We start from the raw sequence: 72,089 nt of genomic DNA, 5'->3' as shown, positions 1-72,089 counted from the left end.
TCATGGTTCAAATGGCTCTGAGCACTATGGGACTTAACATCTGAGGTCATCAGTCCCCTAGAACTTAGAACTACTTAAACCTAGCTAATCTAAGGACCTCACACACATCCATGCCCGAGGTAGGATTCGAACCTGCGCCTGTAGCGGTCGCGCGGTTCCAGACTGTAGCGCCTAGAACCGCTCGTCCACTCCGGCCGGCCTCTTGGTCATGTACTACAGGTACTGGCAGAAGACGCTTTCTCGGATTCCTTACTTTCTGGCTGTGCATTCTTTTCACTCTTGTCGGTGATAATAAAATCAGCGTGTGATGATGATAAACATATGACGAATTTATCCATAGCGACTACGAAACTGTTCGAATTCGAAAGTGGGTATAGAAGTAAAACTCAATATTGTGTTTTAGCTGTTCACACTCGTCCGGTAGTCGCGCAACGTTTGAAAACGGCGAAATTGTTTGCTCGGCGATGAACTTTTGTGCCACGTCTCCGGTCAGTAGACCCTCATCTTTCTACCAGCTGTTAATGCGGTAACACCAGAACAGTTTACAATATAAGCTCCCGCGTTCTTCAAGGCCATTATCTCACAAATAAAACGATAACAATCCAGATTAGGTGAAAACAATTTCGCTGTAATTTTAAACAACACCGCTGTTATGTTCGAAAAAATAACTGTGAAGGTAGTCTGTAACAAATTATTGCTCAATATTGGCAAGATGATATTTTAAAACAATTGTTGACGAATGGAGTGGGTAACACTTGTCAGGAAATACGAAAGCAGGCGGCAGAATGGGATTCTGTGCACAGTACTGTGCAACTGTTATTCTGGGGGATGTCTTTGACTTGGCCATAGAAAGGAAAGGAACGGGGGAGTGTGTTGCTCCCCAGAAGAATTATGCTATATTCCGCCATTGATAAGCTCCCACAGAAATTTTGGGAATTCGGCGCCACTGACTGCAGATATACTAGTATTCGATTTTATGAAGTTCTGGGTTTTTGTACGTTATGTGTTTGGTTAAATTCATAGACAAGAACAAACACTGAAGCGCCAAAGAAACTGGTATAGGAATGCGTATTCAATTACAGAAATATGTAAACAGGTAAAATATGGCGCATACTAAAATGTAAACTTTCACGGCCGGAAATATCATGTCCATTATAATTATCCGGGCTGTTATGCCGTGGTCGGTTGATGAATTCTGTGGTGATTCCCAACGTTTCGTCTCCGACTGCGGGAGACATCTTCAAGGGGGTCCGTAGCTTGATGGAAGGTCCAACACACACACTGGCTCGCTACTGACTGCCGCTAAATTCCGGAATTTAGCGGCAGTCAGTAGCGAGCCAGTGTGTGTGTTGGACCTTCCATCAAGCTACGGACCCCCTTGAAGATGTCTCCCGCAGTCGGAGACGAAACGTTGGGAATCACCACAGAATTCATCAACCGACCACGGCATAACAGCCCGGATAATTATAATGGACATGAAAATATGGCGCAGCAGTCGGGAACGCCTGCATAACACAAGTGACTGACGCAGTTGTTAGATCGATTACTGCTGCTACAACGGCAGGTTATCAAGTTTGAACGTGATGTTATAGTCGACGCATGAGCGATGGCGCACGAGCGATGAAGTGGGTATTTTCCCGTACGATCATTTCACGAGTGTGCCGTGAACATCAGGAGTACTGTAAAACATTAGATTTTCGACATCAACGCGGCCGGATAAAGATCCTGCAAGAACGGGACCGACGACAACCGAAGAAAATCATTCAACGTGACAGAAGTGCAATCCTTCCTCAAATTGCTGCAGATTTCAAAGCTGGGCCATCAACAAGTGTCAACGTACAAACCATTCAACGAAACATCATCGATGCGGGTTTCGTAGCCGAGGATCCACTCGTGTACCCTTGATGACTGCACGATACAAGGCTTTACGCCTCGCCTGCGCCCGTCAACACCGACATTAGGCTGTTGATGACTGGAAAAATGTTGCCTGGTCGGACGAGTCTCGTTTCAAGTTGTATCGAGCGGACAGCCAACTTCATGAACCTGTGAACCCTGCGTACCAACAGGGGACCGTTCAAGCTGATGGTGGGTCTGTAATGGCGTGTGCAGTTGGAGTGATATGGGACCCTTGATACGTCCAGATACGACTCTGACAGGTGACACGTACGTAAGCATCCTGTGTGATCACCTTTATCCATTCATGTCCATTGTGCATTCCGAAGGACTTGGGCAATTCCAGCAGGACAATGCGACACACCACACGTCCAGAATTGCTACAGAGTGGCTCCAGGAACACTGTTCTGGGTTTAAACGCTTCCGCTAGCCACCAGACTCCCCAGACATGAACACTGTTGAGCATATCTTGGATGCCTTGCAACATGCTGTTGCGAAGAGATCTCCACCTCCTCCTACACTTACTGATTTATGGACAGCCCTGCAGGATTTATGGTGACAGTTCCTTCCAGCACTACTTCAAACATTAGTTGAGTCCATGCCACGTCGTGTTATGGCACTTTTGAGTGCTCGCGGGGGCCCTACACGATACTAGTTTCTTTGGCTCTTTAGTGTAAATACAATACGAAAACACAATTGGTATAGAAGACAGTATTTTTTAGTGGTACAAGTGCAGATTCTTGTTAGAACATGTGGAGTATTTGAATATACAACAGTTAAAGTGATGAGACTAATCCTTAACTAAAATGCAGATTGGGGCTTCTCCCGACCCCTTCAATTGTTACTCTTTATGATGTTAAATCACTACCATTGTCATACAAATCCCAATCACAGCTGCATCACACACTTCTCAGACGTAGCACGGAAGATTCGTTGTAGCTGGTGTTGTGGTTGTATTACTCTTCAACTACAATTGCTTCATCAGCTACAACTGTTTCATGCATTATTGTACGTCATGACATACTCCGCCCCGACAGCTCCATGGTCAGCGTAACGGACTGCCGTCCTAAGGGGCCCAGGTCGATTCCCGGCTGGGTAGGGAATTTTTCTCCGCTCAAGGACTGGGAGTTGTGTTTTCAACATCATTTCATCCCCATCCGACGCGCAGGGCGCCTAATGTGGCGTCGAATGTAGTAAGACCTGCACCAATGCGGCCGGACCTGCCCCGTAAGGGGCCTCCCGGCCATGACGCCAAACGCTCATTTCATTTCCATGACATACATACACTCCTGGAAATGGAAAAAAGAACACATTGACACCGGTGTGTCAGACCCACCATACTTGCTCCGGACACTGCGAGAGGGCTGTACAAGCAATGATCACACGCACGGCACAGCGGACACACCAGGAACCGCGGTGTTGGCCGTCGAATGGCGCTAGCTGCGCAGCATTTGTGCACCGCCGCCGTCAGTGTCAGCCAGTTTGCCGTGGCATACGGAGCTCCATCGCAGTCTTTAACACTGGTAGCATGCCGCGACAGCGTGGACGTGAACCGTATGTGCAGTTGACGGACTTTGAGCGAGGGCGTATAGTGGGCATGCGGGAGGCCGGGTGGACGTACCGCCGAATTGCTCAACACGTGGGGCGTGAGGTCTCCACAGTACATCGATGTTGTCGCCAGTGGTCGGCGGAAGGTGCACGTGCCCGTCGACCTGGGACCGGACCGCAGCGACGCACGGATGCACGCCAAGACCGTAGGATCCTACGCAGTGCCGTAGGGGACCGCACCGCCACTTCCCAGCAAATTAGGGACACTGTTGCTCCTGGGGTATCGGCGAGGACCATTCGCAACCGTCTCCATGAAGCTGGGCTACGGTCCCGCACACCGTTAGGCCGTCTTCCGCTCACGCCCCAACATCGTGCAGCCCGCCTCCAGTGGTGTCGCGACAGGCGTGAATGGAGGGACGAATGGAGACGTGTCGTCTTCAGCGATGAGAGTCGCTTCTGCCTTGGTGCCAATGATGGTCGTATGCGTGTTTGGCGCCGTGCAGGTGAGCGCCACAATCAGGACTGCATACGACCGAGGCACACAGGGCCAACACCTGGCATCATGGTGTGGGGAGCGATCTCCTACACTGGCCGTACACCACTGGTGATCGTCGAGGGGACACTGAATAGTGCACGGTACATCCAAACCGTCATCGAACCCATCGTTCTACCATTCCTAGACCGGCAAGGGAATTTGCTGTTCCAACAGGACAATGCACGTCCGCATGTATCCCGTGCCACCCAACGTGTTCTAGAAGGTGTAAGTCAACTACCCTGGCCAGCATGATCTCCGGATCTGTCCCCCATTGAGCATGTTTGGGACTGGATGAAGCGTCGTCTCACGCGGTCTGCACGTCCAGCACGAACGCTGGTCCAACTGAGGCGCCAGGTGGAAATGGCATGGCAAGCCGTTCCACAGGACTACATCCAGCATCTCTACGATCGTCTCCATGGGAGAATAGCAGCCTGCATTGCTGCGAAAGGTGGATATACACTGTACTAGTGCCGACATTGTGCATGCTCTGTTGCCTGTGTCTATGTGCCTGTGGTTCTCTCAGTGTGATCATGTGATGTATCTGACCCCAGGAATGTGTCAATAAAGTTTCCCCTTCCTGGGACAATGAATTCACGGTGTTCTTATTTCAATTTCCAGGAGTGTATATCTTTCTCAGGACTTTTTACCGAGGCGCGTTGTATCGCGGTGATATTGTCCTAAGAATCATACTTCACTTTGGCAAGCCTTTTGGACTAAGCAGAATGGTAGTTCGCACCAAAGTGATAGCATATGGTGGAAACGATAGATGGTATTCTTCATGTTGTTTCCCTCGTCTTTTTCAGTCTGGTAGTGTAATGGGGCCTAAATAATCAAGATGTAGGTGCCATGCCCTCACTATAGTTATTATTGAGGAAAGAATTAATAGTTCGAAAAGTATTAAATGTAAGCAAACAAAATGATTAACATATAAATAAAAGCTTTAAGTTTCAACAATATTACATAAATGTATTACTTAAAAGTACGTACAATGTTGCTCTCAGGTGCAGTAAAATGGTTGTGACGTCTCAGAATTACAGGAGTGTTTTAGAAATATTTCCGTGTAATTCATTTCTGTTCCAGTCTTGTTGGTAGTGAAATTCGCAGGACTTTCTTAAATCACTTACCAGGTCATATTATCCTACTTACTCCTAGTCTAATAACTGATCCAGGAGAGGAATAATACGGGCTGTGCATATTCTGTGGAAGAAGTGGTCGAATGCTAACATGCTCTAACATAGGCGCAGGAATATGTCGAGTTTTTGCGCTTGACAGGCGTTAGCAGTAACCGACATATGGGGATAGCCAAAAGACACAGCCATATAATTCCGGCATTGCGCTATTATGATCCTCTTCAGTGTTTGGAAGACATTCCAGCCTGCATGCTTCACAGTAATTAATTTTAACCCGTAGTTTCTGATCCTTTCTGGCGGATATTCGTGGATCATATTAAGAACCGTTCGTCTTGCGATAGTGTATCTTCTTTCGTTCCTGTAGTACGTCAGTTACAGCTTGGGTAAGATATCCCTGAGATAAAAAATATGGATCACAGCACTGTGTATAACTGTGACGTGACTCAGAAAACTGATGAAGTATGAAATGGACCATTTGAATTATGTTGCTGCAAATACATGGTAATGTTGGATAAAGGTAAATAAAAGGTGAAATGGAGAAGTACAAGGAACTTGTGCGGCACCATAGTAATAGAAGTGGTAAGGAAGGAAAACATCAAATGAACGATGGAAATACATTTCCTACTGGTTTGGGCGCAGTGGTTAACACACTGGACTCGCATTCGGGAGGACGACGCTTCAAATCCGCCTCCGGCTAACTGAATTGAGATATTCTGTGAGTTCCCAAAATCGTTTCCGGCAAATTCTGACATAGATCCTTCGACAGGGCGTGACCGGGCTTATTCCTCGTCTCTAATGACGTCGTTGTCAACGGGACATTAAACTCAAATATCTTTCCCCCTTTTTTTTCAAAAAGTGTGGATATGGGTACTTCCAGGAAGGTGGAAGAGAGATGGATGCAGGAAGGACTGAACTGAAGGAATTTAAGAGGCTGCGCAGGAAAGACAGCTGGCGAATCTGTATACGACGACATTTAGGAGCAAATTGTGTGTTTCTTTACAGTAACGAAACAGTCTCTTGTGTGCTGTAAGAAAGTTATTTGTAATTAGAAATATTTCACCCTTAATTATTCAGTTGATGCAGAGATACATTACACTTTTACTTTTACAAAACACTAATAACAGATTTCAAGCAGATCAGATTTTAATTTGTATGTAAAGTGCTGTGGTACTTTTTAAAATTTACATTCACATATCCTGACGAGTTTCGCTGTTTTTTCTCCATGTGACCACGGGTCTACTTATACTATACAGGAAGGTCGTAAGAATGAACACAGGAGATTTTAAAAGGTATAATTAGTTTAATGTGATGAGAAAGGCGCATTACTTAAAAGAATCTCTTTAGAAAAAAGCTGAAAGTCGTCTGCATTAAAATTATCTGCTTTACAGGTAGAAAAGTCAGTCCTATTAATCATAAACCGATGTGTAGTATATACATCATCTGCAGATAATGGCTAAGCCAGTACGTAGTAATCTGCAGGAATAGTGAAACTGGTTGTGAAAGTAAGTATAGACGCAAAGTTATATAGCGCCAGGCTATGATTACAAAATCTAAAACAAGTGATCAGTGTTGCCTGGTGTGAGTGTCGTAGTTGAATAGATGAGATCAGCATCAAAAAAGTTGAAAGGCTGATGAGTGATAAACGGTAGGCTAAATGATCCACTGTCTCACATCCTTCTTTGCAGTTCAAATGATCCAGTTTGTGGGGAGACAATGTAGGAACTAAACATGAAGCGAATCAGTACGATTCACCAGTATCTGTCTTCTTATCGCGTCAGTGTGCTGGCAACTGCAGTCACCGTGACGCAGCACTTCCAGCGCTATTGAGACAGGAGGTAGCCTCCCATCCCGATATAGACGCCGAGTCATCCGGCAAACAGCTCTACGCCCAGCTCATCGGAGCCAGACGCCAAACCTGGTATGTAATGCACCGAAACTAACTCTCCTAACTGTATCACATAAATAATTACGTGTTTCTAGAGCAGTAACTACTCACAAAGTCAATTAAATCTTTTATACCTGTATAAGAAATTAGCTCAGCACCAGGAACTTCCCGGTTACGTAGACTGTCGCAACCCGAAAAACTAATTAACACGTCGGCACTCCACAGATCATTTTGGGTTATAATAGCTATACGTGGGAGAGCGTTATCCTGTTGGAGAACACCCCCTGGAATGTCGTTCATGAACAGCAGCACAACAAGGCCAATGACCAGATAGACGTACAAACTTGCAGTTAGGGTGCGCGAGAGTGCTCCTGCTGTCATACGATATCGCTGCCCAGAACGTAACACCATGTGCAAGTGCAGTGTGTGTAGCACGCATACAGATGGGTTGCAAGCCCTCTACTGTCATTTTTCTATCCAACCCACAGCCATCACTGGCACCGAGACAGAACCATCTTTCACCAGAAAACGCAACATACCTCCACCCTGCCAGCCAACGAGTTCTCGCTTGACACAAGCTGCAAACGGCGGTGATTTGGGTTCAAGTGGAATGCACGCTACAGAGCTGTCACTGAAGTACCCGTTTTGCAACTGTCCGTTGTGTCACTATGACGCCAACTGCTGCTGAAATTGGTGCTGCAGATGCCCCGTGGCCGTCTGGAGCCCTGTCTTCTTGCGAGCATAGTTTTGTATCAACGGCTGCCGGAAATCATGTACATTGACTACATTCCTGTCAAGCCTTTCTGCAGTATCGCAGAAGAAACATTCATCTTCTCGTAGCCCTATTGTGAGACCTCGTTTAAACTCAGTGAGGTGTTGATAACTGCTTCTTTGTCGCGCTAAAGGCATTCTCGACTAATATCAACTCACCACGTACAACAGCATGTATTTAAAACAACCCTGATTTGCATCCTTACCTGATCTGCGCTACTAGCGCCATTCTTATATCACCAGCGTGAAATTTTAATAGATATAACCTTTCTAATGTAGAAACACGCCTACCGACTTTTGATTATCTCTCACAACTCCTTGATGTTGTGATTTTTTGCCGTCAGTGTACTTATTCCAAACATCTATTCATTAGTCTATTTTCCTTCCCACTCCCCCGCCCTATCATCTCCTCCTCCTCTCTCTCTGTCCATCTGCTCCTCCCGCCTCCAATAATCTGCTCCTTCCCCCTCTGTCCATCTCCTCATCCAACACTCTTAGTCAATCTCCTTCACACCTCTGTCCTCTCCTCATCTCATGTAAATCTTTCTCCTCTTTTTCACTCTCTCTATCCATCTCCCTCTCTCTCTGCTTATCTCTTCCAGCTCCCTCAGTGTCAGTCCATCTTCTCCCACTCCTTCTCTCTCCACCTTAACCCCCCCCCCCTCTCCAGTGAAATTATTAAATAATATTACACTGAAAATTGAAATAAAGATAAATGTTACTCTATTAAATGATTTTGCTCCTAATAAGGTTTTAAATTCACTGTATGGAGTTAAATTTAAATTTCAAATAATATTAACATTACAAGGTTGCCGATTCTTTTGCGCACTGTATTTCTTTCTAGATAGTAAATGCTAAGTAGTATATGTACCAAGTTTGGCTGAAATAGATCCAGGGGTTCAGCCAGAACTTTATGATCACCAACCTTACAGCTGCTATGTCCACGTTGGGCAAGGAAAATAGCGGCAACGCGTCGTGTCATCGAAGTAATGACGCCTTGGTAGGTCGCTGGAGGGAGTTGGCACCACATCTAGGCTTACAATCTCCTTATTCCGTAAATACCGCGGAGGGGTCCAGGAGCTCTGACGTCACTTTCAGTCACATCCCAGATGTGTTCGACTGGATTCAGACCCAGAGATTTGGGGGGGTGGGGGGTGTGGGGAGGAGGGGAGCACGTCAATTGGAACTCTCCACTGTGTTACTCGAACCACTGCATCACACTCCTGGCCTTGTGACATGACGCATTATCTTCTTGAAAAAAGCCACTTCTGTCGGAAAACATGATCTTCATGAAGGGGTGTATGTGGTCTGCAATCAGTGCCTTGCATGAGCTCCACTGGATGTTCACTCGGATGTTTCCCAGAGCATGAGGGAGCCGTCAGCTCAAATGCTTCGATTCTCTTTTGTTCCTATTTTCTCACAGTCCAAGTTATACTGCCCAAAATGCTGTGTTCCTAACGTACATCCTGAGAACTTACTTCCTGAAATTAAGACCTATGTTAGATACTACTAGACTTCTGTTGGCCAGGATTGACCTTTCTGCCAGCGCTAGTCTGATTTTTATGTCTTCCTTGCTCTGTCCGCCATGAGTTTTTCTGCTGCCTAGGTAGCAGAATTCCTTAACTTCGTCTACTTCCTCATTGCCAGTTATGATGTCAGGTTTCTCGCTGTTCTCATTTCTGCTGCTCCTCTTTACTTTCGTCGTTTCTGATTTCCTTACAATTCATATTCCGTAATCATTAGACTGTTCATTCCATTCAGCAGAACCTGTAATTCTTCTTCAATTTCGCTGAGGATAGCAGTGTCATCAGCGGGTCTCACCACTGATGTCTTTTCACCTTTAATATTAATTCCATTCTTGAACCTTTCTTTTATGTCTGTCATTGCTTCTTCGATGTATAGACTGAAGAGCCGATGCCAAGACTACAATCCTGTCGTACTTCCCCAGTCTTATTGTCCTCTCTCGGTGCTCGTATATATCATACTTGTATATTACCCATCTTTTCCTGTATCATACCACTGTTTTTCCCAGAATTTCGAATATCTTACACAATTTTACATTATCGAATGCTTTTCCAGATCGACAAATCCTATGAACATATCTTGATTTTTCTTCAGTCTTGCTTCCGTTACCTGACGCAACGTCAGAACCGTCCCTCTGCTGCCTTCACTTTTCCTGAAGCCAAAGTGATCGTCATCTAACAGAGCCTCAATTTTCATTTCCAGTCTTCTGTATATTTTTCTTATCAGCAACTGGGATGTAAATGCTAATAAGCCGCTAATTCTTGCAGTTTACGACTTTTTCTATCTTCGGGATTTTCGCGGTAATGTTTTTTCGAATGTCTGTTATATCGCCCGTCTCATACATTCTATACACGAGCATGAACAGTCGTTTCGTTGCCACTTCCCCGAATGATTTTAGAAATTCCGATGCAATGTTATCCATCCCTTCTGTTTCAGTCTTATTTGATCTTAAGTCTTCCAAATCTCTTTTAAATTCTCGTTGATCGTATTATTGAATCCTTTCTCTCTTCCCTGTCGACTCCTGTTTCTTCCTCACCTTTGATATTTGTTGTCTAATGACTTTGGTCTGGAGTCCACAACCACAGCAACTAACGTAGACTCGGCTTATTCACATATAGGTCTTCGTATCTACAGTGTGTGGCAGTGGTTACATTTAAAGCATGTAAAGAGTCTTAACACGAGGATTTACTTTCATGTTATCAACCATGTCGTATGTATCGTGGACGGTAATGGTCCTATAACACTCCATAGGGATGCTCCCTAAGCCGCTTCGTCACTGAAGACGTCACCTTCCTCTTAACGGACAAATTTTGCTGTTTTTATTAAATACGCAACATTCTCAGCGTAATAAATTTTAAGAAAAACGTGATAATAGAAAAGTGATCCAATAGTCTGACTTAAAAAACCTTTTTAGTCGTCGCTGGTGTTGATTACAATTCAAAGACGGCGGTATCAGCAACCTACTTCTGCAAACTGTCTTTGTACTTCTTCACAGTACTTGCCGCTATACTGTGAAAAAATGTGCCTTTCACAAGCACGCGGGTCTGTGAGGTTCAAGGAACGTTATTAGATTTCCTCTTTCGATACGCGTTTAATACTTTCCTTGATCTACTAACTTCTTTAAACGTGAGTGGCTGAGCTCTCCGCTCCTCCACACATATAACTACAGCCTGTACTGAAGTAATACAACTTCCAGCTGAAAAACTGTAATTAATGCTCAGTGAAATGAGTTTCATCATTGTGGAATTGATACGAGTACTGACGTGGTCTATAGAATGCACAATGGGTAAACTACACAACGAAAATTAAGTGAATTTATTGCTGAATTTTCCGTGTTTACGTATGGAGGATTACAAAGATAGAACTGGACCGAAAGGTATTTAGTCAATGTACAGGTCGACTGATGGATGTAAAGATGTTTTCAGGAAGATGTTGAAACAGTGTGTTCTTCACATGCATTCTTGGCACTAGTTCATGAGGTATTCGCCGAGGCAGGGAGACTCAAGAAAGGCATTGAAATCCCCTGGTCTGCAAAATCACGTAATGTCTCTTCCTATGATTTCTACTTTTTAGGCAAGATGGAAGTATCAGCTGTTCTTAGATAATCCCAACAAACTATAGGAGCTACAGAGAAACATTGAAAAAATTATTGCTGCCATTCCTCAGGCAGAGGTTCGGCGTGTCTTTCACAGTTTGGCTAAACGAGCTCAACACCTCATCGAAGTCAACAGTGGATATTTCAAACGCCTATTGTAAAAAAAAAAAAAAAAAAAAAAAAAAAAAAAACAGTTCTCGAGTTCACTAAATGTGTTAGCTTACTTCTTGTCAGGCTTATTGAACTGTCAGACGAATAAACATTTCACGAGCCTTTTTCATTTTGGTTGCCTTGCATCTTATACACTAGAAACTAACCTGAGTTATGGTGAAGTGAATGCTACGCGCCATACATCTACATCTATACCGCAGAGTTGAACTGTATTTGTTTTCCATTCGCTGACAGAAAAGGGAAAGAACAGATTGCTCATACAAACGTCAGAAATTGTCAGCGCAGGCTTGCCGGATAAACTTCAGGACATTTTGATTAATAATTCGTATCTGCTTTGCACAGCAAAATACCGAGAGCTTCACCACTGTTCGGAGATGAGCATAGCTGTCTGCTTCTAGAGTGTCGTCGTTCTCGTAATCCCCTCCTCCATTCCGCTCCCGGACAAATTTCTGCGGACACCGCTGGTGTCGAGGGATGCAAGCTAACTGTCTAGTAGGCAACGTCACACGGCAACAAATACGTTGTCTCTTGAGTGGTGTTAGTTACTAGTTACTAACTGTAGGCGTTATTACTGAGATAATGCTGATCTCTTTCCCCTATTTTTCTAATAATCCAACATTTCTGAACATTCTCTGTCTTCTTATCCCAAACAGTGTGAGGTGGCACTTGATTCCAGACCGCAGTGTTCAGTTGTAGTCCTAGTGTGCTCTCGTTCGGTGCTATTACATTGTTGTGTGTCCTCTTGCCAACGTGGAATGCACTGGCAAAATAATGTGTAAAAAAAAAAAAAACTAATCGCACATGTATTATCGAATCAGAAAAGCATAAGGAAGGAAAATTAATTACAGGGTAAGGGTGAGACAGCTCAAAGAATATGGAAGTTTCTTTGCGTCGCCTTTTACTAGCAGCGATAAATCTTTTGAAGGCGTTATTACTCCAAACAGAATTACTGTGAACGTAGATAGTGACCTCACTACATGTACAACTGTCTCTTCAAGAAATAAACCATTCCTGGTTCAGATAATAACTTGCTTTTATTTATTTGTTTCTACGAATCAGAATTACAATAATCCATACTATTGCGATATTCTTCAACAAAATCTCCGTTCATGCAACAGCATTACGACACCTTACTGACAGGGCATGTTTGACTGCATGGTACCAATCTACCGATCGACGTCGGACCCAACATCTTGCTGCATCAGCACTCTCCATCACCCACGTACTGTCTCCGGCAGAGTGCATCCTTTATTGGGCCAAACAGATGGAAGTCGGAATGTGCGAGACCCGAGCTGTAGGAGGAAGAACAGGCACACGAGTTTGAGTACCCTAACTAGTAGAAATGTACGTGAATTCCTAAGGGACCAAACTGCTGAGGTCATCGGTCCCTAGACTTACACACTACATAAACTAACATGCTAAGAACAAATCACACATCCATGCCCGAGGGAGGACTCGAACCTCCAGCTAGAGGGGACGCGCAGTTCATGCCACGGCGCCTCTAACAGCGCGGCCACTTCGCGCGGCTCTGCTGGTTATAAAAATTGTATATTTGAGTTTGATGAATCCTGGAGAATGTTAATGTCATCATGTGTGGTGCCATCAGTGAGGTACGGAGGAGGTGATGTTACAAAATGATGGTATGGTTAGGGTGTGCTCCACTTATTGCAGTTAAGGAAGCACAGAATGCAGAATCCAACTAGTAGACTAGTGCCAGAACTACCAACGTAGACGTGCGGTTGGACAGCTAAGTGTTTGACTGGGAACCATCGACCACCTCGAATGAGACAGCCCACACGTTACAATATTGCAGGAGTTACGTCTGTGTGCGGCCGATCAGAACGCGAGAGATGGGCAAGTTTGCTTGACCTTGATTTGATGACGGCCGACACCTCGCCCAACCACTCACCGAGCTTTTGTTCACTGTCAGCTCTCTACAGACATTCCGCAAGTGCGTATGAATATCTGCAATGCCGTGGTTTTCCGCCAAAAAAAACTCAATGACAGCTCTCTGCTTCGAACGCACCTGCTTTACAGATGCCATTTTGAAGTCTACTTGCAGCCCGAACACATGTCGTAACTTCGTGAAACTATAAGAGCCGAAGGGGAAATATACCTCGAAGCCCCACGACAAATTCCGAATTATTTCCACCGAAACTGGCCGAGAAAAAAGTGTTGCATTACTTACTGAATGCCCTCGTAAAATCATCTTTAAAAAAAGACGAATACAGCAGTGTCGGCTAAATGATTCGTGACTAACCAACACCCCATACAGTACAGCCTTCACAAAAGTATTGCTTTGTGAAACCGTTCCAAATGAGCGTCTGCATCGCTCTGTACTGTATGCATCATTTCACGTTTCGTGTAATTCAATTAAACATTATGCAATTTACCTTAAAACGGTCTTACCAAGAACGCAAAAAAAGGCAACTAATATCTGCAACGGAGGGTTTTGGGCGCCAAGTGTTAAGCGTAAATCGCTTGTAGCGAAGAAAGTCCTCAAACCGGCTCTGGGAATGCACCCACGTGCCTCAAGCCTTAGTGACAAGGCAAACGTTTTGTTACGGAGAGGTAGGGATGTGTGAGAGTGGGACAGATTCCGTGTGCTATGTTTCACAGAATTTATCGAACACAATATTTCCAAAACACACACTAAATATCAGGCGCCACAAAGTATAAAAACAGTTGCTCAAATTACGACATATTAACATAAAGTCTTGAGAGTAGTGTTAGAAAATTTTCAGTTTGCGTTCAGCAGTAGTTATCATTTTAATAGTACTTCATAACAGGTCCATCGAACGGAGCGTTTCTAGTAGCTGCACTACAACTGGTGCTGTGCTGGAATCTTCTCACATTCGTCAATGCTTCCATATTGACCGTGAAGAACGTTGAGACGACAGAAGTCATGGGATAGCGAAATGTACGTATACAGATGATGGTAGTATCCCGGACATAAGATATAAAAGCTGTCACTTGATCCCTTTGAAAAAGTTTCTGACGTGATTATGGGAATTGACAGACTTTAAACGTGGAATTGTAATTGGAGCTAGACGCATGGGACATTCCAATTTTGTAAATCGTTAGGCAGTTCAGTACTCTGATGAATAGTGTCCAGAGTGTGCCTAGAATATCAGATTTCAGGTGTTACCTCTCACCACCGACAACGCAGTGGCCGAAGGTCTTCACTTAATGACCGAGAGAAGCGGCTTTTGCGTAGAGTATAAGACCGACGCGAATACCTTGGATTACACCACGACAATGCCTGCAGAGCGTATACTGGGCTCGTGACCATATCGGTTGGACTTTATTTTACAGGTCCATCTTGATCATACAAACTTTTACACTTCACTATTACCGGTTTCGGCTACTGCCATCTTCAGATCATAAAACATTCTGATGTAGTAGCAACGTCAAACTAAATATGTAGGGACATAGTGAGCACTTACAGGGTGTTTCAAAAATGACCGGTATATTTGAAACGGCAATAAAAACTAAACGAGCACCGTTTGTTACAATATGCTTGGGACAACAGTACATTTTCAGGCGGACAAACTTTCGAAATTACAGTAGTTACAATTTTCAACAACAGATGGCGCTGCAAGTGATGTGAAAGATATAGAAGACAACGCAGTCTGTGGGTGCGCCATTCTGTACGTCGTCTTTCTGCTGTAAGCTTGTGCTGTTCACAACGTGCAAGTGTGCTGTAGACAACATGGTTTATTCCTTAGAACAGAGGATTTTTCTGGTGTTGGAATTCCACCGCCTAGAACACAGTGTTGTTGCAACAAGACGAAGTTTTCAACGGAGGTTTAATGTAACCAAAGGACCGAAAAGCGATACAATAAAGGATCTGTTTGAAAAATTTCAACGGACTGGGAACGTGACGGATGAACGTGCTGGAAAGGTAGGGCGACCGCGTACGGCAACCACAGAGGGCACCGCACAGCTAGTGCAGCAGGTGATCCAACAGCGGCCTCGGGTTTCCGTTCACCGTGTTGCATCTGCGGTCCAAATGACGCCAACGTCCACGTATCGTCTCATGCGCCAGAGTTTACACCTCTATCCATACAAAATTCAAATGCGGCAACCCCTCAGCGCCGCTACCATTGCTGCACGAGAGACATTCGCTAACGATATAGTGCACAGGATTGATGACGGCGATATGCATGTGGGCAGCATAAGGTTTACTGACGAAGCTTATTTTTACCTGGACGGCTTCGTCAATAAACAGAACTGGCGCATATGGGGAACCGAAAAGCCCCATGTTGCAGTCCCATCGTCCCTGCATCCTCAAAAAGTACTGGTCTGGGCCGCCATTTCTTCCAAAGGAATCATTGGCCCATTTTTCAGATCCGAAACGATTACTGCATCACGCTATCTGGACATTCTTCGTGAATTTGTGGCGGTACAAACTACCTTAGACGACACTGCGAACACCTCGTAGTTTATGCAAGATGGTGCCCGGGCACATCGCACGGCCGACGTCTTTAATTTCCTGAATGAATATTTCGATGATCGTGTGATTGCTTTGGGCTATCCGAAACATACAGGAGGCGGCGTGGATTGGCCTCCCTATTCGCCAGACATGAACCCCTGTGTCTTCTTTCTGTGGGGACACTTGAAAGACCAGGTGTACCGCCAGAATCCAGAAACAATTGAACAGCTGAAGCAGTACATCTCATCTGCATGTGAAGCCATTCCGCCAGACACGTTGTCAAAGGTTCCGGGTAATTTCATTCAGAGACTACGCCATATTATTGCTACGCATGGTGGATATGTGGAAAATATCGTACTATAGAGTTTCCCAGACCGCAGCGCCATCTGTTGTTGAAAATTGTAACTACTGTAATTTCGAAAGTTTGTCTGCCTGAAAATGTACTGTTGTTCCAAGCATATTGCAACAAACGGTGTATTTCTATCGCTGCTCGTTTAGTTTTTATTGCCGTTTCAAATATACCGGTCAATTTTGAAACACCCTGTAATATGTACCTACATGTTTAGTTTGGGAAATTATTTTTATGGGTGACAATGTGTCATGTCACTCGCCCACAACAGTTCGCGATTTGTTTGAAGAACATTCTGGACAATTCGTGCGAATGATTTGGCCACGAATATCGCTCGACGTGAATCACGCCGAACATTTATGGGACGTAATCGAGACGTCACTTCGTGCACAAAATCCGTACCGGCAACACACTGGCAATTGTGTACGGCTATAGAGGCAGCATTGCTCAATATTTCTAGGTGACTTCCAGCAACTTATTGATTCCATACCGCGTCGAGTTTCTGAACCACGCCGGCCAGAAGGCGTTTGGCACAATATTAGGAGCTGTCCCATGATATTTGTCACCTCACTCAACCACCACGGGCAGGCCGGCCTGGCGGCTGCCGTTGCGTACAATTTGGTCCCAGAATTCGGCGCGTGTATTTCCGCCTCGGGCGGTGCAGGGACAGCCCCGCCCCCTGTATGTCCCAGCAGCGTTGCTTGACACTACAACTACGAAATTCAAATGCTACGTCGCTACCATTGAAATGGTGCCGTTTCCATAACGGCACGCATTTCATAACAATATCGCCCTGTTTTTCAGCTAGCCTGTACACTTCCGTTTCATACATAAAGGTTATGTTTGAAATAGATGAGGGGTCCCATATATGTTGTTGTTGTTGTGGTATTCAGTCCTGAGACTGGTTTGATGCAGCTCTCCATGCTACTCTATCCTGTGCAAGCTTCTTCATCTCCCAGTACCTACTGCAACCTACATCCTTCTGAATCTGCTTAGTGTATTCATCCCTTGGTCTCCATCTACGATTTTTACCCTCCACGCTGCCCTCCAATACTAAATTGGTGATCCCTTGATGCCTCAGAACATGTCCTACCAACCGATCCCTTCTTCTAGTCAAGTTGTGCCACAAACTTCTCTTCTCCCCAATCCAATTCAATACTTCCTCATTAGTTATGTGATCAACCCATCTAATCTTCAGCATTCTTCTGTAGCACCACATTTCGAAAGCTTCTATTCTCTTCTTGTCCAAACTATTTATCGTCCATGTTTCACTTCCATACATGGCTACACTCCATACAAATACTTTGAGAAATGACTTCTTGACACTTAAATCTATACTCGATGTTAACAAATTTCTCTTCTTCAGAAACGCTTTCCTTTCCATTGCCAGTCTACATTTTATATCCTCTCTACTTCGACCATCATCAGTTATTTTGCTCCCCAAATAGCAAAACTCCTTTACTACTTTAAGTGTCTCATTTCCTAATCTAATTCCCTCAGCATCACCCGACTTAATTCGACTACATTCCATTATCCTCGTTTTGCTTTTGTTGATGTTCATCTTATATCCTCCTTTCAAGACGCTATCCATTCCGTTCAACTGCTCTTCCAATTCCTTTGCTGTCTCTGACAGCATTACAATGTCATCGGTGAATCTCAAAGTTTTTTTTTATTCTCCATGGATTTTAATACCTACTCCGAATTTTTCTTTTGTTTCCTTTACTGCTTGCTCAATATACAAATTGAATAACATCGGGGAGAGGCTACAACCCTGTCTTACTCCCTTCCCAACAACTCCTTCCCTTTCATGTCCCTCGACTCTTATAACTGCCATCTGGTTTCTGTACAAATTGTAAATAGCCTTTCGCTCCATGTATTTTACCCCTGCCACCTTCAGAATTTGAAAGAGAGTATTCCAGTCAACATTGTCAAAAGCTTTCTCTAAGTCTACAAATGCTGGAAACGTAGGTTTGCCTTTCCTTACTCTTTCTTCTAAGATAAGTCGTAAGGTCAGTATTGCCTCACGTGTTCCAGTATTTCTACGGAATCCAAACTGATCTTCCCCGAGGTCGGCTTCTACTAGTTTTTCCATTCGTCTGTAAAGAATTCGTGTTAGTATTTTGCAGCAGTGACTTATTAAACTGATAGTTCGATAATTTTCACATCTGTCGACACCTCCTTTCTTTAGGATTGGAATTATTATATTCTTCTTGAAGTCTGAGGGTATTTCGCCTGTTTCATACATCTTGCTCACCAGATGGTAGAGTTTTGCCAGGACTGGCTCTCCCACGGCCGTCAGTAGTTCCAATGGAATGTTGTCTACTCCGGGGGCCTTGTTTCGACTCAGGTCTTTCAGTGCTCTGTCAAACTCTTCACGCAGTATCGTATCTCCCATTTCATCTTCATCTACATCCTCTTCCATTTCCATAATATTGTCCTCAAGTACATCGCCCTTGTATAGACCCTCTATATACTCCTTCCACCTTTCTGCTTTCCCTTCTTTGCTTAGAACTGGGTTTCCATCTGAGCTCTTGATGTTCATACAAGTGGTTCTCTTATCTCCAAAGGTCTCTTTAATTTTCCTGTAGCCAGTATCTATCTTACCCCTAGTGAGATAAGCCTCTACATCCTTACATTTGTCCTCTATCCATCCCTGCTTAGCCATTTTGCACTTCCTGTCGATCTCATTTTTGAGACGTTTGTATTCCTTTTTGCCTGCTTCATTTACTGCATTTTTATATTTTCTCCTTTCATCAATTAAATTCAATATTTCTTGTGTTACCCAAGGATTTCTACTAGCCCTCGTCTTTTTACCTACTTGATCCTCTGCTGCCTTCACTACTTCATCCCTCAAAGCTACCCATTCTTCTTCTACTGTATTTCTTTACCCATTCCTGTCAATTGTTCCCTTATGCTCGCCCTGAAGCTCTGGACAACCTCTGGTTCAGTTTATCCAGGTCCCATCTCCTTAAGTTCCCACCTTTTTGCAGTTTCTTCAGTTTTAATCTACAGGTCATAACCAATAGATTGTGGTCAGAGTCCACATCTGCCCCTGGAAATGTCTTACAATTTAAAACCTGGTTCCTAAATCTCTGTCTTACCATTATATAATCTATCTGATACTTTTTAGTATCTCCAGGGTTCTTCCATGTATACAACCTTCTTTCATGATTCTTAAACCAAGTGTTAGCTATGATTAAGTTATGCTCTGTGCAAAATTCTACCAGACGGCTTCCTCTTTCATTTCTCTCCCCCAATCCATATTCACCCACTACGTTTCCTTCTCTCCTTTTTCCTACTCTCACTTACGCACCCATGACTATTAAATTTTCATCACCCTTCACTATCTGAATAATTTCTTTTATCTCATCATACATTTCTTCAATTTCTTCGTCATCTGCAGAGCTAGTTGGCATATAAACTTGTACTACTGTAGTAGGTGTGGGCTTCGTATCTATCTTGGCCACAATAATGCGTTCACTATGCTGTTTGTAGTAGCTTACCCGCATTCCTATTTTCCTATTCATTATTAAACCTACTCCTGCATTACCCCTATTTGAATTTGTGTTTATAACCCTGTAGTCACCTGACCAGAAGTCTTGTTCCTACTGCCACCGAACTTCACTAATTCCCACTATATCTAACTTTAACCTATCCATTTCCCTTTTTACATTTTCTAACCTACCTGCCCGATTAAGTGATCTGACATTCCACGCTCCGATCCGTAGAACGCCAGTTTTCTTTCTCCTGATAACGACGTCCACTTGAGTAGTCCCCGCCCGGAGATCCGAATGGGGGACTATTTTACCTCCGGAATATTTTACCCAAGAGGACGCCATCATCATTTAATCATACAGTAAAGCTGCATGCCCTCGGGAAAAATTACGGCCGTTGTTTCCCCTTGCTTTAAGCCGTTCGCAGTACCAGCACAGCAAGGCCGTTTTGGTTATTGTTACTAGGCCAGATCTGTCAATTATCCAGACTGTTGCCCTTGCAACTACTGAAAAGGCTGCTGCCCCTCTTCAGGAACCACACGTTTGTCTGGCCTCTCAACAGATATAGGGCTTCTAAAACGCAGGAAGCCATCTGCGTCTGCAGTGACCACTTGGATGCTTTCAAGTTATAACATTACAACTGAGAAATGTAACAACTATTGCTGTAAGACTGAGGTGTACAAAAACCACCTGTAAATAATAGTTAAACACACAAAACTAAGTGGAACAGTAAACTAAATCATCAACAAACTGCGTTAGAGTGAGACACAGTTGTAATACGCAGGCTGGCAGTAAATCTGCGGCGCATGGATCTTGTTGGAGTTCAGTTCGAAAGCAACCATCGTTTCTCAAACTTTACTTAAAAGCCCAACAGAAATTCTGAAACAAATTGTAAACTGATTGGTGTCCACTTTTCAGTCATAACTCTTTGATAACTCTGTTGCAGAAGATATATTGACACATGCCTAAAATTTCGCAAGCGTAACGCAAGTTTCATAGACGTGCTTCTGAAGAAAAGTAACTGATTAATCTTAGCTTGGAATTCTGCATGGATAATGAACTTTTTTGTGCAATGATTCTCATCTTATAGACGACGACTCATGCAGTGCAAATGACACTGCAGTCTGTAGGATCGGAATCTAAAAATACAAGGAAAGTGAAAATGTAAACCCTAAGTGTTATCGATGAAATAGCGAAGAAGACTGATCTGTACTGCGACCGCCCGCCGAACTACAACAGCAGTACATAATGTGGACCTGAACACACTAAGTAAAATAAAGCATAGTGCATTATGCTGCAAAGCATGTGCATTACTGTTTACAAAGGTTCCGTTAAATGGGACAACGAGTCATGTGAAAACCATTGCTAGGACTGAATAAGTAAAGCCACTCGGTTTCATGATCAAAGAGAAATTTTAATATAGTGCAAAAGACAAGTGCTGATAGTTTTAATAATGGCGATATAATATTCGAGTACTTTGCTTACGTGATAGGTTGCCCAGAATGAACAACCGCCACCATCTCAAATGTTGCAGAAAAAAACCACTGAATTCCTAATTTTACCGTAAGTTACGAAATATGGGTTGTTTCGGGGAAGGAGACCAGACAGCGAGGTCATCGGTCTCATCAGATTAGGGAAGGACGGGGAAGGAAGTCGGCCGTGCCCTTTGAAAGGAACCATCCCGGCATTTGCCTGGAACGATTTAGGGAAATCACGGAAAACCTAAATCAGGATGGCCGGACGCGGGATTGAACCGTCGTCCTCCCGAATGCGAGTCCAGTGTCTAACCACTGCGCCACCGAGCGAGGTGGGAAGTTACGAAATAACGTGATCAGCATAACCTGCTTACTGACACTCAAGAGAGAGTGGGACTGATTTGTGTGTGTGCTCAGAGATGTCTTTATTCACGTGGGTCCATGCTTCTGAACGTACCATGAAGGAATAATAAGTTCCATTATTATTTAAATAAACGTACAACACGAGAAATTCCTCTGAAACAAAAGTGATCCAAAGTAATATGCGCTTAAAGGAACATAAGTGAAATACACGTGCAACATGCAGTATTAGCTGGGAGCATGTAGCAATCTCAATCATGTAATTGTAGCAGCGGAGGTAGACTACCGTCTGTTTGGTGCCAAAACTGAAACCAGACAGAGTGGTGACTCTTCCAGCAGGCCATGCGCTCTCTACTGGTATCGCATGTGAGCTAGGTGGAGCAACCTGCATGTGGGTATAATATGGGGAGTTGTCTTGACGTCACGAACTTGAAGCTGATATTAGCTGTGTTAGTTGCCCCAAATACTAACTCCTAATGGAAGTGTTTTGATTAAAATGGAACTGTTCTGATAAAAAATGCCAGCTTGCATCATTTATGGCTGCACTAATGAATCTGATAATAGTCTAAAGTGTAAAGGAATCACATTCCATTCATAAGTGAACTCGTTCAAGCTGTATTTTCTTTTGTATACATGAATTTTTGTTGCTCTGTTCACTTTTGTTATAGCGCTTTCGTTTCTTCCGTTTTTACTTTAGACCTTCTGTCAGTCCAACTCGAAAAGGTGGTTAGGAGGACTCTATAAGAAGGAAAGATTGGAAACCGACAGAACACTGCAAAATATGCTCTTAACAATTTCGGGAAGAGGGCGTAGACTAAACATCAGTTTCGTGAGTCCATATTAAGGAAATTGCTAGCATATGAAAGCAGTCTTTCCATATCACGTACGCTCTTCTTGGTTATTCGAAATATGTAGTCCAAAATTCATTAACGAGACGAAATGCGTCGTATTATTGGATCAAAAATGCATTTAACACCAGAAAAGTGTCTGAAAATGGCTTGCTATTGTTGTGTTATTCGCGAAAGCATTATAACATTTTCCATTTAAAACAACTGTTGCGTACATACGACAGAAATTAAGAAGGAGAATCAATCGTACAAAGCAGTCTGACAATGCTTAGGAACATTTAAAACGGCGTCACCGTCTGCATACCAACGTACAGCGTAAGTCTGCAGAGCCATATCATCTTATTATATCAGCGTGGCAGCCTGACAGAAATAATACACTTGGAAAGGAAGACTTGCGAGTGGCGCATTTGCTCGCTTATGAAACAAGTAGGCGGAGATAGCAAAGTTTCAGTTTATCTCTGGACGTAGCGGCGACAACATTTCTTGGCGACACAAAGATAACAAGAGATTTGAGTTGCACCTGAATGATGCAGTTCCAAATTGGTGGAATAATAAACGCCTGTTGCGTAGTTTTGGCACGTTTATTAAGTAACTATTCCTCTCGCCAAGTGACCTCCAAACAACGAAGTGAACGTTTAACAAAACAATCGTGTGTCTCTTTACAATCGAAATCATACAGCAGATGACCACAATCAAACGTTTGTGGAGCCGGTGAATACAGTTCGCTACTTAGGTTTATCTTGTCGCGTCATTTTGTCTGAGTCAGCGGCGACCGTGACTCAGCATCTTCAACGGTATAAAACAAGCTGCTGCCTCCCAGCCTAATAACAGGAGCCGGGAATTCCATAACGCACAGCACTCCACAGCCTAACACTACATTTGGTACGTTATGCACCAGTCTTCACTCTGTTACCTGAGGACAGTAGTTCTCCATATTGCGTGACAAAAGTAATTAGGGTTTTTAAGAGCTTCAACCTGTCACAAATTTGCTTCATTTCAATTCATTTCATCCACCAAGACTACAGTGTTTCTGTTCTCCTATGTATTCCTCACTCCGCACAACGTTTTTTCTGAGCAGATAATCTGTTCATCTGGAAAAAAATCCTTGTGTCTAGATAAGAAGCTGAGATCAGGAAACAAATAGCTCATGAGTCCAAACTGGAAGATCAGGTGGGAGCTCGATCTCCTGACATCGGGTCACATTCCTCCTTCTCCTTATTGTGTAATGTGTCCAATAACGTTGCCTAATAAGAGCCACTTACTTTTTATGCGTATCCAAATGTTTAGTTGAGATGTCTTCTGTGCCCCCTCCCAAAAAGGACCGTGTCTTTATTTACCACAGCGACAAAACGATTTTCACATTAGTTTCGTAAATTTTCACGATCGCCAACCCACTTAGAAATTTTTATGCTAGTAATTGTGTATCCACGTTTCATCATCAGTCATTTACAGCCATAACTCATACGAATTATAGTTCAGCTTTAACAAAAATTTTGGTCTGAAGTCAACAATCTTGGCAATAGTTGCAAATTCTAGTTCCTCACATCGACATTTCTACTAATGATAATGTGTGCCCTTGCATATGAGTGACTACAACTTCACCATACCAACGACATTGCTACAAGGAATTTCTGATATGAAACCTTGATTTTTATGGACCATTGCGTCAGAAACAATCATAAAAGAGGATCTACAACAGTGCTCCTATATCAACATTTATATTCATTTATACCAGCACATAGATATCAGGACATTTGCTCTGTGACGTTTGTATCAAGTACGGATACCACTTTTACAACTAAAACGTCTCATCATTCATTACATTTGTATGGAAGTGTCTTGCCGATGCATTAAGGAAGGTACTAACAAATGCACGTTGCGCCTCTTTCAAAGGAATCACACTTATTAAGAGGGATATAACCTCATTTACCATATGTATGGCTATCCTGTTATTTAAGCTTCTGTTTATTTTAATGACGAATTTTATAATGACTCAGCTTCGCATAGTATGTATTACAGCAGTCAGACGTATTTTCTTGTCCCTATCCTTGCAACTATTTGAATGGCATTTCGTTTTAGAGCAACGCAATGCGTTTTATTTGCATATAACCATCCTGTGCCTCGAATATGTGGCATGAATGGAAGTGTACAAATAGTTATATGACTCAGTTACGAAGCTGTTATGTGGTGCATTTTGGAGTTTGTATCAATGTTAAGTTTCAAACAAATTTTTCCTTAAGTTAATGCAAATTTCCCACTCGTAGTGATAAGTGATCTGTGCTACACTTGTGCTGTGCTATGCTGGATCTGTTTGCTACAATATTTTGTAAAACAGAACCTAGAGATCAAGACTAGGATTCGTACAACTGTTATAGCAGCTGATGTTAGGAAATGAGGAAGAAACAACGAGTATTACAATCATTTCCCTGCAGATTCTATGTAAACGGGTGCAGTGTGTTTTGACTATCTGATGTCAGAATAACGAGCAGATTTTCATTGACGTTTACTCATCCTGTAACAGATCTTAACTGTTAATTTTACTTTTCCCCTGCAACCGAAACAAAAACCATTTGTTACGTAGTTTTATCACTTGCCGTGACCGTACTATTTCTCTAGAAAGCAGATATCAGTGATACCAACACTCGTAGAATACTTTCAGTTTAAATCACACACAGTGGCATTTTCCATCCAGCAGCATTCGAAGATAGGTAAGTAGCCCCTGGAATGTCACTGAGAGCGATTTAGAACTAAGTTTTTATCTGACTGTGGAAGAACGTTTTTGGATGTACGTTCTTTTAAAATTATGTAACTTGTCTTTAGAAAGCTTCTAGTGACACTAGATACGCAGCATACGCTCCTGGAAAGTTTTGCGTGACAAACAGCACTACTTCTCTTGCAGCTCCTGCCACTATAATTGTATAAGCATCCCCGTGACGCTCTCACGTTTAGTAAGTGATCCCGTGATGGAACGCGCTACTCTTCTTCGGATCATGTCTGTCTCCTCTATCAGTCCTGTTTTATACGGTCTCAGACCACCGATAACATTGATGGAAGAGTTGAAGGAAAATTTTGTTAGTTACCTCGTTCGTAGGTAAATTATATTTTCTCCAGATTTTTCAAACGAATGACCGTCTGGCACCCGTGTTTTATAATGCCGTTCCGCTTCAGGTCGTTCCGTGCATAAATACGTAGGCACTTTGAGGCCGCTGCTGTTTCCAGCAATGAATCAATTTGGTAATCGGAGTCAAATGGATTTTTCCATCTATTTTGCTCCATACTTTACATTTTTTATATTGGCGTTCAAGTGCCAGCCCGAGCACCGAACCTTCATCCTCAGCTGGTCTTCCTAGTTTTTCCTGCCATTTTCTGACGTTACGACTTCCATACATGTGAGAGCAACTTCTGTGAACAGCGACATGGAACTTGCAATTATCTTGTACAGTAAGGGTGCTATAACAGTCCCATGGGGTGCACTCACAGCTGTTTTCACGTCTGTGGATTTATCTTCGTTTGCACAGACTTGCCTACCCCCATGTGGAACAAATTCTGATGGTTCTATTAACTTCGTAAATGTCTCAATGTAATCATTTATAGGGAACAAGTACAAAAGAGGAGCTATACTAGGAACGCTGTAGAGATTTCAGTTACAGTGGTGTCAATTTGTATCCAAATACTCATAAAGCAGGTTGTAATAAAAGTTTGTTAGCTTAACTGCACGACCTGTTTCAGAGCATTAGAGCTCAAGCTGACACGAGGCCAACAAGCAATTTCCAGCTCGTTGACCACGGTGAAGTGCTCCGCAATCGGCTCGTAGCTCCCTTTCACGTGGGAGGGAGTAATCTTGACGTTCTATACTGACTGGCCGACCGCTGTACAAGTTCAAATGGTTCAAATGGCTCTGCGCACTATGGGACTTAACTGCTGCGGTCATCAGTCCCCTAGAATTCAGAAGTACTTAAATGTAACTAACCTAAGGACATCACACACATCAATACCCGAGGCAGGATTCGAACCTGCGACCGTAGCGGTCACGCGGTTCCAGACTGAAGCGCCTAGAACCGCTCGGCCACGCCGGCCGGCGCTATATAAGTATGATTGTTTTTTATTAATTGTTAGCACATGAGGATGGGGCTCTAATGATCTGAAACCGGTCTTGGAGTTAAACGAATAAATTTTTATTACAACCAAAGCGGATTCTTTCTTTCCAAATGTGTTAAATCAGATGTGGATGACTTCCACATCAAATTTTTGTATACAAATAATTATTTTTGACACTTCGTAACACTGTTGCAGTTAGAATTTCATCTGCCACATTTAACTTGGGCATGGTACCAAGGTTTCGTCGGAGTGAAACGTAGCATTACTTTGGCAGTTCCATAGGGCTTATTGTGTATGTCAGCTTGCGAAGAACGTGGTATTTATAAAGCCATATTTTGAAAGGCGGCTACAGGTGGCTACACTGACCCACAGCGCCAGAGATCGCGCCAGAGAGTTTTGTTCCGCCGCCTCCACTGGCAGTGATTATTGAGAAGTAGCGGAGAGTGCTTGTCGTGAAGTCGGAGTGGAGAGTTGTTGAGATGTCGTAGTGGAGAGTGCTTGTTCCATGTTTTATGCAGTTTTGATGGGCTAGACAGCAGATGTTGTTCGAAATGGAGGTATTGTAACGATCAGAGTGCTTTTCGTCAATATATATGAGGTAAAAAAAATTCCCTTTCTTTTTATTATTTCAATGTCTTAAATAATGCGTCATTACAGGTTCAGTCAACAAAGCATCTGACTTGTGTTCTTGTATTAGAGTGTAATCCTGGTTTTCTTCCGCAGTTATAGTATTTCTATTTTTTTTAATTACTTCAATATAAATTGTACTTAAAATTTCTTATCTTATTGAAGAAGAACTGTGCCAGATGCGTACGTTGAATCAAACTTCCATACACAGAACAGTTATACTTGTGCTTTGGTTTCGTAGGTTTTATAGTTGCTGGGGACTTAATTAATTAATTGTGTTAACGGAAATTTCATTTTATCCTTTGTTGTTGTTCTATGCAGTCAGATTGCGTACAAATACTAGTCAGGGCCAACCGTTTACGAGACTTCGTAATCGGACATACAGCGACTAAAAAATAAAAATTATTTTCAAATATTCAATTAAGCCCCCATGCAATTTCTTTCCGTGAAACACTTAACATATTCACTGTGGAAATGAACTACTTTGCAAACATTAATTTAAAAGTGATAATCTGTTCAGTATAAAGCTTTCATACTGCAGCGGTGCGTGCCCTGATATAACTTCCCGGTAGATTAAAACTGTGTACCGGACCGAGACTCGACCTCGGGACCTTTTCCTTTCGCGGCAAGTGCTCTACCGACGAAGTTCGAGTTATTCACTACTTTCTTTCAAATATTTAAACTAATATATTCAACATCTTTCTATTCTTCCCTATAATAAAATACTCAACGACAAAGAAAACTTTTAAAAATCTATTTACATTAATAAATATATAGTCTCTCTACAGATGGTACTACTTTACGTATGATTCCACCGTAAATATATGGACACTGCAAATACAACAATTCCTACAACCAATTCTTTAGCAGTTGGTGTGCTAAAACATGTCATGAGGTGCTCGTGGCGTAAGATGTGTGAAATGTAAAGGAAACACCCAGGCTATCTTAATGAATGACTCTAGATTTAATGAACATGAGAAACTTTTTTTTGTCTAAAGTGCCTCTTAAATATTCACAATTGCTCTTTGCTCCTACATCAGACTTGTTACGTTACTAACGGAAAAAAATCGCAGCACCAAGAAGAAAAGGAAAGTTGGTAGGTTACTTTCTACAGGTACATCTCAGAGATGATGTCTAATCAAATTTCACACCAGTCTCGCAAGAGTGGCACTAGTTGTGCCACTATGATTTTGCATACCCGGTTTTCTTGAAATACACGCTTAACGATCGTGAGCGTTAGTTACCTTTAGTGTAGACTTCGTTAGTTAATGTTAGTCAAGACTGCCTGTAAGGCGGAAAAGACCATGTTGTCAACACTACACTGAATTTTATCGAAGTCGTGTAACAGAGCTACGGGAAACGATGTTCCTTCTGCGATATTGCAGAAAGACTTGGCAGGAATGTAGCCATTGTATATGATTGTTGTCAGCGGTGGTCACGAGAATTTACAGGCACAAGAAGACCGTACTCCACACGGTCGCTTGGCTACCGAGAGGAACGACTATCACGTTCGGCGTTAAGGTGCAGCATACTGTATCTGCAGCAGCAATTTGAGCAGTAGCTGACACCACAGTGACACAACGAACTGTTACAAATCGGTTACTTTAAGGACAGCTCCTGTAGCGTGCATTATACCGACCCCACCCCACCGCCATTTGCGACTTCTGTGGGGTCAAGCGAGAGCTTTGGAAGACAGGGTGGATGTCTCTTGTGTTTTCCGATGAAAGCTGGTTCTGCCTCGGTGCCAGTGATGCAGTGTGCTGGTTAGAAGGAGGGTCAGTTGAGGGCCTGCAATCAATGTGTCTGCGTCCTAAGACACTGGACCTACACCTGGAGTTATCGTCTGGGGGTGCGATTTCGTACGACAGCAGGATGACTCGTGTTTTTCCAACCCACTCTCATTGCAAATTTGTACGTCAGTCTGGTGACTCGACCTGTTGTGGTGGTATTCACGAACAGCTTTCAAGGGGGTGATCTCCAACAGGATACCGCTCGTCCATATACCGCAGCTGTAGCCCGTTATGCTCTCCGGAGTGTCAACATCTTACCATGGCCTGCTCGATCACCAGATCTGTACGAATCGATCACATGTGGGACATCAGCGGACGGAAACTCCAGCGTCATCCACAAACAGCATTAACCGTCCCTGCATTGATCGACCAATTTGCAACAGTGAAACGTCCCCTTAGAAAAATTTATGAATTACTGTGCTGGTAAACCCCTTACATTATTTGATTTTCCAACAGCTGAGTAAAACTGAACGTACTCAGACATTTCTCTCTTTACTTATTCTGACCATCACTGAACTGACACACAATATTTTTAGCGCAACGCAATCTGACTTAATAATCCCTACAAAAGAATGGCCCTGACTAACATTAACCTATACGTTTCACAAATCACTTACCTCACAAAAATCTTCGTTACTCGAACCACTGCAATACAGCGAGCGCCACTACTTCCAGCTAAATAAAAGATTCAAACTGCTGAAGGCACTAACTACTGGTAGGCATACTTAGCAAATGAAAGGTTTTGATAGAGAACAGACAATGTATTTACCTTAATATTGTTCAAAAGTCATAATATATATATCATTCCATGATATCCAATATTACAAATTTACTCTTTGTGATGAACACACGTCCAGATCGTCCGCTCTCTAAATTCCGCCGTCTCTCCTCCCCCCATCCACCACGCTGGTGGCTCACCTCCAACTGCGCAACGCTATGCGCTGTTTAACAGCCCACTGCCCAACACTACAATAGCAAATATGCAACAATGCAAACCAGCCACAGACTTCACACAGCACAGCCAGTGATTTTCATATAGAGCGCTACGTGGCGTTACCAGCATAAAAACCTAAACAGCCTACTTACAACTGATATGGAACTCCACCCCACAAACTGACATCCGGCAACTGTATAACACAATTCATGCACGTCATCGTGCTTCCACTCAAAAATCTGGCAGTTAATCACTTAAATATGTAACCTAGACTTAGGTATTCCCAAAATTTCATTATTCGAAATTAACATTTTTTTTGCGTTGTGATTTTTCTTCCGTCAGTGTATTTTTTATCATGCGAATTCATATTAATTAAAGGGAATGTCGGAATATTTGTATTAGTTATCTGTTTTATTTATTTAGGAAATTACGTTGGCCAGATTGGGGCCATCGGGCCTTATGTCAGATTAAATACCACAAGCATTTCTGAGCAAACGTATATGTTTCTGCGTAAGTATTATTCTAAGTTCCAACTTATTCTAAAATCAGTTCAGTAGCCGAATCACGAACATCGATGTAGCTCTTTCCATTTCTTTACCGCCATCATGTTCGGCCGTCGTCTCGATCTCTGTAAGAACAAAAAATGGTTCTGAGCACTATGGGACTTAACTGCTGAGGTCATCAGTCTCCTAGAACTTAGAACTAATTAAACCTAACTAACCTAAGGACATCACACACATCCATGCCCGAGGCAGGATTCGAACCTGCGACCGTAGCGGTCGCGCGGTTCCAGACTGTAGCGCCTAGAACCGCTCGGCCACTTCGGCCGGCTCCGTAAGAACAAATTACGTAATTTCGTACTATGTTATAAATATCCTCATGTTTACCAATGAATGAATAAGTTATTATTGAACTGTATTCTTACTTCATTTACAGTTATAACCAGGTGTGTGTTACGAATGATATTACCTAATATTGTAAGGAACACAGCTGCAAATAAAAGTTTTTCTCTACACTGCACCACAGAGCATAAAATCCATGTCAACGTTAACGTACACAGGATGGAATTGATGTCTCCATTACACAATTCATCCTGAAGTTCCGCGTCCAGTACTGTGGTTTTGTACAAGCATTTCATAGACATCTTAATAATGCTTTGCTTCAGACTTTGAAGAAGTAAGAGCAACGGCATTTCGATTGTTGGCGTCAGCGTCACAACTTTGATACTATGGGACTTAACATCAGTCCCCTAGACTTAGAATTACTTAAACCTAACTTAAGGACATCACGCACACCCATGCCCGAGGCAGGATTCGAACCTGCGACCGTAGGAGCAGCACGGTTCCTGACTGAAGCGCCTAGAACCGCTCGGCCACAGCTGCCGGCTGTAATAAATGGCGCTACGACGGTATTGCGAAGTGGCTGCATAGTAAGCCAAACTGAAACTAGCCCGAAAAACATTGAATTTGTAGTTATGACACGCAGCAAATTAGCAATTAATCTAACATTAAATATTTTTAGGAATAACGTTCTTCGGTTTTTACTTTCTCCTACACTGTGTCTAGTTTTCGTTCAGGCCAATTTTAACTACGTCAAAATAAACACAATGGTCTTAGAAATCTGTGCTATCCATAAATAATGACATACTCACACATATGATTTGTACCTGAAAATTGTTAGAAATTTGTACTAATTCAACGGACTGACTGACAGAACAGTTCCATAAACAAAAAATAAATCGTAAATGTACATTATAATATGTGACTCGATATTTTTGAATACATAAAGAGCCTCCTGCTAGCATGGTAACTATAAGCAGGCTTTTGTGATACTTACAAAAAGTAATTTTCCATTCTTTGGTTCTGTCGATTTGCGTCGGCAGAAGCAACTGTTTCCCACCATTGCTGTTACCAATAAATAAATGTGTAGAAATAGGGCAAATAAATACAATACTACTGTTTTATCCTTAGTGCAAAAATTTAAACAAATATGGCAGTAATGATGTGACGAAACAATGCCGGCATGATGTTGCCAACGCACAGTACACGGTACTCAATGCTCAGTTCCTACTGAATGCATACCACCAAAGAGCATCGTATATCGTAGACAAGAGCATCAAATAAAGCTATGTTTGTATCCGTTCTCGCAAGCGGGCTTTGTCAGCTTTATGGAAAAGTTATTCATTTCCATTCAGCTTCGCTTTCAGTAAATTAATTAGTGCAGTTTGGTAAGACGATTGTTTTCCTGTCTGCTTGCCAGTTCAACGTGAAATTGTCAAAACAGAGAAAAATGGCAGCTTAATCACTCCACAGTGACAAGATGAGGAACTACATTTCTCAAAATGGATTCGTATTTGAAATCTCGTTTCGCAGGACAGAGCGGGATCAGGTTGAGGAAAGGGGCCAAGATCAGTTACTGTTAGTTACACAAGAACACACACAACTTTATTCCTCAAACCAATGCACAGTTTTCTCTTTAAAACAACAAAGATCAATTCACGGCTGAGGGCCCAAGTAACTTTTCTAGAATAACTTTAAATGACTTTTAAAGCCAGCCTGTGTGGCCGTGCGGTTCTAGGCGCTTCAGTCTGGAACCGCGTGACCGATACGGTGTGATGTCCTTAGGTTGGTTAGGTTTAAGTAGTTTTAAGTTCTAGGGAACTGATGACCACAGATGTTAAGTCCCATAGTGCTCAGAGCCATTTGAACCATTTTTTTGAGTTTTAAAATACCAGGATTTAGAGAAACGGCTGAAGGCCTTACTTACGTAAAATTACAATATCTTCTCGGCTAAAGGCCGAAATAATATTTCAGATCAGCTAAGGAAATTCTTTAAAAGCCAAGCATTTACAAATTCCGGCTAAAGGCCATATTAAGGAAATTCAAGTTAATTCTTCAGCTGAAAGCTCAACAAAAAATTTCTTTACAGAGTAAAAGACAGGTTTTAAGAAAGCTTTTACACAGTTCAACAGAAAAACATCTTAAGAAACGTGAAGTATCTTGTCGGTTGAAGGCCCAAACAATTACTCAAGAATAATTAAAGACAACCTTAAGGTAAACATTTACAGAACATGGCTGAAGGCCGTATCAAGAATTCAAGATATTTAAAGAAAAACCTTACAGACAAGGATTTACATAAGGCCTGACACAGTACCTGCGACCAAATAAAATGACAATCACAAACAACAAACAGTGGTGCTCAGAAGTGCTCAAAGGGCCGGCCTGGGGAGGAAACTAACCACAGTTTAGGTGAGAGAGGCAGCCAAGCGTAACACTAAACAATCGGGTTGTAACACGACCTAGGGACGACTGAAGAACCAACCAACAACCTAATCAATTCCCTCTGTCGCAATCGACCAACTGCCAATTCCAGTACGCTGACAGCATTCATCTGCTCAGTGGAAATCACAGAAGTTACACACAGTTTCATGTAAACACACTTACACAAGAACTCGAACAATCGTAAAAGCAATCACTGTGGAACAACAACGACGAATCAGTTCGACACACAAAGAGTTTCCACAAGCGGTCGGCGACCAAATAAACGTCGTCCGATGAGACGATCGACCGAGCGACTAACCCAGGTCGTTCCCACTCAAGTTACGTGTGTCGGCTACGGTCGGGCGAGTCTTGGCATTCCAACGCTGACTGCAGCTCCAGCCCGACTCAACTCGATATCCGTTCGGAACTCGGAGACACGGCGACCTGGGCACCCTGGCTCGGACCCATCAATGCGGAAGTAACTCCTGCCCATTGGCCACGACTTCTCTGCACAAGGAAGGAACCGACCCACGTCCGGCAAGATGACCAAGTGACGAGGCCCAAAAACGGTCAAAAGACCAAATTCACGTCGCCCGATGAGACGACCAACCGAACGACCGATCAACGGCAGTCCCGCTCCAATCCCCTTCCGTCGGACAGTTCGTGTGTGTCGCCAGCGGCCGGCGAGCACTGGCTGCCCGCACCTCACTAGCGCTCCGTCCCCGACTTCACTGCTGCTGCGTCCGGACTGAACTCTCGCAGACGACGACCCGGAAATACTAGCGGTCGCTCTAGAGATGGTACGACAGTGCACATATCGATACGTGCTGCTGCTGCCACTCACTGGCAAGCAAACCAGTAACCTAGTGACGCCAGTAAATCGAATTAAAACAGAAAACGAGGCGACAGAACAACAAAAACAAGATGACGAGCAATGAACGGCATGACCGTGAGTCGCGCACGGCTCAGTATTTTTTATTTCCACATGTAAATTTTGAGAAAAAGTTTCTGCCGTGAAAACTTACAGATTACACATTTTTCCATACAGTTTCACTTTTATTTTATTTTATTTTATTTTGTTTTAGTGTTTTTAACTGGTTCCAAATTATGGGAATTCAACCCTACTCGCTATGTGCTATAATAGTCGACATCTTAGAACAGCACTTTTTCTCAAAAAGTTACGACGATAGTTCATCTGTAATTTTTGCATTCTAACTAGAACATTTCTGCTCCATATTTAATTTTAAATATAAACAACAAGCAGAATTTACGTTCCTAATTAAGTCGTTAATACAAAGAGAAAACCGAGCGAGGTGGCGCAGTGGCTAGACACTGGACTCGCATTCGGGAGGACGGCAGTTCAATCCCGCGTCTGGCCATCCTGATTTAGGTTTTCCGTGATTTCCCTAAATCGCTCCACGCAAATGCCGGGATGGTTCCTTTCAAAGGGCACGGCCAACTTCCTTCTCCGTCGTTCCCTAATCCGATGAGACCGATGACCTCGCTGTCTGGTCTCCTTCCCCAAACAACCCAACCCAACAAAGAGAAAAAATGTAGTGTTTCAGGCAATTAGCTCTCGTAACAACAAGACATGACACAGATCACTTACCATCTCCTTCAACATGCGGACAAAACGAAACCAAATGGCTAATAGAGAATGTTTTGCTCTGGCAGATTTGCAGTCTACACTGGAAACAGATAAGACATTATTCGTTATTTACATTATTTAGTGATCTTTGCTGGCCCATGTCTAATACACGGTGTCCAGCGAAGGAGTCTCTGATTTCAAAATTAAATATCTCGAAAACAAAGCCAGATAGAAGAGTGCAGCAAATGTAGCACGCTTCTGGCTTTGTCACGTGGAGTTACCCTGCTGGCAGATGCCATCGCCGTCGAAGACAACAAGCTTGAAGGGACTCAGGTGGTCCACAACAGTGTTCATGTAATCTATAGCTGTCATGGTGCCTTCGATTACTATTACAGGTCCCATGGAACCCAGGTGAATGTCCGCCACAGCTAATACCGTTCCTATCGGCCTGTGTCCATAGCACAATGTGTGTTTGTAGTCACTGTTCACGTGCATGAAGGCATATCCAGTAAGACCATTGACCTGCTGTAACAAAAAACGTAACTCATCTGGTCAAACGATAAGTTTCCAGTGATGCACGGCCGAATCTCTATTACCTTTTGGCCGTGGAAATCGTAACTGACCAAGTTTTTGGATCAACATGAGAACACGTATAGGCTGTCTGCTGCAGAATCCAATGTTCAACAATGTGCGTTGTGCTCCAAACACTGCACCATCATTGAATTCTCTTGTCATATCTGCCACAGATCACATATCTGTCCTGGTTTACAAAATGGGAAATCTACGACCTCCACGTTCTGTGACGAGGTATGTACGCTCAACACCTTTTCGCCTACTCGTGTTTCATCGACCTTCAAGCACCATCCATAGACGCTCACGACAGTAGCACACAAACAGTCGATCAGTTTCGCCGTTTCCAAGATCTCGTTCTCAGTCGCCAGATCATAACAATTTGCCGTTTGTCAAGGTATCTTAAGTCGATTTCCCCGTTGGCAGCCCGTATTGTCATTGCAGTGAATCCCATTTCATCTTTGCTCCGCTTGCATACGTACCGTAGTTTCCTTACCGCGCCAAATGTCCGCAAGACCAGCCACGCGGTGGCCAATTGTCATAACGTCTCGGCTCATCCGTTTATTTACAAAATCGCTGTTCATCGCATTTACACAGATACGTCTTCCGCGACATTCGGGACGTCTTAGAGAAACGCATAAATGATAGAGAAAAAAACTGCTCCCTTAGAAAGTGATGCTAGTACCTAAGTAACCTTCAGTGTCATTGTTACAGTATTTCAGACTGGTGATATTGTGACGTAAATCAAACTGAAAATATGTCCACGATCACCGGCTGATTATAACTCTATTTCAAAATAAGCTGCACCACATCTACTCATATATTTCGTATTTTCTTAACAAAGTCGTTAAGATCAGAAAACTTATTTGTATTCTCCAGTTTACTGAACAATGCACAAAGTCCCAAACTGGTGTGGAGAAGAGGCTATTTTTGCAAAAGTTAATTATTTAATGTTCAATTTATTTTTCAGAAAGCAAAATGGCTCCGCTGACTCTTTACAATCATCCATTGAGCCCTCCATGTCGTCTGGTACGACTTGTCGCCGGTATCATCGGTGTTGATCTCAAAATAGAAGATGTAAAGGACGTCTATAAGGACTTGAAGACGCCTGAAATGTTGAAGGTAATATGTGTGTTACTGTTTACCTGAACTACCTTATTAATTACTTATAGGGCGCAAGAAAATGCTTCTATAAATTTTGATGGATGAAAGTTCATATAGAAGAAAAAAACTTTTTAAATTACTTTGGATGAGAAGAGAAAATTTCACAGGAAATATCCAGACATTCGCTTTAAGTTGCGTACGAAATTAACGAAAAAACATCCATCTCTATGGTCTTCAAAACAGGAGTCCAGCGCCTCACAGCTGCGCCACCCTGGCTGGATGCTTTACATGAGAAAGTGCTCAAAACACTAATTTATCATTCTAGAACGGCGTAAACGCCATCATTAGGTTTGACATCAGTGAGCTTCTTTCCGTGGGGCAATCAGAGAAATTTGATTTTGGTATATTCTAACCGTGGAAGATCACGTGGTTTGCCAAAAAGCAGAAATCAATAGATGCACATACTGACTGGGTGCTGAAAGTGGATATGTCATGCCTTCACCACTGTAACAGTGAGCAATAACAGAGACTCTTGGTATCTGAGGGGGCAATGGATAGACTTGATATCCATATCTATGGATTTCAACACTGAGATAGAACAAGGACATTTTTTTCTCTTATTTCTCGCTTCTTTCTCTTTCTCTCTCTTTCAGAAAACTTGAACGCGCTATCTGGGCAGCAGCGAGCAAACTTTATTGTGGAAGAATAATACCGGGAAGGCCTAAGTCCTGGCGAATAAATTATCAGCATAGCAAGTAAAAGTCCGTGTAGCAATCCGTAGCCCAATCCGGTAGACAGCAGCCAGGATCCAGTACGTGACGAACTCGGCAAACACCGTATCAGTTGAGCTCTTGCGCGCTGGTTATAAAGGCATTTTGACCTCTAAGTAGCGGAACAAAGTGAGTCGCTGCAGAGTCAAATCAGAACGTACGCCCCCCTTTAAATCTGAGGGTAAGTCGACTCAAAGGCTGGAGGATGACAAGGACATAGCACCTCCAGCAAGACCACATCTAAAAAGGCGCTGGGGATTTTGAAGCCAACCTTCAGGATAATGTAGCAGATACTCTGCACTTTACTTTTTCCTACCGCATCATCATAAGCAGGGTGTTCTGAAATTCCCGTTGCAAACTTTTGGGCTTGTGGAGGGGAGTGAGTACATAATACCTGGGTTGTTCAATAATTGGTTCAAATGGTTCTGAGCACTATGGGACTTAACAGCTGAGGTCATCAGTCCCCTAGAACTTAGAACTACTTAAACCTAACTAACCTAAGGACATCACATACTTCCATGCCCGAGGCAGGATTCGAACCTGCGACCGTAGCGGTTGCGCGGTTCCAGACTGAAGCGCCTAGAACTGCTCGGTGACACCGGCCAGCCATATTCAATAATTAAAGAGACAAATTAGTCTGAAAAAAAGCTTTTATTTTTACAAAAGAATATTTTTCTACATTTCAACATAATCCTCTTGAACACTTCGCAGCCGATTTTGTCGATTGTTTCACGGGTTAGTTGAGCAATATGAGGACGGGCGTTATCTTGCTGGAGAATCACACCACTCCTCTGAGATCCGCAGCGTCTCTCTCTCATGCCTGGCTTACCTTGTTTAAAGGTAAATCCGAGTAGTATTGACTGTTCATTGTACGCTGCTCTTTGAGATATTAAAAAAAAATTGGACCTTCAGCATCACAAGACACCGTCAACATGACTTTTCCTGCTGATGCTTGGATTTTCAATTTTTTTTTTTTTTTGACAGGTGAGTTGGTGTGCTTCCACTCCATGCTTTGTCTTTTTGATTCTGGCTCATAATAGTGAACCCAAGTCTCATCACAAGTTAAAATTTTGTTGAGGAAATGCTCACCTCCTCTTTCATAACGTTCCTTTAGCTCTGTGCAGAATCTCAACTTTGTTTCCTTGTGTAGCTGCGTCAACTCCGTTTGGGATCCATTTTGCACATGTTTTCCGGCACTTCAGCATGTTACAGGTAATGTTATGATTTGTAAAAGTACTAACTCGAAGCTTATCAACATCATTGTCACAATTCGACTTTCAAGTGAGGGAGTTGAAACTGCAACTGGTCGGCCGGAACGGTGTTCGGCAGTCACTGAGGTGCGACCATTTTTGATTTGCATGATTCATATAACCTTCACCATAAACTTTAGACATTCAACAGTATATATTCACTGGTTTCTCGCCTTCAGGAAATAAAAAACGAATAACAGAACGTTGTTCAAGTAATGTGGACGTTCCACGCGGACTCGCCATCTTGTAATGTACTTCTGAGGTTATAAACAAAACAGTGTTGATACATCAGCAGATCTGGACTCATCCCAGTGATACCAACTTAAAGCCATAAAAGTACTAAACTAGCCCTACAAACAGTTTTTCCCCAAGATCACTTTGTCTCTTTAATTATTGAATGGCCCTCGTATTTTCAACAGGAACTCATGTTGGGAAACGTACCATTTCCGTTCTACGGCGGTTTCAATTCGAAGTGTAACGAGTCCACGTCTGCTGAACGAAAGAAAAAACTCTCAGAGAGGCTTGTGCTGGTATACGATAGGGTAGACACGATGCGGTGTACTACTACTTGTGGGTCGCAAGCAATGTTTACTATATGAGACTCCTGTAGAGACAGAGAAAGATCTGCTGGCACCGGCTCTGGCCGCTGCGCTGGAAACTGAAGGAACCCAGCTGGTTTAGAGAGTGTGTACCAGAACAAGCTTCGTAGGTACAGTGTCTGTAACAAAGTAGGTGGTTGCCACATCGTGCCGCTGTTGTAATGCATCAGTACTATTCTGTACGTACAAGATGCTGGTTTTTTTTTTTTATTTCGAATACTGTAATCACGTAATGTGTATGTGTTAATACAATTGTGCTTAAGTGATACATGTTTTGTTATGTTTCCTTTCGAATTATTAACTAATAATTGTCCAGAATGAGATTTTCACTCTGCAGCGGAGTGTGCGCTGATATGAAACTTCCTGGCAGATTAAAACTGTGTGCCCGACCGAGACTCGAACTCGGGACCTTTGCCTTTCGCGGGCAAGTGCTCTACCAACTGAGCTACCGAAGCACGACTCACGCCCGGTACTCACAGCTTTACTTCTGCCAGTATCTCGTCTCCTACCTTCCAAACTTTACAGAAGCTCTCCTGCGCACACTCCGCTGCAGAGTGAAAATCTCATTCTGGAAACATCCCCCAGGCTGTGGCTAAGCCATGTCTCCGCTATATCCTTTCTTTCAGGAGTGCTAGTTCTGCAAGGTTCGCAGGAGAGCTTCTGTAAAGTTTGGAAGGTAGGAGACGAGATACTGGCAGAAGTAAAGCTGTGAGTACCGGGCGTGAGTCGTGCTTCGGTAGCTCAGTTGGTGAGCACTTGCCCGCGAAAGGCAAAGGTCCCGAGTTCGAGTCTCGGTCGGGCACACAGTTTTAATCTGCCAGGAAGTTTCAACTAATAATTGTACTGCGTCATGCCTAATTCAGATCCTCAAGCAGAAGTGGATGAGTTAAGCATCTAACTGAAAACATCGTAGAACAGAAACGGTACGTTTCCGGACATGGGCTCCTATCCAAAATATTATATACTCACTCCCCTCAGAAAGTACTAGAAGTTTGTAATGGGAAGTTCCGAACACCCTGTAGGTTCCCAGAGGAAAATCTCGTAATGTTTGACCTTTACTTCCTTATCAAAAGTAATACGTTTTTATATACTTGTCACTGACAGAAGTTCTCCGACCTCTGTGTAAAATCGATAACAGCTATAACAATCGTAACTAAGGTGACTTAAGATCGTAAGGTTACAGAACCACTGTTACTGTCTGATTGTTAATCGAGTAGACTGCATGAATCCAAACTCCATAGATACAGTCCTCTAGTTGTTCAGGAATATTTATTGAATATTTTAATACGATTATTCAGGAGTGGTCTTCGGTAGCTCATTACAGAGTAATTGCACCGCGTTTGATTTCTTACCCCCATATGTATGTGTATCTAATTGGCGCTTAATGTATTTAACCTACAGTGAAAATATCTATGGTAGGCTCTGTGTGTCTTGTCTATAAAGTAGCCGGCCGGAGTGGCCGTGCGGTTCTAGACGCTACAGTCTGGAACCGCGAGACCGCTACGCTCGCAGGTTCGAATCTTGCCTCGGGCATGGATGTGTGTGATGTCCTTAGGTTAGTTAGGTTTAAGTAGTACTAAGTCTAGGGGACTGATGACCTCAGATCGATTAAGTCCCATAGTGCTCGGAGCCATTTGAACCAATACGTATTTTGAGCTTCATGGGGTAGTTGCAGTGTTAATGTAAATAGTGAGACATTTGTAACGATAGATCTGAATATCGCTGTAACTCTCCAAATTATAGTACTGCCATCCAGACGGTAAAAAGACTACTCAAAATATTAAAACTTTTTCGTTAGGGAAATCATCTGAAACTCAGTCTGTCTCTGTCACTAGTTACAGTTAACAATATAACAGTATTAATGCTATTCAACATTGCTGGTTCAAATAAATGATATCGACTTCTTCTCTACAAGTATATTGTCCAACTGGAATTTACTCTATCGAAATTCATTACCCGAAAATAGGTTTGTTTTCATTGTAAGAAATTTGGCCTGAGTCACTGTTAGCTCTCCATGGATATGGACAAAAGAAAGAACTTCTGAAAAAATGTAGTTTAATACAAGAAATAATACAAGCTCATTTTAAATAATCAAGAAGAGTTTATCTAAATACTCATCTGTCTTAACTGCCGCAAACTATCGTTCTCAAAAATTTAAAATATATACTTGTTTAGTAAATAAAACCACCTTAATTTATTTTTCCCAGATGTGTTACGCCATTTTCTTGTTCTTTGTTATTTGAGATATATGTTCATTATTCTACCATCATTCTTTATAAAGCTACTTATTTTTCCGTTGTCCTCACAAGCACTACCTGCGCATATAGGAAGGCCTGTCCAGATTGAATGGTAATAATCGTCCCTCTCGTTCAATATTACTGACCGCATTTCTGCAGAGATGGCACCGTACCTCACCTTTTCAAATATAACACAAGAAAAATAAGTAACAAATAACAATTTGAAATGTATAACACATAACTGCCTTAACCAACAACTGAAACATCTCGCTTCAAATTTGATCCTATACAAACAGTCCTCTATCTACGACGCTCGAGAGGTCGGTCATCCGGACTTAACGTCTAACTCACCATCACCATGTACCAACAACTAATTCGTTTTTCTAACAGACCTTTCTCATGCTCTAACGTCCAATGATGATGATTCTACGACTCTGTTGATTATTCGCGCATTAATTAGCAGGTACACAATGTACGAAGTGAATAATCCATAGCCGGGATGTGGCTCTTGCTTGAATTTATGTTGTTCATTGACAGTGAATTGCTGAGGGAATTGTTGCTCAGTAACACATATATTTGAGTTGGCAGTTGATGGTTAAAGTGCTGACACCTACGTTTTCACATTATCTGCATATCCAGTTATGCTGGCTACTGATACGTTATATATAGGGGTCGTATCAACCCCTTCTACATCAAATACAGCCTGAAGACGGCGCATCGAAGCACCGAAACTGGTTTCAACAAAATAAATAAAATCATAAGAACGGCTACAGGCGTTTTATTTTCTCACAATAGTAAACGGCCGTAGTCCCAAAGACCTCCTTCCAAAAGGATGGACATACAAAAACATATACTGCATTTCCTGTTACATCTCCAGTCAGCCGATGAGAACCGAGACATACACGTTATTGACCACACCATATGATCCTATCAGTGGTGACTTCATTCATATTTAGGTATTCACAGCGTGCCAGTCACACGCGCTGCCCGTGAAAGACTCGACGCGTGAGGGCATATGGAGTTCCGATGACAAGGACGTCATAAAATGTGATAGAAGATAGCATTTAGTCCAACCGCACTGCGGGTTTCACACAAATGACTTCATGTTCGACTGCTGCATCGAAGTACCACTTTCTCCTTAACAAGACTGTTACCTCTAATTCTGGTCGTGTTTGATGTAAGTATTATAGTGAACGATCGAAATCCGAGGAAAGAAATACAGTCTGTCGTAGCGTCTGTGGGTCAAAATAGCGTTCTAATTAATAATGAAAGTCACGCTTTTTGTAATATGTAGGAAAACAGGAGGCTGTTATTTTGTATTGAAACATTTGATTTATTTTTATATTTTGAAATGATAAGTGACATGAATTTTATATGATAGCTAAACCGTCAGCCAACTTTCTTAGTTCAAATTTACGTCTCTTTATTGTATTAGATAATACAAACACTTACAATGAACAACATTTTTGATGTGTTATGTTTTCTCGATCTTTTCAGAAAGGTCCCCAACATACAGTTCCTATACTGGAAGATAATGGCCTGTACATTAGTGAAAGGTAAGCATTAAGTATAAATTACAAGTATGCATTAGATCTCTACCCACCATTATCTAGTGACTGCTTCAGATGCAGAAAAAAGACAAACACTGTTACAGAAACGAAACAGATATTGACGAAAAGTAATGCTGAATTCGAAATATTCCAACAGCCATGCTAGAGGCAGGCCCTTTGTTTATCCTGGTAACTACATTGCAATAAATCATCTGTGGCTGTTACAGATCGCGACATTTATCAGAGTTATTTTCTGACTACCAGAGAGTAAATTACATTCACATACTAGAATATGATTCGACGAAAACATTATCGGAAAACTGATGGAGTAGGTACTAGATCTTTGGTTTCAGTAATTCTGAAAACCTAGCAATAATCTTAGCATTTTTTTTCCAAGTTCTCAAATAGGAGAGCATTATAAGCAAAATACGCTATGCACTAGATGAAAAGTTAGGCGATAATAAATTAAACAATCTGGTATGTTACTTTGGTTTCGTTCTACTCTGCTAATAAAAAAAAGCTATTTCCATTTCAGCTGAAACAACTAATGCAACATGGAGATGCCACGTATGTTAAATGTTAACATTAAATTACATTTGAGTGAATTATAATTAGGTTAAACATTTAATGCGTACACTTGTGTAATTGACTATATGACGGTAGGCTCATTTTTCTGCTGACAATGAATTCCATGTGCTAATTACAGAGCTGAAACAAGCTGCAGAAGCGTGGTTATAATGTTATGATTGTAGATTTAGGCATTAACGAAATTATTACAGTGTCGCTAGTTAAATCTTAGATATCGGGAATAACTCAGGAAGTAAAGTAGCGCAACCAGTAGATCAATTACCGGAAACTCAGTAAATGTAACATTGAAATAATTTCGTTGTGTGACACTACTACTGGTTTCCAACTGAGGCGGGTAATGATCAAATGGCCGCAGTACATTTATCTGCATTAGTTGGTTGGAATATCGTTAACTGTAGTGATGACATTGTAACTGTTGCGGTGTTTTCTGTAGTCGAACACTACTATTAAGCCAAAGTTTTCTGCAGAAACAAGTTTCAGTAAGTCTGGACTTCCAGAAATCCGCATCAGAAAACGTTTCACTTCAAGCTCTCAGTGATTTGTCTGAGCTTGTATGACACTAGTATTTTGGTGCCTTGTTGACAGCCGCGCCATTGCAATGTACCTCGTCTCAAAGTATGCGAAGAATGATTCTCTCTACCCAAAGGATATAAACAAACGTGTTCTCGTAGACCAGAGGTTATTTTTTGATCAAGACTTGTTCCACAGAATTGTGAATGTTTTCGTAAGTATTATATTAAACTTATTAAAATGGGTTCTCTTTTCTTTATTAACTTAATACACACACACACACACACACACACACACACACATATATATATATATATATATATATATATATATATACATATATATATATATATATTAGCTTTCCATAACCTCTTCATTTTTTGACTGTGTTCGTGTTTCCTTTGTTCTTTCCATATTTTCCCCTGTCTCTTCTTTTCTTTTACTTCAGATTTCGTGTTCATAATTTCGTTTCTAAATTTGTCTCGTTCATCTATCATTTCTTTATTGACTCATACTTGTTTTAGGTCTTCTTCTACTTCATGAAAAATTTGCTTTTTTTTTTATTGAGCTGCTGACTACGTCGAAAATCCTCTTTGTGAGTCTGGTGTTGTTCATTCTGTGTGTGTGCCCAAAGAATGTTAACCGACGATGTCTAATTATGTCTGTGAGTCTGTCTGTATGTTCATACAGTTCTTTGGTTGGGCTCTTCATCTACACACCACCTCCATGCACCACTCCAAAATTTTCTCTCTCTGTGATTCCAGATGTCCCGATTGAGGTCGTTTCTGATGCAAAGAAGGCTTCTGGCAATGCAACTGTATTGAGTGCCTGAGTTTCGCCTCTCTTGAGATGCTTCTTTTATTGTAGTGCGTCCACGTAAGTTTGTACACTTTCTGAAGTTTTTCTGTTTGTTCTATATTGTATGCCTTGTCTGTTTGTGTGTGTTCTACAAGTTACTTGAATTTTTCCACTCTGTAAACCAATCTGTATATAGTGTGCATGACTTGCGCATTGTTGTTCTTTCTTTCCATTTATTGTGTTTTCTCGTATGATATCTGTAACCCCGTGTTAGCAGAGACTTCTTGCAAATATTCCAGGGCTTCTTGCACTTCTTCTCTGTTGTTGCTGAGTGTTGCCAAGTCACCTCAAATGCTAGGCATTTTATAATTGTCTAGTACGCACGTGTTCTTCCTAGTTGAATTCCTTTTACTTTTTCTTCCCATTGCTTGATAATTTTGTCCAGAACTATGTTGAATAGAAGTGGTGAGAGACCTTCTCCTTTTCTGATCCCTGCATGTATCTAAAATGGCTCTGAGATTTCTTCCATAAATTTTATTTCGCATGTGGTGTCTGTGAGCGTCTGTTCTATCAGAGTCCTAGTTTTTCTATCTATTACATATCTTCTAGTGTGTCAAAGAGAGCCTGACTGTCAATGGAGTCATAGGCCTTCTTAGAGTCAACAAATGTAACTACAGTGTTGTTTGCTAGTCTGACCTTCATGAGTGTTCACAGGCTCCAAATTTATTCAATACAGGATCTTTCCCTACTGATTCCTGCCTGGTGTTCACCTATCTTTGTATCGACTCGTGGTTCCAGTCTGTTCAGCAACACCTTGGACAGAGTTTTATAAGTAACCGCTAATAATGAGATCCCTCTGTAATTATCAGGGTTTGTCTCCCTTTTTGTGGAGTGGGTGAATCAGTGCGCATTTCCGTTCCTGTGGAATTTTCGCTGTACTTCATATTTCGAAGAGAATTTTATGAATTTTCTTTGTAATATTTTGTTCTGCAAGTCACCAGATCTCAGCGATAATTCCATCTTTCCCTGGGGCTCTGTTGTTCTTTAGTTGTCTTATAAACACCTCTACCTCTGTGATTTTAGGCGGCTTCGAGTATGGGTTTGGAAGTGTTTTCCTGAAGTGTAATTTTCTTTTCGGCTTTTCACAGTTGAGGAGTGTATCAAAGTATCATTTAAGAATATTGCAATTTTCTTTAGTGTTTGTTTCTAGAGATCCATTTGTTCTTCTGAAGCAGATATTTGGACGCTGATAATCCATTATATTTTCCCTGAATATTCTGTAGAAGTCTTCCTCGATTTCATTTAGTCTATTTTTGTCGTATACCCTTTTCACTGCTCTAATATCTTTCGAGAATTGCTTTTGGACTTTGTGGAAGACCTGCCATGTTTCTGTTGTTCTGTTGCTGCTATGCTTCTTCCATGCCTTAATTCTTCGTTCACCTGCCTGATCACAAGTTGCATTCGACCATCTATGTCTGCGTTTCCTGTAAGGCTGAACTGAACGCATTTCCTTCTGAATTGTCTTCGCCAGGTCTGTCCAATTCTGTGTTGTATTCTGATTAATTTCTTCAATAATTTTCTCTTTGTTTATTTTTATTTATTCTGGATATGGTCTTATCATTTTGTTCTGTGTTGTCTTTCTAGTCCTTGGAATTGGCCTAATCTTTACTTGTAGCAAGTGATGGTCAGAGTCGAAGACTCCTTTGCGAGTTCTCACATTTAGAATTTAACTTGTATTTTTACTTGTTATGGCTACATGGTCTATTCGAAATTCTCCCCACATGTTTTTGGGCGTTTTCCATGTTACGGGTTTTCATCTTGGTTTCTGAAACTGTGTCGACATAATTTTTAAAATTTTGACAGTACTTTATGAAATGCTTCCCATTCTTGTTTGTGCATTTGTGTGCTCTACGTGGGCCTGTGATTTGCTTGTACTTCTTCTCTTTGCCCAGATGTGCATTGAAATCTCCTGTACAATTTTGACGTGCCTTTCTGGTACTTTCTTTGTCATTTCTTCCATGTCTTCCCAAAAGTCTTCGACTTCTTGTGGTCTCTTCCTGTTGTGATCATTGTTTTGTAGGTGCATGTGCATTGATGGTTGTGTATCTTTTGTTTCCCTGTTCGAAGTTTATTGGTGGAGATTTTTTCTGATACTGAATTGAAATTTATGATGTTGTCTATGACAGATTTGATGCTGTAAATCCTGTGCCAAACATTGGTTTTCCCCACGTGACAGCAGGTTTTCCTTTCTATATCCTGTAGTTTTCCGTGTTGAAACGGTACTCGTCAGTGAATCGCGTCTCTTGTATTGTGAGGATTTTGATGTGAAATTTTTCTAGTACATCAGCAAACTGTTTAAGTTTGCATTTCTTCACCAGTGTGTTGGTGTTGAGTGTGCCAATAAAATGTTTGCGAAGAGGTTTCGAGAAGCTCCGACTCTTCTCTATTTCATGGTGTTCCTGATACCCCAGAATCCGATGACCAGGAAAAACAAGTAAATTCACTGGGGCCTGCGGTAGTGGATTTCTTTCCAGTTGTTCCATCATGATTTTTTCAAGTTGAAGGTGGTTGTGGTGATCTCTGTTGGAGGTCACAATTCTTAAAGCCTTGATTGTTGAGACCAAGACTTATTTGTAGCAGCCGCGCCAATTAGGTGAACAGACGCTGACCACTAACCGCTGGATTTCAGAACAGCCTTAGGTCTGTGTTAGTATTTGGTCTGCCCTGGGTGTTTCATTTCCCCAGCACCACACATATCTGGGAGGCTTTCCCCTATCCGCCACCTGGAGAGGCGCCCGATGAGGGACCTAACAACCACACACGGTATATATATATATATAGTGGCAGCTGAGAGAGCCACGTGTTCCTTTGCCTTAGGAAGTATTATATATATATATATATATATATATATATATATATATACTTCCTAAGGCAAAGGAACGCGTGGCTCTGTCTCAGCTGCCACTAACTGCAACTCTCTAATTCTCAGCAGTAAGACGACAATAACCGTGATCGAGATTACAATGAAATGAAATGTCGTGTGGCTAGGGCCTCCCGTCGGGTAGAGCGTTCGCCTGGTGCAGGTCTTTCGAGTTGACGCCACTTCGGCGACCTGCGCGTCGATGGGGATGACATGATGATGATTAGGACAACACAACACCCAGTCCCTGAGCGGAGAAAATCTCTGACCCAGCCGGGAATCTAACCCGGGACCTTAGGATTGACATTCCGTCACGCTGACCACTCAGCTACCGGGGCCGGACATAGATTACAATAAATCTTACTGTCTAGAGATGAGTAACGTCGGTGAATAAATGCTCAAATCATAGCCTTAAAATATCTGCCCCTAATAATTAACAATCCCAGGGACCCCATATCTGTCAAATGTCTACGAATAAGTGGGACACAAGTTCGGAAAACATTCCCACTTGCCGTAGACACGCGGTCTTAGGCGTCCTGGGACAGTTCATGTGGCTCTCCCCGTCGGAGGTTAAAGTCCTCCCTCGGGCATGACTCTGTGTGTTGTCCTTAGCGTAAGATAGTTTAAATTAGATTAAGTAATATGTAAGCTTAGAGACCGATAATCTCAGCAGTTTGGTCCCACAAGATCTTACCACATTTTTTTTTTTCCATTCGCACTTCGGTATTGGCTACAAACATCAGAGCTGTATGTTATGACATAGTTTAGGTGACATTACCAACAGCTGAAAGTAAATTTAAACTAAAACTGATGGAGAGGCCATTTCGTAACCCGTGTAAACTTTTCCCACAAATTTTTTGTGGAGAATCTACAGGAGGTAGGCGAAAACATGGAGCCCCCAAACACACATTAACCTGCCTAATATGATGAAGGGAAACAGTTGGCATTCAAAACAGCATCCAGTCGTCTCGAAATCGATAAAAATAGGTTATGTATGGTTTTCATATTTCAATGGAATCGTGTACCATTCTCCGAGCCAAGTAGTGGCAAGCTCAGGTAACAATGACGGAGATAGATAGTGATCACAAAGACTCAATAACATTCGGATCTGGTGACTGCAGTGGCCAGAGCAGATGCAACAGTTCATCCCTGTGCTGACACAATCAGTCCTGGGACACAGCATCACCATTAGGGAACAAACACGATACCGTAGGATACACCTGATCAGCAAAAACTGTCTCATAATCCTTGGTAGTAATGCGATCTTGCAGAGAACCCATTGGGTTCATGGAATACCGAGATATGGCTGCCCAGATCATCAACGAAGCCCCATCATGCTTCACTCTTGAGACGTAAACTCAGCCAGAAATTGGAAACAGTGTCAAACGGGACTCATCCAACCAAATGACATTCTTCCACTGCTCAATATCGCAGGATTTATGACTTCGGCTCCATGTTTTCCTGTTTAGGGCATTTGTATCACTGATGAGCGGTTTTGGAATTCCAGCTCGTCCTAGAGCTGTCTGCTTTGGATGAGACCTTCGAGTTTGTTTGGTGACGAGAGGTTTCGTGAGTGCGACATTCAGCTCTGCAGTGACTTTTGCAGCTGTCGTCTTCTTATTTTTCCTCACAATCCTCCTCAATGACCGTCCGTCACGATCCCTAACACACACTTTCGTCCGAATTGTGACTTAGCGAATAATGTTTTGCCGCTTTCCCTGTACGCGATACAAATCGTCGATGTGATCCCTTTGGAAACACCGAACACTTGGCCTATCTTGGTTACGGGAGCACCCACCGTATGAGCACCAACAATTTGCTTGGTTCGAATTCACTTGGCTTCGACGTAAAGCACTCACGAGTACACAGAGTACGACTACACAGAACACTGTTCTGAGCATGGCTGACTGTTGCAAAGTGTTGAGGACATTGCACAAGTGCCGTTCGTGGTCAAATACAACAGCCAAACTTGCACGCTTGGGTAGCATACGCATCTATGTTAAAGTATGAATTTCTCGCGGTGTTGCCATATTTTTGTCCAACGTCTTTATACGCGTTTTAAGTTGTACAAGGAAAACATTCTTAAGACCTTCCCTGCGTAATGGATATCCCACAAGGTTTCGGGCTTGCAAATGGATGACGTCGACGTCTTGTCACATAGTTCTATGCGAATTTTTGGTATAAAATCAGGGACGTGCAGTGGCAGTATCCAGTGGCAAACTCACCTGAAGATGACTGAACAGTTGTCAGCCGGAATATCGTGGAAAGATGCCGACATCGTTAGAATGTAAGCCCCTAACCTCTAGTAATGATGAAGGAACTGGCATTGACAGCAAGGGCTACTCCCTCCAAGAGACTGGGATCACGACCCTGCTACGAATAGATTGGCAGTTAGCTATATCCAAGCGCAGAACATCAAGATGTAGTTGGTTGGTCGGGTTCTGCCTCTACTACACGTTGAATATAATACACCCTTTTAAGCAGGACTACTAGGGCTAGCTCTGTCAGAACACTGGAATCCGAAATGTTGGCTGCATAACAAATATTATGTCACCTTTAAAAATTACCTGCGCATACAATTTCTCACAATGATTTCTTAATGTTCCATCGCAGAAGAGGACCCATCAACGAGGATTTTAATTTTATTTTTATAACTCCTCCTTCTTTTACTTACACATTTTATGTGACGTTTCTTTTCCATCATGCCCTGATCCACATTTGCACTCTTATCCGGGGACGAAGAAGAGAACTACAGCACGTTTGCGGCAGAGTCCATTTTTAAATGCTCTATGTTACGGTCGATATAGAGGAAGAGCATTTCAGTTTCGGTTTACAGCACGGAAATATTCTCTAGAAGACAGGAGGGGAATGGCGAAGAAGCCGACAAAGGCGAGCGAGGGGCAAGGCTTTATTTGACTGCTAATCGAAACATCGTGGCTCACGGTATCAATCCTAATTCGAGCTTAGATACTGAATAGAAACCATCGGCAATGGTGGCCGAAGAAATATGGTGTATAATAAGTCACCACCTTGTCAATGAGGGCGGAAGAGTGAGAGATGCAACGCATTTTCGTTTTCTTGGTGAGGGTGACTGCCGCTAAAGGAGGATGAATCAACATGATCAACGGAATGAGAACGTACAAAGCAATCAAAATGTTTTCATTAATGATATACCGGGTGATCAAAAAGTTAGTATAAATTTGAAAACTGAATAAATCACGGAATAACGTAGATATAGAGGTACAAATTGACACACATGCTTGGAATGACACGGGGTTTTAGTACAACAAAACAAATACCAAAGTTCACAAAATGTCCGACAGATGGCGCTTCATCTGATCAGAATAGCAATAATTAGCATAACAAAGCAAGACAAAGCAAAGATGATGTTCTTTACAGGAAATGCTGCATATGTCCACCATCATTCCTCAAAAATAACCGTAGTCGAGGTATAATGTTGCGAACAGCACTGTAAAGCATGTCCGGAGTTATGATGAGGCATTGGCGTCGGATGTTGTCTTTCACCATCCCTAGAGATGTAGGTCGATCACGATACACTTGCGACTTCAGGTAACCCCAAAGCCAATAATCGCACGGACTGAGGTCTGGGGACCTGGGAGACCAAGCATGACGAAAGTGGCGGCTGAGCACGCGATCATCACCAAACGACGCGCGCAAGGGATCTTTCACGCGTCTAGCAATTTTTTTTTTTTTTGGTTCTAATAAAACCCCATATCATTCCAAGCAAGTGTGTCAATTTTTACCTGTATATCTATATTATTCCGTGGTTTATTAAGTTTTCAAATTTATACTGACTTGAGGATCACCCGGTAAATGTCTTCTTTAAATTATTTTCTACAACTTGCATAAATAATATTGTTAGGTATGAAACACCACACTGCTGCCAAAATTTTGTGAAGCTAATTTCGACTGTAAACCCTCATTTGGTTGACTTCAGGATTTTAAAGTGATGAGTACACCATGAAACCTTCCCGTCTCCTCTATATCTCTTTTGTTACGCAACCTTCCCTTCTACAATAACCTATGAAACCTTCCCTTAGGATTTCTATCTCTTGCTTAATAATAACAAATGAAATCTTCCCTTTGAAATTTATTCTCTTTCCCAATCTTTGCATACAAATTTAATTGCTGCTTATTAAAAGTGATTTTCTGACAATTCGACGAAACATAGAATGTGTCGTCGTCGTGGCCCTCTGTCGTTATCTGCAATAGCCCAAAACTGTTCCATACCCTTTTTACTGTTACTGGATCGCCATCTGACTGCTACATCGAACTGCGACATGAATATACTTAATCTGCTTCACTATACTTTACTAGAATAATCTTACAACTAGCATTGCGCAACCATACCTTCAGTAGCCTTGAGTTTCTCAAAAAAATAATTCAATAATATTAGTTCCTCTTATGATAATAGTTAGCTGATGTCTCTGTACATCCGTTTATAATCTCTTATAAATCATAGCTGGTGGCTGGCAGGCACACCGCTCCTCTCAACCTCTCGCTTCAGACCTGCTACCGACTCGCTTCACTTCTCGATTACTACTGACTTCCTACGAACGCTAAAGTGCGGTCTCTCCTGCCAACAATGCTTTCTGGTGCAGACAATCCCTGCTACCATTACAAAATGTATCAATGCGTGGTCTTACCCCCTCTTTTCTTAAAATGTATCCATACGCGGTCTCTACCGCCATTTTTAAAATTTTATCAATGTGCGGTCTCTCCTGCCAACAATACTTTGGTGCAGACATTCGCTGCTACCACAATTATTTCCAACATGACAAATATTAATTATTCCTACTTAATCCTCTTAATAAAATATAAACATCTTTCTTAAATTGCGGTTTGACAATAGACAATAGAAATATACACGTCTTACACCCATAACTATAATTTTCAAATGTGTCGTATATTTATTCAATGCTGTGAAGATATGTGGACCTTGAGCATAGAGTGACATCATTTATCCCACGACACAACTTTGTGATCTGCGCTGTATAGAGTCGTGCCTTTGATGGCTTGTATTCTATCTTCCTAATAGTTCGTAGCAGCTGTTGACCTTCGCATTAATTTTAATTTCCTGTCAACAGACGCCGGTATTTCAAGGCAAACAAGCGGAACCCAGCCACATCGAGAAAGCGAACGACAGTTTGGAAACTTTGAACCGAATGCTGGATGGCAAACAGTGGCTGGCCGGAGATCAGGTCACTATTGCTGATTACGCCGTCGCTAATAGCCTGTCAGCATTGGAGGTAACGTGAAGCTGTCAAACTTGCTATTAGAAAGTTAAGAAAATATGAGTGAGTCATAAAATTGTGATGTAGAAAATCTTATTGGTGACTCACCGGAGACTTCTATTCAATTTTTATTTTCCTTGTAACACCACTCTCTACACGTAAAAGGAAAATCTCCTGATTGACGGACTCATCATCGCCCAGTCCAAACAGCTAGTGATAATAACTTCAAATTTGGAGAGGGTGTTGATCTTATACTGAAGGCATCGTTTAAGAAGGGATTTGTCGAAATTCCGTTCCTAAGAGGTTGAAATAGGGAACGAAAGGATTTTGAAAATATGACTCTGTTAAGGGAATTTTTAATCTAGAACAACGAAAATTGGTATTTGGTTTCTCGATTAGAAATAAAGAAATACATTTTTCAGCACTTTTGGAAATTTAGCCTCTTTGGGGGATGAAATAACGGGTGAAAGTGTTTTTTAAATAAGTCATTACTAAAAAACTACTAAATTCTTTCAAAGCTACATCTATTAAAACTGGTTTTCGACTTCTCGATTAGTAACAAAAAAATATGAGTTCCAATGTTTTGGAAATTCTACCCCTAAGGGGATAAAAGAGGGGATGAAAATTTTTTTGGAAATATTTCAGTATGAAAGATTTCTGAAAATTTGCATTTAACGTCTCAGTTAGAAATAAAAACGTACGTGTTTCGTTTTATTGGAAATTCAGTCTCTAAAGCGGTTGAAGTAGACGATGAAACTATTTAAGTAATTTTTAAGTTACCAGTATATTTATAATATTTTTAAAGCTAAATTAACCGAAATTGGTGTTTGACTTCTTGTGAAACATGTGACAGGAAATGAAAGTTTCTATGGAAATATCACTACAGGAAATCAAAACGCTGGATTAACGAAGACCTTCGACTCCAGCTACCAGTATCTCGTTTTGGTCGGAAGTATATTCGAAAAGACACTGCTTCTATAGCCCTAATTAGCGTGAAAAGTTTAGAAGATGTTGCAGTTCGTACACAACATGTGAAATCGATTAAAGAAAAGCAAAAAAAGAAAAAAATCTGTGCAGGCCATACAGTGTAATCGAGCGAGGCAGCGTGCGCTATGCTAGTGAAAGATCATTTATGTTCCATCAGGCAATGTATTACATCATTTCTAGCTCTTCTTACCGTTACCAGTTAAAAAAGATCAACTTTCCGAACACTGTAAATTTTACATAGGCTCTGAAGTATTATGATGAAATTTGTTGAGCTAAATCATCTGCGTAGGTAGACTGACACCATCAGATACAACGCGTGAAAACGCGTAAAGAAAAATTAGCTAATTTATATGACCCATAAGATTATATTCACAAATTATTTAATGTCCGATGTTCGTATCTCTTTTTCAGTTTAACGCAAACAGTGGAGTTGATCCTACGAAGAAGCCTAACGCTAAGCAATGGCTTTCACGGGTTGAAAGTTCTCACACAAAATACGGAGATGTCGCCAGAGAATATCGAGAAGCCTTGAAGAAAGTGTTGCAGATGTAAATATGTATAATATGTACGAATACTGTATATGTCTGCAAATAATAAACATGTCAAGATTTCTAATCAAATAAAGTCATTATTCTATTAACATGCATCGTTACGTCCAGATTGTTACCTTCATCCTTTCCTTGTTTCAGTCAACTAAGGGAGCGTCCAAAACGCTGTGTGACGAGTTCTGTGCCATTAAAGATAGATAGATTCAACACGACCGGGGTATCTCTCCTCCTCGTAATAATTCCACATATTTACTACGACGATGGGCTGAAGTGTTGGTCTCTAACTGATACTGGTCTCTGTTTCCCGCTGCATTCCTGTTAGCCTTTGCCAGAATGTTTTTCACGATGTTGAACATGTGGATAACACAAAGACATATACTCGAAACTAGGAACAGTAGGTAGTAAAAGGCATGGTATTTCATGTGTTCCTATGATCGAATTAAGTCACATAACTCTTTCTGTTACATATTCACTACTGTTCAGTGTTATGTCATAGCCTTGTCCCTTCAAAGCGTTCTCCGACAACACAAAGCGTACCCATGATGCAATACTTTGCATACAGCCAGAAACATTAAGAGCGAAGGGATTTATCTGTGTTTCCTTGTAAAATATCGCGTAATCTGCTCGAAAGAAAAGCATTAGCTTCCAATACACTAAAAGTTAGGCTTGAAACAACTCTTTGAGATCCACTGATCTAAGGAATATCGCTGTGCTCACGATATTCAGGCACCAGGACAGAAACAGTGCACTGTAAGTTCTCCTGCAACTGATAGGTAACATGCTATAAGTTAAAATATTCGAACACAGGAAAGAACGTTTATTGACTCATAGAACGATAAATTGTAGTACTGCTCCCACTGTATTACGGCCCTGTGTGAAGTTATAAAACAAAATCCAAGTTTCATTTGTGAGGGATTGATTTCTACTACAGAAATGTATAAATCAAAGGAAACGAATGTGCCACTCGTAAAACTAGTTCCTATCTTTAACAGTGTTTAGTAATCACAGATGATCTGTACAAAATAGCTGCTTGTATTGTACGCGTAACAGCACTATGCGTCTAACTGGGTGAATATGCAAATAATGTTGAAGGCTTGTCTGTGGGCAGTTGGTTCAAACCAGCCCCAAGTGGCTCAGTTGCAGGCACGTAGGTTTCATGACTACAAATAGAATCTAGGAGGATCGAAGCTACAGTGACATTGTGTTATACGGCTTCTTGTTGATGCGATAATATTACAGCTGTGATTGCTTCTTTCCGAAGTAAGACATATACCAGCCGATTCCTTAATGGCAATGGCAGTGCTAATTTTCGAAAAAAAAAATGGTTCAAATGGCTCTGAGCACTATGGGACTCAACTGCTGAGGTCATTAGTCCCCTAGAACTTAGAACTAGTTAAACCTAACTAATCTAAGGACATCACAAACATCCATGCCCGAGGCAGGATTCGAACCTGCGACCGTAGCGGTCTTGCGGCTAATTTTCCAAGTGCGTTCGTAACCACGAGAGTATTCCTGCTGCATACGAAATCGCACCCCAGGCCATAACTCCAAATGTAGGTCCTGTATGTTTAGCACGCAGTTAGGTTGGCTGCAATCCCTCAGCCTACTTCTTTCTGCTTTGATCAGAAAACACACTAGACCTCCACGCTGCCCTCCAATGAGCTCTCGCTAGACACCACTGAAGCCGCAAATATAGGTGATTCGGAATAAGCGGAATATACGCTACAGGGAGTATAGCTCAGAGCTGTCCTTGAAGTAACCTATTTGTAACAGTTAGTTATGTCACTGTGGTGGCAAGTACTGCTCATTTTGCTGTTGCAGATGCAGTACGATGTGCCAAAAATGGTGGTCTTCCCTTTCGGCAGTGGCAAGTGACACTCCGGAGGCCTGTCATCTTGCGACTGTACATTCTCGTGTCTTCCAGTGCCGGTAATCATGCACAGTGGCTACATTCCTGCCAAATTTTTCTACAGTAACGCAAAAGGAAGTCCTTTTACATTACCTCGCTCAAACAAAGTGAGGTTTCGATAATAGTGTCCTTTTCGCCTTAAAGGCATTCTTGACTAACATTAACTCACCACGTCTATTCCCCAAAGGTAACTAACGCTAACGTCCGTTACGGCTTGTATACGAAGCGAACCTGATTTGCATTCTCATAGTAGTGCTACTAGTGCCACTCTTAAATTGAAATTTCAATAGACGTCATCTTTCAGATGCAGAAACACTCGCCTGGCAACATTTGTTTATGTCACACAAATCCTTCCTGGTTTTGCGATTTTTTTCCATCAGTGTATTAAGAACCGAACCTTGGAACTTGTAAAGGAGACTGACCGCAATCTTTATTTCAGTTTAGTGCAGATTCAGACACATTGATTTTGCAGAGAGTAGTTGATACTTATTTAATAATTTGCGTTGTAATTTAATTAAAAATCAATGATGCTTTTGTCTCTGAAGCGAAAGTAGTGATCTTACGAAGCTAAATGTGACTCTGACGGCTCATTGTTAGTATAGAAAAACTGAAGATATTGTCATATATTTCTGATGCATACTTCACGAAATAGTGGTACATGTAGAATGAAAAAATTGCCTCGATAACTGAGAGGTAAGCGTGTCTGACTGCCACGTGAAAGACCCGAGTTCATGTCCGGAATGCTGCCAGGGATTTATCGTGACTGGATGACTGGGACGTGACACCAGCTTCAGAGCTCCCTGAGTGGACAGTAGTGGTTCCAAGACCTCAAAAGCTGACAACGGCCGAGAGACTTGGTTGTGTTGTCTGTCCTTAAACTATTATCTTTGTTCCTATTTCCCGAACTGTCTCGTTCATAGATAAGTCAGACACAAACTGCCAACTAAATCAGTGACATTATAAACTCAAAAATGTGTGGGTGGTTGAGGAAAATCTAATACAGTAGAGTGTTTCCTACGCTCAGACCTTTGTCTATTGAGCTGAGTCCATATGCAAGACGTACGTTACTGTCATCTAAGTTTATTGAGTCTATATTAAAAGTCGTAGGCGTTGCAGAACAATGTCATTCAGAACGTTCTATAACTAACTCACCTCACTTCCCATTCCAATTCCTCAGTTTTCAATATAAGAAATAGCACCATCATACTCCTTACGACGCGTCTGAACTCAGTATTTTCAAACTGATTATATAGATTCCCGACTATTCCCATTCTCAATACTCTAAAGATAACCAACTTTAAATATCAGCTTCTTCTTGAAGAATTTATGTGTTCTTGTTTTAACCATTAGGTGCATATGTAGCTCGTTCGTCTTCGTATCACTGGTATTGTTAATACCCTAGCTTGTACCTTCATTCTTCATTCTTAAACCATTAGTTACGAATGATTAAATTGACCTCTATGCAAAATTATACAAAGTGACTTATCCCTTGCCACTAACCTTGTTCTGCTACTATTGTTTCTTCTCTCCCTTTTTCCTAATACAGAATTCCGTTTCCCCATTACAGTTATCTAGGATGTCCCACATAAAACTGGTACGCCTCAAGCCCGGGAACCTAGTGACAATAAACTAACTAAAAAGAATAGATAATAGTAGTGTTAAAAACCTGCAGTTGCCTGTTTATAACAGATGCTGGAAGTGGTGGCCATGGGCATACGCGCATCGCTGACTTTCGTGTGATGACGTTACCAACAACACGCTGTAATTCTGCAGGCTTGATGTTTTTAGTTTCTCTAATAATGTTCCGTTTAATATCGTCTGTTGTGCGGGGATTGTCAGCATACACTTTGCTTTTTAGTGTGCCCCATAAATAAAAATCACACGATGTTAACTGCGTGGTCGTTGGGGGACAGTGTCGTGTGCTGACAAGCCAGTCTTCTGGGAAGACGTTGGTGAAGTGGGCCATACGTTGGTCAGATGTGTGTGAGCCGTTGCTCCATCTTGTTGTATAAGAGACGTTCAAAAAGAAAGCATAATTACAGAAACCAGTACCAGTATGTTAGAAGTATTGACCCTGGCTGTTGAGACACTAGTCGCTCTGTGACACAAGGCTTTGAATTGCTGTCTCATAAAATTCCTGGGACTGCGATGTTAACCAGTTCCGCACGTACAGCTGGAGGTCGTCGTCCGAGGTGAATCGTTTGCCCCTCAGAGCGTTTTTAAGGGAACCAAAAATGTCGTAATCACTGCGAGAGAGGTACGGACTGTATGGGGGGGGGGGGTGACCTAGAACCTCCCATTTGAATTTCTTTAGGAGTGCCGCGACTGTGTTGGCAGTATGAAACTTTGCATTGTTGTGGAGCAGAATGACCCCACGCGTGAGACTGCCTGGTCTTTTGATTTGATCGCTTGACGAAGTGTGGTCAAGATTTGCGGGTAACGCTGGGCATTCACTGCTGTCCCGTGCTGCAGAAAGTGAATAAGAAGGGGCCATCTTGGTCAAAGAAGAACGTCAGCATAACCTTTCCTGTATACGTGTGGACGACGACGTACGTGCGGAACTGGTTAACATCACAGCTCTGGGAATTTTATGAGACAACCATTCACCGCCTTGTGTCACAGTGGGGAAAGTGTCTCAACAGCCAGGGTCAATACAGTAATTCTAACATACAGGTTCTGGTTTCCGTAATTATGCCTCCGACTCGTTTCTTTTTGAACGCCCCTTATAATACTGCGTACAGCTTCTCTGCAACTGTCAATTCTGCATAGAAAGACTTCTAGATAGCCGGCACTATTTAAGTTGTAATTGAAAAATATGAGGCCAATAACGCGCATGCCGGAAAAAGCAAACCAAACAGCTATCTTCTCTGAATGGAGAGGTTCTGCATGCAGAATATGTTGATTGTCCTGCGGCCAGTATCTGCAATTCTGGGGCTTTCCATAACCAGACCTCATCTGACATGAAGTAAAGGAAGGCGTCCAAGTAACCATTAGCAATTGATGTTAACAGCCAGTTACAATAAAACCCTTTTATCCTGATCCTCAAATTCCAACTGTTGCACCACACTCACACGACAAGATTTTCATTTGGGGACTTCTAGTAACGTCCATCTGGATTCTGTCTATAGTTTCAGGTGTCCTCACTCTCGGTCGCCTATTCCTCTGCAGATTCTGAACGGTTCCTATAGTCCTCCATTTCTTGCATCTTGAATGCTGCTGGTCGTGGGGAGTTTAATACCAGGATACTTCGCTTAAAACATTTGTTTACGTGGGTTAGATACAGCAGCAATCAGTCGTGGAATTAAGTTGCTTTAATATGACATTTATAGTCACAACGCAGATCGGATTTCGACCTGTGTCAGGTCATTATCAATGCAGTGCGGAATTGTAGCAGTTGTTCGTGCCCAAGTGAATGCTTACACAGTTCAACGATAATGGAGCCCGTCGTTAAGTAACGCTTCACAATGTCGTTCGCTGTTCTAATGCAAAGTGTCCCATTTCTATCACAACTGAACAATACGAGATTTTCAAAAGTGACGCACCAACACAAAGCTGCCTGCACTCAGCTTCCGGATCAAATGGGAGTGCAACCAACTTTTCAGGCAGTGTTGTCACTTCACGGGCAACTAGACTAAAGATGATTAATCGGTACGTGAGCCGTTCAGGTTTTATGTGGGACACCCGGTACTTGTGTCTCTATTATCTATCTTGGCTCCGATAAATTGGTCATTATGCTGTTCATTGCAGACTTTGTGCTGACCAGGAGTACTATTCTGCTTCCGCCGCTTTTCACTGTTTCCCACTTTAACTTCTTACTGACCATTTCTCTTTTCAATTCTCTAACCTACCCCTTCCTATTAAGAGGTCTAACATTCCATACTGCGACTTGTTAGGACATCAATTACGTTTTTCGTGGTGACAATATCCTCCGTAGTAGTCCCAGATGGAGATCCGTAAGGGGGCCTATTTTATCCCGGGAAATTTTACTCAGCAGGATGCCATCATCATTAAACCTTACAGTAGAGCTGCATACTTTGGGGAAGTATAAGGCTGTAGTTTTCCTTTGCTTTAATCTGTTTGCAGTACCGACAGAGCAAGGCCGTGCTGATTAGTGTTACAGTACCAGGTAAGTCTGTTAACCAGACTGTGGCTGCTGCATCTATTCCAAAGGCTGCTGCCTGTGTTCAGGAGGCTGATGTTAACCTGGTCTCTCCACACGACAGCCCTCCAACTGCAGCTGTGGTGCGACTATTTGCCTCGTTGAGCCACGATAGCCACTTCACCGAAGAACTGAACTGGTTACCATGGCCAGGTTCTGCATCTAGATAATAATGAATGCAGCCCTTAGCTATTCGATATGTTTTCATCTCTCCAACTGTGCAAGCTGAAATCACCAGTACTAGCCCTTTTTCTACAAAAGTTACACTTTACACACAAGAACTTAAATCGGTCCTAATTTACTTCTGTGTAATTCTTCCGACCAACCCAACCTATCACTACTAATATGGCTACTTTACAAGCTAAGAGAGTTGTACAACTTTTAATTAAGTATCAATTCACTGACGTAAAGCACAGTGCCTCTTGCTATAAGTGGTAAGAATGAGGGAATCCAGTGCTCTCGCCCCACCTTATTTGTAATGCTCTGATAGAAAGCGTCCACTACGCTGTCACAAACACTTAACACCATAGTACACGGAGTGGTCACAACAACACCTTTCTGACCAAATTTAGCATGAAGTACCAAGCTCCTTTGACAGGCACGGCTTAACACTGCTTCAAATCTGACTAAATACATCCCTGAAATCGTCATGTGGATAGCTTTCCTGTTTCACTGATACGTATACCGGAAGGTCTATTGTAATGTTGATTACTGAAACTTTAACTGCTTCCTATTGGAAATGGAACATGTATCTCAGTTACATTTGACGCAATTGTTGTGCAAAGGACAAGTGAACGGAAATGCTCTATAGACTTGTATTAGCTGTTCGGTGTTGCGCGATATTCAGATTGTACGTAATAGCGGAATGTTGACTATCGTAAACATCGATCACGTATGGATGTGTAGAGTCAAAGAAGAGTCACGTTATTGTGGTATCAGAGAGGCACTTGGTGTGGTGAATGGCTACAGCAGATCTGTATGAGCTGTGAAATAAAGGTTTCTGTAATCTTTTGATACCTTTCACACCAAGGCCTGTGGAGAGCGGCTACGGTGCATCGGCATAACATCTGAAATCAAGTCTGCTGTTATTCCATTTAATTCATTCATATTAACACGCGCATTTTATCTCCGTTTAGCAACCAACGCTGACGATAAAGGTTTCGTTGAGTTTATGCAGTTTACGACAATTGTGGGATCGCACACGGCTAACGAAGTTTACTTACACATTATTATAGTGCATTACTGAGAATTCAAACTGCGAGAGAGAGAATTCCAGCGACGCTAATGTGTTTCACATGCTGTGGAATACTGTTAATTATTTTATTGAGTCTACACTTACAACTTCCGGGGTGATAGATCGTGGTCGATGTATAAAACTCTCCCGTGACGTTTCGTCTCCGACTGCGGGAGACATCCTCAGAGGTAAAGTGGCGAACTACAAAGAGAACTCGAGAAAGCGCTGATTATATAGGCAGTGCAGAGGGCTCCACTGCCCATCACGTAGCGTGGGCTGAGAGACTGTCTCTGGTAATGCCAACATTCTCGACTGAAAGTAATCGATCGTCACACTTCCGCTACAATACTGACATCCAAATATTATCCAATTTAATACCGTCTTTCCCGTTAAAATTATTACAGTGTTTGTCAATCTTGATCGCCTCTCTATACATGCGCGCATATTAATGCGAGGTTTTAGATATAACGCTCGTCTCGCAGAATTTTATTTCACGATTACCTTCCTGGTAAACACGTTCTACTACGGCCGATTTATCCGTGTGACCCAGGCGGTAATTCCTCTTATGTTCAACCTGACAGGTGTTCACACTTCTCTTTGTGGTACCGATATAAACCTGTCTACAAGTACAAGGTTGTTTATATACCCCTGGTGTAGCCAAAGGAAGTCGTACATCTTTTGCCGATCTTAAATATTCTTTTATTTTCCTGATGGGTCTGAAAATAGTTTCCACCCCATATTTGCTTAACACTTTCCCAATGACCTTACTAATGAACGGAAGAAAAACCTGTTGTTCGTCGTTGCTCCTGATTCTCTGCCTAGAGCGAAGTGCTAGGTCTGTCTTCTTACGGAAACGGCCATTCTTCACGAAAGTCGACCGCAGATGTTCAATCTCATCTTTTAAATAAACAGGTTCACGAACTCTGTACGGCCTGGCTACCAAGGTTTTTATTACACCTCTTTTTTTGTCTGGGGTGGTGGTTTGAATCTTCGTGTAGATAACGATCAGTATGTGTGGGCTTTCTATACACTTTATGGCCCAACGTTCCGTCCCGTCGTTTAATCACAGACATATCCCGAAAATTCAATTGCCCATTACTCTCCGTCTCCATAGTAAATTGGATTTCGGATTAACGCTGTTTAGATGTATCAGGAAGGCATCCAACTCCTCTGCTCCGTATGTCCATACTACCAAAGCGTCATCGACATAGCGATACCATCTGGCTGGTCTCTTACTGGCAGCCTGCGACGCCCGTTGCACAAACGTCTCCATAAATAAGTTAGCCACAGCAGGGCTAAGAGGACTGCCCATAGTCACCCCGTCAATCTGTTTATTGTATTGAACGTAGCTTTTGGTGAGGCAGTGTTGGAATAATGCCACAATATCGGTAGAAAAAATATCCTCTATGCATGAGACAGCTTCGTCTACCGGAATCATGGTAAATAACGACACAGTATCAAAACTGACGAAGGTATCATCCGGGCCCATGCTCATTTCCTTTAACTTGTCAATGAAATGAGCTGAATTTTTAATACGACTGTCACTCCTATTGACGTAAGGTTGTAGCAATGAGGTAAGGTGTCTAGCTAACTCGTGGGTGGGACCGCCTGTAGCACTGACAATTAGCCTCAGCGGAACGTCAGGGTTATGTACTCTGGGTAAACCATAAAGTCTAAGTAGGTACGCTTCTGTTTTACAAAGCAGCTTCTTATCGTCGGAGGGGAATGAAGCTTTCACCAGTCGATTGGTCATTTGAAGTGTAGATAATATCGGCAGTGAATACCTACATTGTATGATATTTTATTAAGAAAAAACTGACAGTGCTACCCTGTCTTTGTTCACTTTAATCTGACAGTTTGTCTAAATTCTGTTTTTCACACTACATAACAACGACAATTGCGGCTGAATGATAATTGTCGAATCGCAGATATGGCTGACCTGCAGTGAAGGATGTTCTTTGCTGCTGTTGCGATGGCTACTGGACCACAGCAAAATAGCGGCGGCAAGCTGGTTGATCAGAAAATTAATTATCAAAATTTCAAATCAATTTCAAGCTGCTACTCGAAACGTACTCTGTGATCGGAAATACTCTGCAAAAACTTTCGTCTCCGAGTGGGATATGGGACGGGATATTTTAACCTGATCAGTTAAGGGGCTTCAGTTTCTCTCTTACATCGGTCCAGGGTTTCACACATACAGTATTTTTCATGCTGTAACCGCTATAGAAATAATAAGAATTTTAATATGAAAAGCAGTAATAAAAATAGCGGTCACAGAATTGAAAACTATTTTTAATGTATAAAGAGACAAAGGGTATAAATAGTACTGACTGAGAAATAAAAAAATTAATACCAGCAGTACTACTACTAGTACTACGACAACTACTGCTTCCCGTAAAATGATAATATTAATAGTAACTGTAATAATGGCGATAGCAGTAATAATAGTAGTGCAAGTGCAGGTACAAAAAGCATTTATTGGGATACAAAAGTGATATTTTCTTGTATATCAGATTTCTGAGCAAATAAAATTGAAGTAGACTGCAAAGAGGAAGATCTGGATGCAAAGAAGGACGTAAATGGGTAATGAGTGCGTACAGGGACAAAGGTAGACATGATTGTTGCTTCAGTAGATAAGGCATTAACTGTCTGTTGATACTGGAGGTGTTATTCTCGGTTAGCTGCCTTCAAAGTCACGGTGTATTTGCTTTTATTAACGCTACTGCTACTGGTTCTAGGTTGTTCGATGTATTTTTGCTTTTGTCTTCTTCCCAGCGTGTTCTGTGCTGATCTTGAAATAAATCTTCTCGTCTTGCGCTTACCTCTTCTGCTTCGATCTTCGAAAAAAATAAAGTTCTTTCCGAAATATTGGTAAATTACTGCAACCTTAGTGAAGCAAGGATTTTCCAGAAGCTTCTAAGCTCCACTCGTCTCTACTTGTAAATTACAGTGTTCTGATTTTCAGTACACTATCATCGAGATCTTCCAGTCATCTCCTCCTTCCACCACTGCTAAAGCGGTTTTTCTTTCCATAAGCTACTTTTTTTCCACAATTTCTCTCTTAATTCAAACACCCTCTAATACCATCATGACCTATCCGCTCGTTGACTGCCACTTCCGCACTCACAATATTTTTTTACACAGATACAAATAATATTTTTTCTACTGGACTAAAACTTCAAAAACACACAGAGGTTACATTCAGTATAATTGAAAATTGTATTACGGCTCAAACAACATTTTCTTCTCGTGTGCACAGACTTAAATTCGTGGAATAAGTAAAGAGTACAAAATTGAGGCTATATAAAACTTTACAATAAACTCATGGGAAATATTAAATTGGTGGGGTGTCTGTTGCCTTATCATTGAAGACACTGAAATATGCCCGTTAAAGACTCCAATAAATTCTCTACATTACGCGATTAAAAGAATAAATGGTTGAAATTCTGTATATGTGGGCCTTGTGGATACTTCGTTATTGCCACTATCAATATTATGTTTGTATCTATTGTAGCTTAGGAGTACGTTTAGTTTTTTTTCTGCTACCGGCTATCTCCGCCATAAATACATGGTATCCCAGGAGGAATCTTCAGTTTTCAGGGATGTGACTGGAATAACTATTCAAGGCAAATAAGTCTAGTAAACATGGGCTCTAAAATGTATGCGTTAAGAACTGTCAGCTCTTCTTCAACGTCGATAATGTGGTGCAGATATCTTCTACGTTACGTTCTTTGCTATCCATATTTTGCGAGTTGGTACTGTGGACCGAAATACGGAAAAATATCCAAGAAACATGGGCTCTAAAGTGCATACCTGAAGAGCTACAAGTACTCGTTCAGTGAAAGAGATGTGATTCACAGTGGCGAAGATGAACCAGTGCGCATAGTTCTTAAGGTACCGTATGCATTTTAGAGTCCATGTATACTAGACTTTTATGCATCGAAGGATAGGTTGAGTCAGGTCCCTGAATATTGTCCAATTCTCCTGGGTGGCCCCGTATACATTGTGTTAACTGTTATCTGGGAAACTGCTGGGACATCGATAGAGGACTTAAAAAGAAGAAAAAAAGTTCAACTATATACACGTAAAGCCTACTTTTTTATTTTCTTGGTTACAGACGCTTTTTTGTTGTTGCAGGTTTGCTTAGTTTCTAGCTTAATGTTTTCAGATTTTTAGCTTGGGTCTAGTCTTCTAATGGCTAAATGAAATGCTCCAAATATCTATCATTATCTCAAACAGAAGCTTCTAAACGCCGCATGATGTAGTGCTCGCTTCCATATTCCACGTGTCTGTTGTACGTGCTGAAACCATTCTAGAACGTGCCGGTGAAGAATATCAACCTTCTAAGCAGATCTGGAAAACTCTGTGTCCTTTAAGTGTCCCAAAAATAAAAATCCAGTAGACAAATCAGAAGATGGAGCAGGCCAAGATATTGCTGCCCCGCGATCTAATTGTTCTTGTTTGGAGAGCAAAATGAAGTAGTGCCTCATCGTGCAAGAACCGTATGTTCAGACGTAAGCATAGTGGAACGTCTTCCAGCAATACAATTAAATGTTCCGTTAAAAATTCTCTGTATGATGCTCCAGTCAATGTTACATTGAAAATGAAAGGTCCAGTTAATCTGTCTTATATTATTCTAGGCCATACGTTAATGCTAAACTGTTGTTGATGATTTGTTTCCAAAACTGCAAAACGATTCTCATCCGCGGTGTCAAAATCTTGCACGTCATTCTTGATAAACTTTGCTTCATCAGTGAACAATATGGTACATAGAAAGTGTTGGTCCTGAGGGTACATCCCCAGCCACAAAGTGCAAAACGTTTTTTCGGGATTGCAAATCTGTTTCCAAAAGACCTTGCACACACTAACAATGATATGGATAAAGAAGTTGATCTCGTAACACTTTCCACACTACCACATGACTCACATTCTCAGTTTCTGATATTTCACTGGTACTGCTGCCTTTGTCCTCAATATGACGAAGCACTCGATTTTCTAAACCTTATTTTCCACTATGAAAGTACTTTTTGTTAAAAGATCCTGTCTCCACAATACGTTCGTCTATTCTTTGGAAGGAATTATTATTCGCTAAATGTCTGTTAGGAGATATTCCAGCATACAAACATCTGGCTTTAGACGCATTCGCTTTGATGTCCGCCATGTGCTGATTATAACACATTTTAATCAGAAACGTAGAGTAGATAATGGTGGGGGAGGAGATTCTATACACACTAAACACTAGTCGAATAACAGTAAATTTCCACAACTGACTGTGGGCAGAATATTAAAGCATTTGTTTATTTACTAATATCATGGCAACTAAAATAAATATAAGAAGGCTTTGACCTAACACGTCCCAAAACAAACAACTTGAGTAACAAAAAAAAATTGTCTGTAGCTGAGAAATTAAAAAAAAACTACCATATTGTACATGAACTTTTTTGCTTCTTTTAAAATCTTCTGTCCATTCCAGAGTGTTGTCTCTCATGTTATTTAATTCCATGTATAATAAATACAGTGTGATATCTGCAACACAATTACGCTCAGACAATTAAATTTACTGAAAATTAAATATGATTTGTGATGCCCTACAAACATGTATTGAGGCAAGAAACGTTACACATGCAATTTTTGACGCTTCTGTCGTTGTAGTAATCCTGTTCTGATTCTTGTGAGATATATTTTGAGGCTTTTTGATTTGTCTTGTTGCGCCTTTTTAATTTTGGCGTTAACTGCGTACCTTTAGCTCATTATGAATAACAATTTAACGTAATGTGTTAGTTATTTATTATGTTGTGTAACTGGACAAGATAAAAAACTTCTAAGATTTCTACCTACTGGTGAACTGGTCGACTGCAATTTAAGAACTCAGAAAGACACCTTAATTCCCTGCAAAACGCAACAACTTATGTTTTATGTTCCCTATCCAGGATGTGATTTTGTTATAAGCAAAGTGTGAAATAGTAATCTCGTAAACCCCCCCCCCCCAGTAAAAAATATCGTTACGCAGTAGCATGAGAACGGTCATAAAAGGCTGTTACCAAACGTAAAAAGTCAATTATTTTAATTTTTTGATGTTGCTCTAGCCATTGCTCTGTTGTCAGGTACAGTAAGTGAGGAAATTCTTTTCATCTATCTCTCTGGGATTTGCATAAAGTTTGATGTGTGTACATTCGTTATGTAACTCTATGGGTACTATAGAAATGGGTAATGAGCACACCATGTTCCTAGACAACTGTAGAAAATCTTCCCTAATGTAGGCAACAGCTGCTCTGCTCAGTGAGGGAGACAGTGCCATTACAATCCATCTGGTCTATTTAATCTGAACTGGTCTTATCATACTGTGTTTGAGCGTTGTGAATTAATCTATACGAACAGATGTAGGCGCAAGGTGCTCAGAGTAACTAGATATTTGTACTTCACAGAACGTTTACAAAATTAGGTAATCTTCAGAACACTCGGATCTAACGCCCTTGATCCATAGAGCTTGTCTACAAGTACCCACAGATATTAAGCTTCACCTTTTAGGTGGCTTTGAGAAGAGGAAAATATCAAATGGTGTCAGATGTGGTGAATTGGACAGTTGAACGTCACTAGGTTTTTACTTGTAAGCTGCCTAACACTCGACATTGTTATCACCTCAACGATGATCAGTTTTTCCATACCGCCTAAACCAATCGTTTTTGCGCTAGATAGTAACATATCTGGATAGATCTCATACATAGGGAAGTAAAATTATGGCAAGCTATTCCATTCATGGCGATACAAAATGGTTTCCACATGGTTCCATTGTTGCATTGTGCCTGGTATATGTTGATACCATTTCTGTAGCAGAAAATATAAGTTTATTTGAGCAATTCCTACACTGAGTTGACATAAAGAACCAATAGCACAGTTTATTTATTATTTATTTAATTCTCTGTCACGTTTACACATTTTAAAGTCACATGCAACTGTGGTGGAAAACTAAATAAAAAATACATCAGTCGATATTTACACTTTATCCTATCTCGTTTCTAGCTGCTAAGTTACCCGTCACCTGAAACATAACAAAAATAAACTGCGCCGTGCGCGTACGGCATCCTTGGTGGTAGCTAATCGATTATGGAGTCTGCGCAGAATACTGGGAGCACTAGATGTGCAGATGACAGCACACATGTGGGGAGAGTGGTAGTGGTGGGGGTTCTGGGAAGGCGCTGTTGGGAAAATGCCCAATGCTGGAGGGGAAGCGCCGTTCTAAACTGAGGCCTACACTCACATTCTTTTGTAAATATTGAGCAGGGCCGCTCCATGCCTGCACTTGCTCGGTGATCATTCAAAAACGCCTGTCACCTCTGCTTTGGTTAATATTTAAAGAGAGTTCAGCCAAAAATGCAGCTATTTGTTTTCGCCTGGCTAGTTAACCATTTATGCCAACGGCCTTGCTACACTGGTAACACCGGTTCCCGTCAGATTACAGAAGTTAAGAGCTGTCGGGCTGGACCAGCAGTTGGATGGGTGACCACCCGGTCTGCCGAGCGCTGTTGGCGAGCGGGCGTACTCAGCCCTTTTGAGGCAAACTGAGGAGCTACTTGATTGAGAAGTAGCGGTCCCGGTCTCTTAAACTGACATTCTTAACCATTTGCAACTTTCAGAGGAGTATTTTTAACATAGCTGCGCAACAGCAACGGTTCCACGTAATAAGACTAAAAACAGCCGACCAGTTGCAATGGATAAAGTAATCTTTACCTAGGTTTCGACAGATTTAAATCTGTCTTCTTCAGAAGGCGGCAGTATTACATTAACATGGAATGATGTATCATCGTCGTTTTTACAAATATCTGCATAGATCCATTAGTCCAAATTAAAATATAGCCCTGAAAATAGGGTTTGTCATGTAAATAAAAATTAGTACATGGATGTTGCAGAGCTCACAAGCGCAACATATTTCTCTTGTTACCATGCTAAAATTTCCTTCATATCAAAAAAAAAAAAATTGCAACTGCGTGAGAATTTTGAAACAGTTGTTGACTGCGGAAAAATAAGGTCAGTATCTTATGGAAAAGCACATCCTCAGTACAAAACAAATGTGTAATGCCTTCAGTTGTGTTGTTCCACAATTCCTAGAATTTCTCGAAAAAAAAATGGTTCAAATGGCACTGAGAACTACTTAAATCTAACTAACCTAAGGACAGCACACAACACCCAGCCATCACGAGGCAGAGAAAATCCCTGACCCCGCCGGGAATCGAACCCGGGAACCCGGGCGTGGGAAGCGAGAACGCTACCACAAGAATTTCTCGTTTCACCAGATATCGAAGACCCCCCCCCTCCAAAAAAAAATACATTCTTTCATTGAAATTATTATGAAATGGGAGGAATGTTGTAAATATTTCACTCTGGCTTTAACGTTGGCGCTGCGCGGTGTGCTACGTCAGATCAATTTTCTCGATATTGGTGACATAGAGACCTCCATCCAAGTCTAAAGAAAAATTCAGTATGTATATGTCATACACATCAACATATTACGTAACATACAACATACGAAACCCAAACTCGTAGTGGCACCTATTTTTCATTGCATTTCGAATTTCGCGCAGTTTCTTACTTCCACGTAAATATCAAAATTACCATGACTGTTAACGAAATGTTGGGCACATAATAATGAACCAGACATACAAAGCGACGAGTAAGCGTGTAGGCGGCAGAGGACGTGATAGAGGGGCGTGTCCGAGTCAGGAGGGAGACGACTGTCCGGGTTTACCGATGACGTGTGAACACTCTGTTGGGCTGAAAATAGCTGCAAGGTGGCAGCGTGGCCTGTGGAGAGTTGCTGAAACCTTCAGTCAGGTCGGAGTTTCAACTGTCAGCTACGCTAACTTTGGAGGAAGCGAGCCTGCTTGGGGAAGCGTTGTGCGCCTATGTTGTGGACTAAATGGTGAGGCCTTGTGTAACGGGGAGTTATTTTGTGCTTTACTGATTTGTGACCCACTGCATCGTTGTTCCTTTGAGGTCTAATTTATATCTGTGGGCGTTCCTCCTATTTCTTGTTGTGAGCAAAGAGGCTCTTTTGTGTTGTTTTTTTTTTTTTTTTTTTTTTTTTTTTGTACAAACCTGTGTCCAGCCAATTTTTCTGAACACGTATTGGCAATTTGTGGCAAATGAGGACTATAATTAAGTTTTTGTTGCCTACTCGTCACACTACTGTGTAGCCTGGCTATGTTGTTTGAGTACGCAAGAACGCACTTCCTGTCGAGTGCGTCTGGTGTATTGTCTATTCAGTAATCGCTAACCTTCTTTAATTCATTGGTGTTTTTGCAGTTTATTACAACAGTATTTCACGCATTTACTATGAAGTTACTGTCAGATACTTGTATTCAGTGCTTACCAAGCATTAATATGTTCAGTGATGTTTGTATTTCATTAGAATAGTATTCAAACTTTCAGTGATTGCCAAAACTGTTTTATCCCTTGGAGTTTCTATAGCCCATTACTAGAACAGTATTTAACTCTATGTGTGCGTTACAGGACAGATTAGCCATTATTTAATGCCTTATTTAGCAAAACTAGTGGCAAACCCTGAAAGGGGTCTTATTGTATGCTTTGGTTGGTCTTGGGGCATTTTCTTGTGGCATTGGCGAAATCATTCTGTAAATTTCTCGTACATCTGTGGAAGACGTATCTATTTTGGCAAGACCGCTGGCCAGCTGATTCTACTAAATCAACATTACTTGGCGTTAGCTATTATCCAAACTAGCCGCCAGTGTAATAATTATCTTGTCCATTGTTAATTTGCTGTTTCTGCCAAACGGCTTTAGGTATATTTGATCGGTTATCGCCGCTGTTTGCTTCCATGTTACTTCTGAAATTAAGCGGTTGCCTCGATTTGGTATTTTATATTTCAGTTGTATATTATTCAATCCAGCTGGTCGCTTCTGAATCCCTCTTAAATAAACAAGAGCAACACCTTCTACAAGTGGCATTTAGTATGAATTCAACCAGATGGCATTTAGTATGAATTCAACCTGGCCATTTCGCCGTAAAGTTCACTGTGTTTATTAACCTGGTAGCCCGACTGCTCGTGGATGAGTACTCAGACGTCAGTATAAGATTCTTCAAAATGATTGCCAATGGATCCCTTGGATTTTAAACAAATTCAGGTAAATTCTGAAGCACCTTCACCAATTGTAAAATTTGTTTACTTAGCCGCTGGCCGCTAATTCAGTCAAGCTGTGTCTGTCTTAAATGTCATTAAAGTTCCTTGTAGTGAAATTCTGTTCACTTAACTGTTGCCTTAAATTGGTCTTTATGG

At 41.7% G+C, this 72,089-nt stretch overlaps 1 protein-coding gene across 1 annotated transcript; it reads left to right on the top strand.

The window, feature by feature from the left end:
• Positions 1 to 23,354: 23,354 nt before the first annotated feature.
• Positions 23,355 to 54,500, top strand: LOC126152941 (glutathione S-transferase D5-like). Its single transcript, XM_049916038.1, has 6 exons — positions 23,355 to 23,395; positions 36,351 to 36,502; positions 42,838 to 42,896; positions 44,064 to 44,202; positions 52,815 to 52,976; positions 54,360 to 54,500. The coding sequence occupies exons 2-6, from the start codon at positions 36,359 to 36,361 to the stop codon at positions 54,498 to 54,500; spliced, it is 645 nt and encodes a 214-aa protein (XP_049771995.1). The 5' UTR covers positions 23,355 to 23,395; positions 36,351 to 36,358.
• The last annotated feature ends 17,589 nt before the right edge of the window (positions 54,501 to 72,089 follow it).

The sequence above is a fragment of the Schistocerca cancellata genome, chromosome 2 (assembly GCF_023864275.1).
Source record: "Schistocerca cancellata isolate TAMUIC-IGC-003103 chromosome 2, iqSchCanc2.1, whole genome shotgun sequence".
Taxonomy (NCBI): domain Eukaryota; kingdom Metazoa; phylum Arthropoda; class Insecta; order Orthoptera; family Acrididae; genus Schistocerca; species Schistocerca cancellata.
Note: the sequence above shows the minus strand (reverse complement) of the source record. Positions and strands in the feature narration are given on the sequence as shown.

Excerpts from the sequence above, each read along its gene's own strand:
- LOC126152941 (XM_049916038.1), top strand. The coding sequence starts at position 36,359 with ATGGCTCCGCTGACTCTTTACAATCATCCATTGAGCCCTCCATGTCGT. Across the intron at positions 42,897-44,063 it reads GGCCTGTACATTAGTGAAAG|CCGCGCCATTGCAATGTACC; the intron begins GTAAGCATTAAG and ends CCTTGTTGACAG. Across the intron at positions 52,977-54,359 it reads ATAGCCTGTCAGCATTGGAG|TTTAACGCAAACAGTGGAGT; the intron begins GTAACGTGAAGC and ends TCTCTTTTTCAG.